The 72,089-nt window shown below is 45.3% G+C and overlaps 3 protein-coding genes across 7 annotated transcripts in view; 2 read left to right on the forward strand and 1 right to left on the reverse strand.

The window, feature by feature from the left end:
• Window positions 1–278: 278 nt before the first annotated feature.
• Window positions 279–29,000, forward strand: LOC138800597 (uncharacterized). Its single transcript, XM_069982384.1, has 6 exons — window positions 279–335; window positions 18,832–19,111; window positions 21,762–21,974; window positions 25,568–25,590; window positions 26,646–26,681; window positions 28,678–29,000. Exons 1-6 carry the CDS (start codon window positions 291–293, stop codon window positions 28,759–28,761), a joined length of 681 nt encoding a protein of 226 aa, XP_069838485.1. The 5' UTR covers window positions 279–290; the 3' UTR covers window positions 28,762–29,000.
• A 6,469-nt stretch (window positions 29,001–35,469) lies between these two features.
• On the forward strand, window positions 35,470–56,092 carry LOC138800598 (mucin-21-like). Of its 4 annotated transcripts, none has more exons than XM_069982385.1 (8): window positions 35,470–35,594; window positions 36,205–36,354; window positions 36,960–37,237; window positions 44,329–44,559; window positions 45,147–45,314; window positions 49,270–49,364; window positions 53,205–53,255; window positions 54,586–56,092. In XM_069982385.1, exons 3-8 carry the CDS (start codon window positions 36,985–36,987, stop codon window positions 56,029–56,031), a joined length of 2,244 nt encoding a protein of 747 aa, XP_069838486.1. In that variant the 5' UTR covers window positions 35,470–35,594; window positions 36,205–36,354; window positions 36,960–36,984; the 3' UTR covers window positions 56,032–56,092. The 4 variants fall into 4 exon arrangements, with proteins under 4 accessions (XP_069838486.1, XP_069838489.1, XP_069838490.1 ...); XM_069982386.1 differs by lacking the exon at window positions 35,470–35,594 and adding an exon at window positions 35,669–35,702; XM_069982388.1 differs by lacking the exon at window positions 36,205–36,354.
• A 13,127-nt stretch (window positions 56,093–69,219) lies between these two features.
• Window positions 69,220–72,089, reverse strand: part of LOC138801672 (uncharacterized) — a 21,442-nt gene continuing 18,572 nt past the window's right edge. For both annotated transcript variants that reach the window (XM_069984727.1, XM_069984726.1), the window contains exons 4-6: window positions 70,882–71,094; window positions 70,322–70,344; window positions 69,220–69,441 (exon numbers count right to left, since the gene is read on the reverse strand). In XM_069984727.1, the coding sequence (XP_069840828.1) occupies window positions 69,262–69,441; window positions 70,322–70,344; window positions 70,882–71,094 (416 nt within the window). In that variant the 3' untranslated portion in view covers window positions 69,220–69,261. The remainder of the gene's footprint in view (window positions 69,442–70,321; window positions 70,345–70,881; window positions 71,095–72,089) is intronic.

Here is a 72,089-nt window from a genome sequence, read left to right on the forward strand (position 1 = left end):
CAAATTTTTACTGCGTATTCAAGCGGCTGCTCAATTGAAAACAGGTATTTTGAATAGTGTATTATTCCATCCCATAGCTACTCCATCCAGTACTGCTCGCTCATCTCTAATGATGATGATGATTGATGATGATGATGATGATGATGTGAAGTAAAGTTCTCCATTAATACCAAACTTCTCTAGGAGATAACATTAGGATATGTGTAGCCTGGGGGAGGGGAGCACATCATCATCCTCCTCCTCCTCCTCCGCCCCCAGCACTAGGTTTCTTTCTTTCTTTCACTTTCTGTATGAGAGAACAGAGAGAGCAAAGAGCCGAGCGCACCGAGAGAAAGGTGAGAACTAAATGTATCTTATATGTACAGAGTATACAGTATATCCTCTATATGTACAGTGTATACTATGTGTCCTCTATATATACAGTGTATACTATGTATCCTCTATATATACAGGGTATACTATGTATCTTCTATATATACAGGGTATACTATGTATCCTCTATATATACAGGGTATACTATGTATCCTCTATATACAGTGTATACTATGTATCCTCTATATATACAGGGCATACTATGTATCCTCTATATACAGTGTATACTATGTATCCTCTATATATACAGGGTATACTATGTATCCTCTATATATACAGGGTATACTATGTATCCTCTATATATACAGGGTATACTATGTATCCTATATATACAGGGTATACTACTGTATGTATCCTCTATATATACAGGGTATACTATGTATCATATATATATATATATATATATATATATATATATATATATATATACAGGGTATACTATGTATCATATATATATATATATATATATATATATATATATATACAGGGTATACTATGTATCTTCTATATATACAGTGTATCCTATATATACAGAGTATACAGTATATCCTATATATACAGAGTATACCGTATATAATATACTGTATGTCTCCTATATGCTGTGTATACAGTATAATATCAGTACAATATCTATCTATCTATCTATCTATCTATCTATCTATCTATCTATTATCTATCTATCTATCTATCTATCTCCTATCTATCTATCTATCTATCTATCTATCTATCTATCTATCTATCTCCTATCTATCTATCTCCTATCTATCTATCTCCTATCTATCTATCTATCTATCTATCTATTATCTATCTATCTATCTATCTATCTATCTATCTCCTATCTATCTATCTATCTATCTATCTCCTATCTATCTATCTCCTATCTATCTATCTCCTATCTATCTATCTATCTATCTATCTATCTCCTATCTATCTATCTATCTATCTATCTATCTATCTATCTCCTATCTATCTATCTATCTATCTATCTATCTATCTATCTCCTATCTATCTATCTATCTATCTATCTATCTATCTATCTATCTCCTATCTATCTATCTCCTATCTATCTATCTATCTATCTATCTATCTATCTATCTATCTATCTATCTCCTATCTATCTATCTATCTCCTATCTATCTCCTATCTATCTATCTATCTATCTACTATCTATCTATCTATCTATCTATCTATCTATCTCCTATCTATCTATCTATCTATCTATCTATCTATCTATCTATCTCCTATCTATCTCCTATCTATCTATCTATCTATCTATCTATCTATCTATCTATCTATCTATCTCCTATCTTTCTATCTATCTATCTATCTCCTATCTCCTATCTCCTATCTATCTATCTATCTATCTATCTATCTATCTATCTATCTATCTCCTATCTATCTATCTATCTATCTATCTATCTCCTATCTATCTCCTATCTATCTCCTATCTATCTATCTATCTATCTATCTATCTATCTATCTATCTATCTATCTATCTATCTATCTCCTATCTATCTATCTCCTATCTATCTATCTCCTATCTATCTATCTATCTATCTATCTATCTATCTCCTATCTATCTATCTATCTATCTATCTCCTATCTATCTCCTATCTATCTCCTATCTATCTCCTATCTATCTATCTATCTATCTATCTATCTCCTATCTATCTATCTATCTATCTATCTCCTATCTATCTATCTATCTATCTATCTATCTCCTATCTATCTATCTATCTATCTATCTATCTATCTATCTATCTCCTATCTATCTATCTCCTATCTATCTATCTCCTATCTATCTATCTATCTATCTATCTATCTATCTATCTATCTATCTCCTATCTATCTATCTATCTATCTATCTATCTATCTATCTATCTATCTATCTCCTATCTATCTCCTATCTATCTCCTATCTATCTCCTATCTATCTATCTATCTATCTATCTCCTATCTATCTATCTATCTATCTCATACCTCCCAACATTTGCTGGGAGGAAAGAGGGACAGTCACGGCAATGAACCACGCCCCCTATAGGCACGCCCTCCCCATAACCACGCCCCAATAGCCACACCCTCGTATCCACGTCACCTATTACCATTATATAAAAAACAAATATCACCATATCATGACTTATACCCCCCCCCCCCCCTCACCATTACTACATAACATCCACTATACAAAGACCAGTATCTCCACTACACTGACCCATATGGAGGTAGATGCAAATGCTGCACAGGCTCTTTACACCATATACGTGATTACAGTACAGCTACATTCACTGACTCACAGGGGGCGTCTTCTCTGATCGGAATTGCTCACTTTTTCTCTTCTTCTCCATTTGGTACAGTCCATCATGAAAACCACTCCTGGCAATGCCTCGTCCTGAAGAATCTGACAGACAAATATTTTAGGCTTTTTGCTTTTGCACCATCCTCAGCATCTATACTAAGTCCCCATCTATATTACTCTGCACTGTAACAGTGCTCATTGTATGCCACCCTGTAGGGTTTAGGCCTACTGTGGACCCTCAAATAGTACTTAGGCCCCTCTGTGCCCTCATATAGTAGATAAGCCACGTCTGTGCCCTCATATAGTAAATAAGCCACCTCTGTGCCCTCTTATAGTAGATACACCACCTCTGTGCCCTCATATAGTAGATACCCCACCTCTGTGCCCTCATATAGTAGATACCCCACCTCTGTGCCCTCATATAGTAGATACCCCACCTCTGTGCCCTCATATAGTAGATATACCACCTCTGTCTTCCCCATATAGTAGCTAAAACTCTCTGTCCCCTGGTAGTAGCAACCCCCTCCCATGCAGCCATTGCCTCCTGTCCCGGTAGTACGTCCCCCCCCCCCCCATGTAGCCACTGTACCCTGGTAGTAAGGCCCCCTGGAGAACCTACATCCAGTCAGTTCTGTATACAGTGTATCAGTATAGGGAACCTATATCCAGTCCTGTATACAATGTATCAGTATAGAGAACGTATATCCAGTCCTGTATACAGTGTATCAGTATAGGGAACCTATATCCAGTCCTGTATACAGTGTATCAGTATAGAGAACCTATATCCAGTCCTGTATACAGTGTATCAGTATAGAGAACCTATATCCAGTCCTGTGCTGTACAGTCTGAGCTGTATACAATGTACCAGTATATATAACATGTAACAGGCGGCAGCTGCAGCTCACAGAGCATTGTCTGTGTCAGGCTCGCAGTCCTCCAGCTGTTGAAAAACTATTATTTCCATCATGTCTGGACACACAAAGCTTAAGATATCCAGGCCTGATAGGAGTTGTAGTTTTGCAACATTTGGAGGGCTGCAGTTGGGGTTGTAGGTTGGGTCTGTGGAGCAGTATGCAGCTGTCAGGACATGCTGGGGGTTGTAGTTGTGGAGCAGTATGCAGCTGTCAGGACATGCTGGGGGTTGTAGTTGTGGAGCAGTATGCAGCTGTCAGGACATGCTGGGGGTTGTAGTTGTGGAGCAGTATGCAGCTGTCAGGACATGCTGGGGGTTGTAGTTGTGGAGCAGTATGCAGCTGTCAGGACATGCTGGGGGTTGTAGTTGTGGAGCAGTATGCAGCTGTCAGGACATGCTGGGGGTTGTAGTTGTGGAGCAGTATGCAGCTGTCAGGACATGCTGGGGGTTGTAGTTGTGGAGCAGTATGCAGCTGTCAGGACATGCTGGGGGTTGTAGTTGTGGAGCAGTATGCAGCTGTCAGGACATGCTGGGGGTTGTAGTTGTGGAGCAGTATGCAGCTGCCATTGCCCCCTGGTAGTAAGCCCCCCCCCCCCCCTGAGGTAGCCATTAGCAGATTTCACGCTGTGTCATTCAACCCTATAACACTACATACTCGCAGGTGGATTGACATCCCGCTGTGAGTATATAAATTAACCCCCTTGGTGGCCGGAGTGTAACTTACACTGACAGAGGTCGCCGTCATCCCGCCCGCACAGGCCGCTGTTAGATGGTGCAGGCTCCCTCCAGTGTGCTCAGCGCTGTGCTGCTGCTGCCGGGCGCGGCTCTCTCCTCATGGCTCTGGACGCTGCACACACCGCTCCAGCTTGCTTCGGGGGGGGACGTCCAGTGCCATGAGGAGAGAGCCGCGCCCGGCAGCAGCAGCACAGCGCTGAGCACACTGGAGGGAGCCTGCACCATCTAACAGCGGCCTGTGCGGGCGGGATGACGGCGACCTCTGTCAGTGTAAGTTACGCTCCGGCTGCCAAGGTGTCAATCCGGCTGCGAGTATGTAGTGTCATAGGGTTGAATGACACTGGAGCCGCAGTGGATTTCGCAGCGAATTCACAGCGTGAAATCCGCTGCGGATCCGGTAGGTGGGAAGGCACCCTAACAGTGTACAGTGTATACAGTATACAGTAAGTGGGGGGAGTGTATAGAGTATGGGGGCTACCCACAGGGGTGGGGGGTGTATACAGTATGGGGGCTACCTGCGGGGGGAGTGTATACAATATGGGGGCTACCTGCAGGGAGGGAGTGTATACAGTATAGGAGTACCTGCAAGGGGGGGAGTGTATACAGTACGGGGGCTACCTGCGGGGGGGGGGGAGTGTATACAGTATTAGAAACTTTGAAACCTCTTCTGTGTTGTCCTCACCAAGAATGAAAGGTAGTGCCAAAAAGGGCCAGATTATGATGATGCAGGATTGTGTATGCACTTATTATTATAAGCTGCAGATTTTCTGCACACACACCTTACTTATGGTCAGCAGGCAGCGGGGGGACCCCCAAAGTACACACTTCAGGTATACAGGACCCCAGAACTATACACTACAGGTATACAGGACCTCCACCAACTATATACTACAGGTATACAGGACCTCCACCAACTATATACTACAGGTATACAGGACCTCCACTAACACTGTCAATGTTGTATATAACCAGGCTCAGCATAACACTACCAATGTTGTATTTAACCAGGCTGTATATAACATTGCTAATGTTGTATATAACCAGCCTGTATATAAGACTAATGTACTGTAAACAGAAATTGGTTGACACAACCCTGTCCAATGTGTCGGGCCCGTGAAGTAGGCTATGGCGATGGGGTGCCAACCATCAAGAAAAACAGTCTCTGATAAGCACTATTGCAGCAAGAAAATGAATGAGGTGGCACTCACCATCCGATGAATTTTTTCAGCTTTATTTCATCATATAAAAGGACATAAACGATGCAGTGAACAGCGTGGCAGATGCCAGCCAGCAGCTGGCGTCTGCCACGCTGTTCACTGCATCGTTTATGTCCTTTTATATGATGAAATAAAGCTGAAAAAATTAATCGGATGGTGAGTGCCACCTCATTCATTTTTTTGTATATAACACTACCAATGTTGTACATAACCAGGCTCTGTATGACACTACCAATGTTGTACATAACCAGGCTGTATATAAAACTGACAATGTTGTATATAACGAGGCTCTGTATACAGTCTGATCACATGACGACATCTCAGTTTGGCTATTAGGTATTTAGGATGTTTAAAGTTTTTAGTTTATTTCTAATGTGCATAAGCTACAATTTATATAAACAGAGCAGAACTGTCGGGGTATATAGTGTATAAAGGGATATATAGGGCTCCTGGCTATTTCCACATAAACAAAAAAACAAGGGCATAGATTGGCCTCCTGGGTGACCTTGGAACAAATCTAATTAACGCACTGCGCCAGGTACATTTTCTACTATAATATATATGTCTCCTATGTGCTGTGTATACAGTATATATATATATATATATATATATATATATATATATATATATGTCTCCTATATGCGGTGTATATAGTATATAATATATATGTCTCCTATGTGCTGTGTATACAGTATATAATATATATATATATATATGTCTCCTATGTGCTGTGTATACAGTATATAATATATATATATATATATATATATATATATATATATGTCTCCTATATGCGGTGTATATAGTATATAATATATATGTCTCCTATGTGCTGTGTATACAGTATATAATATATATATATATATATATGTCTCCTATGTGCTGTGTATACAGTATATAATATATATATATATATATATATGTCTCCTATATGCGGTGTATACAGTATATAATATATATGTCTCCTATGTGCTGTGTATACAGTATATAATATATATATATATATATGTCTCCTATGTGCTGTGTATACAGTATATAATATATATATATATATATATATGTCTCCTATATGCGGTGTATATAGTATATAATATATATGTCTCCTATGTGCTGTGTATACAGTATATAATATATATATATATATATATGTCTCCTATGTGCTGTGTATACAGTATATAATATATATATATATATATATATATATATATATATATATATATGTCTCCTATGTGCTGTGTATACAGTATATAATATATATATATATATATATATATATATATATATATATGTCTCCTATGTGCTGTGTATACAGTATATAATATATATATATATATATATATATATATATATATGTCTCCTATGTGCTGTGTATACAGTATATATAATATATATATATATATATATATATATATATGTCTCCTATGTGCTGTGTATACAGTATATAATATATATATATATATATATATATATATATATATATATGTCTCCTATGTGCTGTGTATACAGTATATAATATATATATATATATATATATATATATATATATGTCTCCTATATGCGGTGTATACAGTATATAATATATATATTAAAAAAAAAGGACAAATTTGGTCAGCTCTCCTAGAACACCATTCACACTAGGCAGGAGCAGGTTGCTATGGCCGAAGTTGCAAACACACAAAAATACAGAAAAATGCAACAGCTGACCGCAATGGCAAGATACAGACCCACTACAGACATGAAAATAGTTAAAAGCAGCCCCCCCCCCCCAACTGCCCAAAAAAAACTTCCATAAAAATAATGAGGCTATTGTTTTTTTTTTTTTTTTTTTAAATGCTTTATTTTCTTTCTCTTACCATACAATACTAAAAAGGATAAAGGAGCCTACCAATATAACACATCAATATTCAATTATTCCTTATTTCCTTGCATCCATTACCCTAGCCATAACATTGGTAATTAGCTATTCCAAATACATAACATTTAGACATTATTATCTTCCTTCAGAGGGGCGACCCCTCCGGCGCTCCAGCGACCAAAGGCACCTTAATACTCTACCCTATACCCATACCCCCCTTCCCAATCTACCAGCTAATCTATCTACCCTACCTATCTTAGGCTCGGGTACCGGGCGATCCCCCCAGCAGTGTCGCACGGAACCTATGCAACAGGAAAATCCACCAATACACAACCATACTCTTCTTTTCATCTTTTTACTCCTGTTTTCCTTTCCAAGTAGGATCATACCTTATCGTAACATATACAGTATAAGCAAACAGCCAGTTTTACACCTCCATCTTATTTCAGTCATCACCCAACCCTCTCCAGAGAATCCAAACCAACTCAATGGCCTTTTCCGCCCCAGAGGTAAAGTTTTACACAAGACACACACCTGTGGTTTGTCCCATATCTATAATATCGGACTCCCCACATCCATTTCCACTCAAAGGCGGCATTGCGTTGCTGTTATACCTTTCTATAAGGCTCTTTCGATTACCATGTTACACTACAGGCTGGTTACTCAATCCAGTCCAGACAAGTTTCTTGTGTTTCTCATTAGTTCTCAATCCCTATCATATCTTCTTTTCCTGTTATCCTCCAAACCTTCTCCTATGTTTTATCCGTGCGTCCACCACTAGGGGCATCCCCCCCCCAGCCCTCCCACCCAACTAAACCTTACTCCCTTTCTAACTACCTACTAATACGCTCGAGCCCCAGAGGGAGCACCCCCCCCCCCCCTGTTACATATACAATTTAATCTTTATTTTGTAACTTTTCTTTAAACAATCCTTTTACCATTTTGTCTGATTATTGTACCTAACGCCCCCCCCCCATCAGGCCGGAAAAAAAACAAAAAAAAACACTCATCCTACATATTTCTTAAACAATATAACTGCGTTCTCCCATTCCTGCGTTGTTGGAGGTAGTGCTGACAGCCATTTTTTAACTATTTGCAGCCTTGCCACAAAAAGACTCTCATTCATTTTTTTTCCTTTTTATATTGTGAATCTTCACCCAGCAGACATAGGGCAGGAGAGAACGGACCCTTGATTCCTATATCGTTCTCTATTTTGTGAAGCACATTCGCCCAGTACTCCTGTATATGAGGACACTCCCACATCAGATGTAGCCATCCCGCCTGCTCCCTGCCACATCTCACGCATTCTGAAGTATCTCGCTTCATTATCTTAAACAAAAATTCCGGTGTATAATATACTCTTCTAACAATATTGAATTGGATCATACGATGGTTAATATTTTTTGAGATCTTCTTTATATTTCCCATTATGCTATTCCATTTACCTTCATCTAATCCTTCTATCTCCTTCTCCCACTGGTGCTTAGCTCTATTCAAATTTTATTTCTCCAATACACATTCCCTCAATTTACCATAAATTTTGGATAGCCCTCTCTTTCGCACCGTATCCTCTTTTATAATTTTTCTAATGTCTGGCGTAGTTACCACTTTATAAACTTCCATATTTCCTGTATGTTTCACTGCATGGGAGAGACTTAGATATTCTAACCAAGCCCTATCATCCAACCCAAACTCTCTCTTCAAACTATCCCATGCCTAATGAGGCTCTTGGTTACCACTTGAAAATGTCGTAAACTGCCCCACGGTGGCCTCATGCTCGGGACAGTCCTACACTGTACTATGGCCTCTCCATGGGATGAAATACGCCTATGCTCTGGGCATGCAAGATCCGTCTAATACCAGCAAGAGTAATTACACCACCTGTGTGGGACAGGTGGACTGCACGACCAAGTAGAGACAACCACTCCACCATCTGGAACACAGGAAAAAAAAAAGGACAAATTTGGTCAGCTCTTCTAGAACACCATTCACACTAGGCAGGAGCACGTTGCTATGGCCGAAGTTGCAAACACAAACACAGAAAAATGCAACAGCTCACCACAGTGGCAAGATACAGACCCACTACAGACATGAAAAGAGTTAAAAGCAGCCTCCCCAACTTCCATAAAAATAATGAGGCTCCTATATGCAGTGTATTAGCTGCTGTGGAGAGGAAGCTGTGTGTCTGTCCTGCGGCCACAGGAGTCTTCCAGGTTCTTTGTTGTTCCCCATGGTGCTGATCCCTATGTGGGACACTGACTGTTTGCATATCAGCCAATGACTGTTTCACGGACTTTGTTCTTTCCCTGGGTGTTGTCTGAAGAAATCCGCATGTTTTGAATTCTGTTGTGAAACGTGTAGACAATAAACCATTTATTTTTCTTTAAAGCAACTCTGTACCCACAATCTGCCCCCCCCCCCGCACCCCACCGCTTGTACCTCCAGATAGCTGCTTTTAATCCAAGATCTGTCCGGGGGTCCGTTCGGCAGGTGATGCAGTTATTGTCCTATAAAACAGCTTTTAAACTTGCAGCTCTGTGTCAAATTGGAGTGGCCTAGAGTGTCTTTGCCCTAGGCCTGCACCGCCTCAACACAACGGGGGGCGGTCAGATTGTGGGTACAGAGTCACTTTAAACCTGCTGCTAGTAGGCTTATGTTGAAAAACCCTACAGAACCCTTCACATTGGTGTTTCGGATGCGGGCAGATCCCTGCTAGCGTATCATATGTCCTTGGTTAAGGCTGTGGCCCAGATGGAGACCTAGACAAAGACTATGGAGGACATTATCACACACCATGCCAAAGCCGTACAAGTCCAGCAGGAAACCAACCAGCTCCTCATCCAGCTATAATGAAAGCCATCTGGGTCAAGGAGACCCCACCTCCACCCAGCCAGGAGGATGGTCAGCGAGTCCAGAGAACGGTACGAGCGGCCCTGCAAAAGATGACACCAGAAGACAACGTGGAAACCTTTCTTACTGTCTTTGAGCAGGTCGCTGAATGGGAAAGGCTGCCAAATGAGCAATGGGCCGAGGTTTTAGCTCCGTTCCTCACAGACGAGCCCCAGCAGGCTTATTATGACTTGTCTTTACAGGATGCCAGGGAGTACGGCATACTAAAAGCCGAGATCCTGGCACGTCTGGGTGTAACATGTCTGTGCTCAGAGAGTGCACCCCCGGGGCTACAAAATGGACAAGCCCCTGAGGGGCCAAATGTTAGATCTCCTGCACCTTGTCCAAAAATGGCTGCAGAAGGATGTCTGTTCTCCAGCAGAAATGGTGGAAGAGGTGGAGATGCATCAGTGTGTGCACACCTTCCCCAGGCCAGTGCAGCGCTTGGTGGGCCTGGTGGAGAGGTATCATGCTGTCGAGCCTCTATGGCTGACCCAGGACCCCTTCCCTCTCTGTGTTGGCATACCTGGAGTGCAAGCCAAAGCAAGGGACCCCACCCCCTCACGAAGGAAGTTCCAAGGCCAAAAGTAAGGGGCGCCACATTTCCTGAGAGATATCATCGGCTGTAGATGCCAGACCCTGGGTCATATTGTGGTTCAGTGCCCCTCAGCTTGGAAGCTATGGACTGTTACGTGGGGTGGCGGACTTCCATGTTTGCGCATCCAGCCTTAACCTAAACAGGAACAGGTTTACTGAAATCTTCTTAAAGTGAACCTGTTGTTTGTAAAAACTTTGGACATGTCATAGAGACATCATAGAGACATCATAGAGACATGTCAAAAGTCTCAATCGGTCAGGGTCTGAGTGTTCACACCTGTACCGATCAGGAGAATGAGGCGGGAGAAGACAGAGCTGCAGCACATCCACTCTCCACTCACCCTCCATAGACTTACATTATAAGCCTGACTTTTTTTTCTCTTATAAGGATTTTATTGAAGGGTTTTAGCAATAACAATAGAAGTGAGACCAGACACATCACTGCTATGCGTATTGTGAGAATCAATGTACAAGAATAAAGATGGTGCAGGAACATATGCACATGGCGGGACATGCGCCTTAAAACTGAAAAAGAAAAAAAAACAAAACGAGGGAGAGATGGAAGGAGAGGATGGGGAAACAAGGACAAGGGCAAATAGAGGGGAGGAAGAGAAAGCATCTAGATCACACAAGGGATACCCCGGATAAGAGCAAGGAACTAAGCACTTCCCAACTTATCAAAGACAAAAAGTAAAAAGCAAAATGAGAGGCTTATGAGATTAATAAGCCTAAGCACCTCCCCCCAAAAAGGGTTGTAAGAGCGGACAGCCCCGCCAGATATAGGACATGGTGCCCCGTGCGCTGCCACAGCGCCAACAGCTTGAGTCTTCAACATTTGGGTACATTTTTGTCAGTACAGCCAGGACCTTGTACCAGCGGGAGATCACTTTGTAGTTGGTGCTATGTGTCTTTCACGACATTGAGGTCTTATGGCACAGAACAAAGATTTTGTTCCATTCCTCTGACATCAGAGAGCTACCTAATTCTCTCTCCCAAAGAGAGAGAGGTGGGTTACCCGCTGGGTCCAAGAGGAGCGTGTTGATAGATGAGATGGGTTTAGCGATTGGGGCACTGGCAGCGCAAAAGGACTCAAAAGGGAGGAAGTCTCTCCACAAACGAAGACGGGCCGCGAGTGTGTCTGTGGACAAATGTCATCAGTTGATTGTGCTCAAAGGCTTATGGTGACTGCCTAGCAGGGGGGCATTGTCGGGAAGGGGGAGCTCATCCAGTGGGAGAACACCGGAGGGGCTCAATAGAGTGGAGAGAGTGACCCCTGTGTGGCGAGTAAAACCCAATAAAGAGGAGGCCTGTCTAGCTAGAGGAAAATGTGGGCTCCCAAGTAGGGGGGAGAGTGGACCATCAGAGAAGAAGAGGCTGGGGTACAGGGGAGGGTTCTTGTGCAAAGACACCATAGAACAGGTTATTGAAGGGGTCAGTGATGTGGCAAGTATTGAACTAGACTCAGTCGGTAGCCAAAGGAGGGATTCATGGTCAAGATTCGCCATGCGTGACTCCAGGAGGACCCATAATTTGATTTGTCTATGATGATAGCAATCTAAAACCCTCGCAAGGATGACAAGCTCTGCAACTGGGGAGCGCCAACCCACCTTTAAGTTTAAGTCAGATGAGCAGGAGTGGACCGCATTGCAGCGTGGTCCTCTCCTGGCTCAGTCTCCCGATCGGTACAGGTGTGAACACAACCAAACCAATCAAAACTTTTGGCATATCTCTATGAACTAACAAACAAATGGAGAGTCCAGCAGCACCACAGGTAGCTTGGTGTATATAGATTGAATACACGCTGAGATACAGATAGGCCCCACTACCTGACAAACAGCAGTTATGGTCGAAAGCTTTTTTTTCTGTATTTAGACATGGAATAAAGCCTTAAAAATTAGAACTCCTGTGGATGCTGTTCACACGTCTCTATGATGTCTCTATGATGTCTCTATGACACGTCCAAAGTTTTTACAAACAACAGGTTCACTTTAAGTGCAGTACACGCTATACAGTCACTATACACAGCAATGCACAGATAACTGGAGCTGACTGACATCTTTTTGTCTCGATAAGCTTTGATATACTAGGGGATTTTTTAAAAAAATTCACAGCTGGTCGCTGGTGGATCTATAGGGAGGACTTGACTTTAGTTGCAGTGGACTACTTGATGGAAGGAAGCTAATACAGACCCTTTAGTACTTAACTAGACAGGGCTCTGACCACCTTGTGAGTGGGAATGAACAGTACCTGCGTCCATGGGAATGAATGTCTGCCTTTTGCTGTCTTGCAGGCACTGAGTGACACACAAACAGGGATACAGGCCACAAATCCGGGTAAGCTAGCCATCAATGTAACCCCTTAGGACGCCTAATAGACAAACTCCTCCACTCCAACAACAGGATGCCAGGCGCAGGTCCAGGTAGCCAGGAATAGATAGCGCACATTAAAATAATTTATTAAAACATATGGTATAAGACACAACTCGTTTCGAGACCGGTCCGGTCTTCTTCTCAAGTGTCAATAGACTAATAGCCTCAATAGTCTTCTGTTTGCCCTAAGGAATCCTAGCACTGGCAGCAGAGTTCTCAGCCTGAAGGTGCACTTAGTTGGCTGCTGACTTGACTTGAGAAAACCTCCTGCAGACTCCTCTGACAGTCCCTCTCTCTGGATACGTTTCTCCCCTATCTCTTTTGCCTCACTAGTGGTTCTGGAACTCTTTTCAATACTATCTCACTCTTTGGTTCCTGGCTCACAACTCTTACTCTCTCTAAACTGGTTCCTTACTTCAGCTCTTATAACACCAGGAAGTTAAACACACCTTGTGACATAAGATACGACTGTTGGTTGGCTAGGAGTGAGGGGAGGCCCACGCATGAGGTACCCTGGACAGGAACTGGATCTCAGTTAACTTACAGATCAGTAATGTGATAGGAAGAAACATCTAATCAATCAAAAGCGGTTAGCCCCATTGTTTTTTCCCTGCAGCTGTGCATGGGTGTATTGGGAGGCAGTGACACCTAGTGGTGGGAGCAGCATACTGCAGGCTTTAGCCCCAGAGCATATATACACACAGTACTGACCTACCTATGCTGCTTTACAGCAGTGGACACCTGCTCTGGGAAACTGCATGAGTTTAATAAATGGATCCAGGTGCAAAAGTTAGGACCAAAGGCAAAGTCATACAGGCCTGCCGATAGGAAAGGAGACTCTACTGAGTCAAATGCCTTTGTGGTGTTAAGGGCGGCCAGGGCCCAGGAGTTATCCTGTAGGCTGCCATATTGGACCACACATTGGCCTGATATTAATAGGTAAGGGTGGATCAGGCTCAGGATCCCTCGGCCTCGTAGACAGAATTTTATTTCCCAGTAGTCCACATTGACAGAGGCGTAGCTACCATGAAGGCAGGGAAGGCGACTGCTATGGGGCCCCTGCAGGAAGGGGGCCGAGGAAGCCTGTTCTGCTTTCATGGTAGGTACTGTATGACACTGACAGTCCACCACTGTACCCCGCTCCCCCAGGGGTCCAGAGAGGAAGAGGGACCCGCCACTGTACTGTTCAGCCCCCTCACTGTAGTTCCAGGTGAGCGGGCTGAACATCAAAAGGAGAGGAACAGAGGAGCAGGACCTGCCAGGTACAGAAGGAGAGGGATGAAGGACCTTATGGTCACATGACCCAAAGGTCCTGAATACTTCTATGTGAAGATCAGCCCGGACTACAGGAGGAGGAGGGGGGAAGCCTGGGAGCTGTAAGTGCTGTGTATGTGTGTCAGTGAGTGTATGTATGTATGAGTATATATGTATATGTTAGTATGTGTATGTATCTGTGGATCTATATATATATATATATATATATATATATATATATATATATATATATATATATATATATATATATATATATAGTTTGTAACACTGGGGTATATGTGTGTGTATATGTCAGTAGTGTTTGTCTCAAGTGATTGACAGGTTTGCTCCCAAAGATGTCCTGCAGCAGCTTCTATTAATGCTGGGCTCTAATAAAAGAACCCACCATTAAAAGAAAATACAGCAGATATTATTTCTGGTTGAGTATTTCTTATTACACTGAGATGATTTCCCTGTGTACAGTCTATTCATGGTGTATACATCAGCACTAGTGTAATCACATTACAGCGTATATATGTGTGTATGTCAGTGGCGTATCTGTATATATGTTAATGGTGCCTCTGTGTATATATATGTGTGTATGTCAGTGGCGTATCTGTATCTATGTTATTGCTGCCTCTGTGTGTGTATATATATGTGTGTATGTCAGTGGCGTATCTGTATATATGTTAATGGTGCCACTGTGTGTGTATACATGTGCATCATTGTCTGTGTTTGGCAGTGGGGGGGGGGGCATACAGGATTCATGGGGCCCTGTACAGTTTTATGCTATGGGGCCCCATGAATGCTAGCTACGCCCGTGCACATTGACCAGGGAGATGGGGCAATATGGAGGGAGCCTTTCCCTGTTTCAAAAGAGCAATTATATTGGGGTCATAAAGAAAAGAGGGAAGGGGGTATTACCTGTGAGGGTACCTGAAAGACCCTGAGGAGCTGGGGGACTTACTGGTCTTTACATCTAGCATATAGCCCTATCGTCAGTCCAGCCGTGCCCCTTGCCAGGACACCAATGACTTTCTTAGTAATATCTGGAGTCGATCTTCAGTGAGAATAGGAAAGATCACTGAGAGAGTTAAAACCTTACTTTCCGAGCTTCTGGCAGTGGAAGGATACAGAGCTGTATAGTGTGAACGAAAACAGGATGTCAGAGAGTCTGTGAGAGTCCCCCCACCCAGGCCCGGCAGCTGGAGCTCTGTGAGAGAGGAAACATGGACGCCAACGGTGCCTCCCCACCCGGGCCCTGCAGCAGGAGCTCTGTGAGAGAGGAACCATCAACCATGGACGCCAACGGTGCCTCCCCACCCGGGCCCTGCAGCTGGAGCTCTGTGAGAGAGGAAACATGGACGCCAATGGTTCCTCCCCACCCGGGCCCTGCAGCTGGAGCTCTGTGAGAGAGGAACCATCAACCATGGACGCCAACGGTGCCTCCCCACCCGGGCCCTGCAGCTGGAGCTCTGTGAGAGAGGAAACATGGACGCCAACGGTTCCTCCCCACCCGGGCCCGGCAGCTGGAGCTCTGTGAGAGAGGAAACATGGACGCCAACGGTGCCTCCCCACCCGGGCCCTGCAGCTGGAGCTCTGTGAGAGAGAAAGCATAAACCATGGACGCCAACGGTGCCTCCCCACCCGGGCCCTGCAGCTGGAGCTCTGTGATAAAGAAAGCATCAACCATGGATGCCAACGGTGCCTCTCCACCCGGGCCCTGCAGCTGGAGCTCTGTGATAGAGAAAGCATAAACCATGGACGCCAATGGTGCCTCCCCACCCGGGTCCTGCAGCTGGAGCTCTGTGATAGAGGAACCATCAACCATGGACGCCAACGGTGCCTCTCCACCCGGGCCCTGCAGCTGGAGCTCTGTGATAGAGGAAACATGGACGCCAACGGCGCCTCCCCACCCGGGCCCTGCAGCTGGAGCTCTGTGATAGAGGAAGCATCAACCATGGATGCCAACGGTGCCTCCCCACCCGGGCCCTGCAGCTGGAGCTCTGTGATTTTTATTTTATTTTATTTTTATTGGAAAAATGGGAGAAGAGGAAGGATTTAAAGTTTTATTAAGTTTCTTATATTTTTACTAATTCAAATGTCTCTAGCCTGTAAGTACTCTAAGTCAGCGCTTCTCAAACTTTTTCTACTGGAGCCTCACCCAACAGACCAAGGCAATGCCTGGGCCTCACCAGACTGACCAAGAGGGTGCCGGGCCTCACTATCTGTGGTGAAAGTCCATTTAAAAGCTGAATGTAATGCTAGGGCCGCCTTTCACCTGCCTCCCAAGCTCTATATACTAATAAAGCAGGTATGAAATAAATTAATAATGTTGCTAAAATGGAGATTTTGGAGGACTGTGCAGATCATAGTTACTTTTGTGAAAACTGACTCCCCAGCTGGGCCTCACCAACAACTAGGGGGCGCCTCACCAACAACTAGGGGGCGCCTCACCAACAACAAGGGGGCGCCTCACTGGTGAGGTCCGCCTGACAGTTTGAGAAGCACTGCTCTAAGTAATATGGCTGCGGATAGGGATCAGTTATACACTATTACATTACATTGATCAGTTATACATTATTACATAACAGTGATCAGTTATAGGCTATTACATAACAGTGATCAGTTATAGGCTATTACATAACAGCGATCAGTTATAGGCTATTACATAACAGTGATCAGTTATACACTATTACATAACAGCAATCAGTTATAGGCTATTACATAACAGCGATCAGTTATAGGCTATTACATAACAGTGATCAGTTATAGGCTATTACATAACAGCGATCAGTTATAGGCTATTACATAACACTGATCAGTTATAGGCTATTACATAACAGTGATCAGTTATAGACTATAACATAGCACTGATCAGTTATAGGCTGTTACATTACATTGATCAGTTATAGGCTATCACATAACAGTGATCAGTTATAGGCTGTTACATTACATTGATCAGTTATAGGCTATTACATAACAGTGATCAGTTATAGGCTATTACATAACAGTGATCAGTTATAGGCTGTTACATTACATTGATCAGTTATAGGCTATTACATAACAGTGATCAGTTACAGGCTATTACATAACAGCGATCAGTTATAGGCTATTACATAACAGCGATCAGTTATAGGCTATTACATAGCACTGCTCAGTTATACATTATTACATAGCACTGATCAGTTATAGGCTATTACATAACACTGATCAGTTATAGGCTATTACATAACAGTGATCAGTTATAGGCTATTACATAACAGTGATCAGTTATAGGCTATTACATAACAGTGATCAGTTATAGGCTATTACATAACAGTGATCAGTTATAGGCTATTACATAACACTGATCAGTTATAGGCTATTACATAACAGTGATCAGTTATAGGCTATTACATAACACTGATCAGTTATACATTATTACATAGCACTGATCAGTTATAGGCTATTACATAACACTGATCAGCTATAGGCTATTACATAACACTGATCAGTTATACATTATTACATAACAGTGATCAGTTATAGGCTATTACATAACAGTGATCAGTTATAGGCTATTACATAACAGTGATCAGTTATAGGCTATTACATAACACTGATCAGTTATACATTATTACATAACACTGATCAGTTATACATTATTACATAACAGTGATCAGTTATAGGCTATTACATAACACTGATCAGTTATAGGCTATTACATAACAGTGATCAGTTATAGGCTATTACATAACAGTGATCAGTTATACATTATTACATAGCACTGATCAGTTATAGGCTACTACATAACAGTGATCAGTTATAGGCTATTACATAACAGTGATCAGTTATAGGCTATTACATAACAGTGATCAGTTATACATTATTACATAGCACTGATCAGTTATAGGCTATTACATAACACTGATCAGTTATACATTATTACATAGCACTGATCAGCTATAGGCTATTACATTACATTGATCAGTTATACATTATTACATAACAGTGATCAGTTATAGGCTATTACATAACAGTGATCAGTTATAGGCTATTACATAACAGTGATCAGTTATAGGCTATTACATAACAGTGATCAGTTATAGGCTATTACATTACATTGATCAGTTATAGGCTATTACATAACAGTGATCAGTTATAGGCTATTACATAGCACTGATCAGTTATAGACTATTGCTGATCACTGTTGGTGATTGGCGGCTGTAGTCACTGGGCATGACCCGAGCTTCTGATGCCACCCCATGCCCTGTGACTCCCCCTGCAGGCTATGAGCAGCGTTTAGTTGTATTCACATTAACCCCCCGGTATTGGGCTTGTGTCCCTCTCCAGGGTCGTCTGCAGATCGAGGTGACAATGAGGCTGGTCGGAGTCTTCTCTAGAGATGATGAATCCTCCAGTCGATGGTTGGTCAATAGGATTCTGTCCTGGAAGAACGTGAGGGACGTCCGCCCAGTGACCATCACCAACAACTTTGAGACCTTCCGAGTTGAGGCTTCTAAGTGTAACTTTGGCGTCCTCTACCATTCCAAGAACAGAGGAAGGGTCAACGTGACCGACGTCACCGACTCCCTGTACGACGATGAGCTGCAGCATCTCAGCGCGGTGTACGGTGAGAATAATCCACAATGGTGACATCTGCCCTGGTAGAGTCCATCGGGCAGCACTGGGCCTCCTGGGGGCTACTAATATGGCTAGCACTCCAGTATCGGGGCACCATCCACTAAGCAGGGGCACAGGAGCGGCTTGTCTCCCCCTCCATGTTTGCCCCTGGGAGGTAGTGAGGCTCAATCCTGGGGTACAACTAGAGGACCTCCATATAAACAAATCTACTGATAAGGAGAACCACTAAAGAAGGTTTTACCGTGTGAAACTACAGCTCCCAGCATGACCTCGCCACTGGTAAGGGTATGCTGGGAGTTGTCATCACTCGTCATGACTCCAACACTGATGGGACACAACACAGTAATATCAGGGACTCACAGGGGACGTCTTCTCCATAGTCCTTCCATGGTCTCTTCCATCCTGGTCCAGAGGGCCATGATTTCACCCCGAGGTCTATTACAATATACTGTGATATACTCCAAGTAATTTCATCACATAGACCTATATACTCCTCGTCATATACTCCTCACCATGGGAGGAACTTGATGGACTCATCTCTTTTTTCAACCTTATTAACTATGTCACTATGTATGAATGAATTATATAATGTGCCCCATATATCGTGTTCCCGTATATGAAGGACATAATTTACCTCATATATAAATTATAAACTATAATGATAATATTCTCCAGTATACTGTGCCCCCATATAGTATTAGTCCCCCTTTGTACAGCCTTTGTATAATCATAGGCCTTGCTGGGCGGCCCTGTATAGTCATTGGCTCCTCTGTACAGCCTTTGTATAGTCATTGGCCCCTCTGTACAGCCCCTGTATAGTCATTGGCCCCTCTGTGCAGCCTCTGTATAGTCATTGGCTCCTCTGTACAGCCTCTGTATAGTCATTGGCTCCTCTGTACAGCCTCTGTATAGTCATTGGCTCCTCTGTACAGCCTCTGTATAGTCATTGGCCCCTCTGTACAGCCCCTGTATAGTCATTGGCTCCTCTGTACAGTCATAGGCCCCTCTGTGCAGCCTCTGTATAGTCATTGGCTCTTCTGTACAGCCTCTGTATAGTCATTGGCTCATATGTACAGTCTCTGTATAGTCCATTGGCTCCTCTGTACAGCCTCTGTATAGTCATAGGCCCCTCTGTGCAGCCTCTGTATAGTCATTGGCTCATATGTACAGTCTCTGTATAGTCCATTGGCTCCTCTGTACAGCCTCTGTATAGTCATAGGCCCCTCTGTGCAGCCTCTGTATAGTCATTGGCTCATATGTACAGCCTCTGTATAGTTATAGGCTCCTCTGTACAGCCTCTGTATAGTCATTGGCTCCTATGTACAGCCTCTGTATAGTCATTGGCTCCTCTGTAGAGCCTCTGTATAGTTATAGACCCCTCTGTCCAGCCTCTGTATAGTCATAGGCCCCTCTGTGCAGCCTCTGTATAGTCATTGGCCCCTCTGTGCAGCCTCTGTATAGTCATTGGCCCCTCTGTGCAGCCTCTGTATAGCCACAGGCCCTTTTATGTAGCCTCTGTATAGACGTAGGCCCCTCTGTGCAGCCTCTGTATACTATTAGACCCCTCTGTGCAGCCTCTGTACAGTCATTGGCCCCTCTGTGCAGCCTCTGTATAGTATTCGACCCCTCTGTGCAGCCTGTGTATAGTGGTAGGCCCCTCTGTGCAGCCTCTGTATAGCCATAGACCCTTTTATGTAGCCTCTGTATAGTCAAAGGCCCCTCTGTACAGCCTCTGTATACTATTAGACCCCTCTGTGCAGCCTTTGTACAATAATAGGCCCCTCATTGCAGCCTTTTGTATAGTCAAAGGCCTCTCCGTGCTGCCTCTGTATAGTCATTAGCCCTTCTATTTGCTTCTGTATAGTCATAGGCCCCTCTGTGCAGCCTTTACATAGTCATAGACCCCTCTGTGCAGCCCCCCTATAGTCATTGGCCCCTCTGTGCAGCCTCTGTATAGTCATAAGCCCTTCTATTTGCTTCTGTATAGTCATTGGCTCCTCTGTGCAGCCTCTGTATAGTCATAAGCCCTTCTATTTGCCTCCGTATAGTCATAGGCCCCTCTGTGCAGCCTCTGTATAGTAATAGGCTCCTCTGTGCAGCCTCTGTATAGTCATAAGCCTTTCTATTTGCCTCTGTATAGTCCTAGGCCCCTCCGTGCAGCCTCTGTATAGTCAAAGGCTCCTCTGTGCAGCCTCTGTATAGTCATAAGCCCCTCTGTGCAGCCTCTGTATAGTCATAGGCTCCTCTGTGCAGCCTCTGTATAGTCATAAGCCTTTCTATTTTCCTCTGTATAGTCATAGGCCCCTCCGTGCAGCCTCTGTATAGTCATAGGCCCTTCTGTGCAGCCTTTAAATAGTCATAGGCCCCTCTGTGCAGCCCCTCTATAGTTATAGGCCCCTATGAGCAGCTCCATTATAGTAATAGCCCCCTTTGTGCAGCCATGTGTAGTATTAGTCTCCCAATGCTCCAGTCTGACCCTAGCAACTGGTCCAACCACACCATTGGCGGTGAACCTTAGCACATGTGGGCCAAGCAGTGCCAAGCTGCCCTCTGTAAACCTCTGGTAGATACACCTCTGGGCTTGCCATCGGGACAAAGTCTTGAGGTTTGACCATTCACTTCTCTGGATACTTTTACAGGAAGGAATAAAGTCCTGGTGGTGATCGATGATCTGGATAACAGCAGCGAAGAGGAGAAATATAGAATCCTCAGTCATCAGCCGACCATCCAACGTCTGGCCCAGGACCTGTTCCTCTTCAGCTCGGCAGACAAAGCTGCCCTGAATGCATCAGGATACCAGATGTCACACAATGTCCACAAAGCGCTAGATGGAATGAAAAACACAATAGAAGGTAAAGTGTCTCCATCCCTCACTACAGTACAGGACTAGGAGACAGCACTACAGTACAGGACTAGGAGACACTACTACAGTACAGGACTAGGAGACACTACTACAGTACAGGACTAGGAGACAATACTACAATACAGGACTAGGAGATACTACTACAGTACAGGACTAGGATACTATACTACAGTACAGGACTAGGAGACTATACTACAGTACAGGACTAGGAGAAAGTACTACAGTACAGGACTAGGAGATACTACTACAGTACAGGACTAGGAGACTATACTACAGTACAGGACTAGGAGAAAGTACTACAGTACAGGACTAGGAGACACTACTGCAGTACAGGACTAGGAGACTATACTACAGTACAGGACTAGGAGATGCTACTACAGTACAGGACTAGGAGACACTACTACAGTACAGGACTAGGAGACAGTGCTACAGTACAGGACTAGGAGACAGTACTACAGTACAGGACTAGGAGACAGTACTACAGTACAGTACAGGACTAGGAGACTATACTACAGTACAGGACTAGGAGACTATACTACAGTACAGTACAGGACTAGGAGACACTACTACAGTACAGGACTAGGAGACTATACTACAGTACAGGACTAGGAGACTATACTACAGTACTACAGTACAGGACTAGGAGACACTACTACAGTACAGGACTAGGAGATACTACTACAGTACAGGACTAGGAGACACTACTACAGTACAGGACTAGGAGACAGTACTACAGTACAGGACTAGGAGACTATACTACAGTACAGGACTAGGAGACAGTACTACAGTACAGGACTAGGAGTTACTACTACAGTACAGGACTAGGAGACAGTACTACAGTACAGGACTAGGAGATGCTACTACAGTACAGGACTAGGAGATACTACTACAGTACAGGACTAGGAGACAGTACTACAGTACAGGACTAGGAGACACTACTACAGTACAGGACTAGGAGACAGTACTACAGTACAGGACTAGGAGACAGTACTACAGTACAGGACTAGGAGATAGTACTACAGTACAGGACTAGGAGACAGTACTACAGTACAGGACTAGGAGACACTACTACAGTACAGGACTAGGAGACAGTACTACAGTACAGGACTAGGAGACAGTACTACAGTACAGAGACTAGGAGACACTACTGCAGTACAGGACTAGGAGACTATACTACAGTACAGTACTAGGAGACTATACTACATTACAGGACTAGGAGACACTACTACAGTACAGGACTAGGAGACAGTACTACAGTACAGGACTAGGAGACTATACTACAGTACAGGACTAGGAGACTTTACTACAGTACAGGACTAGGCGTTACTACTACAGTACTACAGTACAGGACTAGGAGACACTACTACAGTACAGGACTAGGAGATACTACTATAGTACAGGACTAGGAGACACTACTACAGTACAGGACTAGGAGACACTACTACAGTACAGGACTAGGAGACTATACTACAGTACAGGACTAGGAGTTACTACTACAGTACAGGACTAGGAGACAGTACTACAGTACAGGACTAGGAGTTACTACTACAGTACAGGACTAGGAGACAGTACTACAGTACAGGACTAGGAGACACTACTACAGTACAGGACTAGGAGACAGTACTACAGTGCAGGACTAGGAGACACTATTACAGTACATGACTAGAAGACACTACTACAGTACAGGACTAGGAGACAGTACTACAGTACAGGACTAGGAGACACTACTACAGTACAGGACTAGGAGATATTACTACAGTACAGGACTAGGAGACACTACTACAGTACAGGACCAGGAGACAGTACTACAGTACAGGACTAGGAGACAGTACTACAGTACAGGACTAGGAGACTATACTACAGTACAGGACTAGGAGACTATACTACAGTACAGGACTAGGAGACAGTACTACAGTACAGGACTAGGAGACTATACTACAGTACAGGACTAGGAGACTATACTACAGTACAGGACTAGGCGTTACTACTACAGTACTACAGTACAGGACTAGGAGACACTACTACAGTACAGGACTAGGAGATACTACTACAGTACAGGACTAGGAGACACTACTACAGTACAGGACTAGGAGACAGTACTACAGTACAGGACTAGGAGACAGTACTACAGTACAGGACTAGGAGACTATACTACAGTACAGGACTAGGAGACAGTACTACAGTACAGTACTAGGAGTTACTACTACAGTACAGGACTAGGAGACAGTACTACAGTACAGGACTAGGAGATGCTACTACAGTACAGGACTAGGAGATACTACTACAGTACAGGAATAGGAGACAGTACTACAGTACAGGACTAGGAGACACTACTACAGTACAGGACTAGGAGACAGTACTACAGTACAGGACTAGGAGACAGTACTACAGTACCTAGGAGACAGTACTACAGTACAGGACTAGGAGATAGTACTACAGTACAGGACTAGGAGACAGTACTACAGTACAGGACTAGGAGACACTACTACAGTACAGGACTAGGAGACAGTACTACAGTACAGGACTAGGAGATAGTACTACAGTACAGGACTAGGAGACAGTACTACAGTACAGGACTAGGAGACACTACTACAGTACAGGACTAAGAGACTATACTACAGTACAGAGACTAGGAGATACTACTACAGTACAGAGACTAGGAGACAGTACTACAGTACAGAGACTAGGAGACTATACTACAGTACAGAACTAGGAGACTATACTACAGTACAGGACTAGGAGACAGTACTACAGTACAGGACTAGGAGACTCTACTACAGTACAGGACTAGGAGACTATACTACAGTACAGGACTAGGAGATACTACTACAGTACAGGACTAGGAGACAGTACTACAGTACAGGACTAGGAGACACTACTACAGTACAGGACTAGGAGACTATACTACAGTACAGAGACTAGGAGATACTACTACAGTACAGAGACTAGGAGACAGTACTACAGTACAGAGACTAGGAGATACTACTATAGTACAGAACTAGGAGACTATACTACAGTACAGGACTAGGAGACAGTACTACAGTACAGGACTAGGAGACTATACTACAGTACAGGACTAGGAGACTATACTACAGTACAGGACTAGGAGATACTACTACAGTACAGGACTAGGAGACAGTACTACAGTACAGGACTAGGAGACTATACTACAGTACAGGACTAGGAGATAGTACTACAGTACAGGACTAGGAGATACTACTACAGTACAGGACTAGGAGACAGTACTACAGTACAGGACTAGGAGATACTACTACAGTACAGGACTAGGAGACTATACTACAGTACAGGACTAGGAGACAGTACTACAGTACAGGACTAGGAGACTATACTACAGTACAGGACTAGGAGACAGTACTACAGTACAGGACTAGGAGACTATACTACAGTACAGAGACTAGGAGACAGTACTACAGTACAGAGACTAGGAGACACTACTACAGTACAGGACTAGGAGACACTACTACAGTACAAGACTAGGAGATAGTACTACAGTACAGGACTAGGAGACTATGCTACAAAATCATTGTTAAATCTAAAAAGTCATATTTTTTCTCCCGACAGGTGGAAGTGACTGGATCATCCCTGTAAGTACCGCCCCCAGATCGCTGGCACACTGCACAGTAACAATGTCCGTACACATCCCGCTGTATATGCTCCTACTGATGGGGCAGTAACAAGAGGAACATCAGATTACACAGTAATACACATAAACACACCATCCAGTATATAGCTATATAGCTGCACATATATAGATACAGATATATATATATCACATGAACACCCCATCCAGTATATAGCTATATAGCTGCACATATACAGATACCCTATACATATATATATATATCACATGAACACCCCATCCAGTATATAGCTATATAGCTGCACATATACAGATACCCTATACATATATATATCACATGAACACCCCATCCAGTATATAGCTATATAGCTGCACATATACAGATACCCTATACATATATATATATCACATGAACACCCCATCCAGTATATAGCTATATAGCTGCACATATACAGATACCCTATACATATATATATATCACATGAACACCCCATCCAGTATATAACTACCCAGCTGCACATATATAGATACAGATATATATATATGACATGAACACACCATGCAGTATATAGCTATATAGCTGCACATATATAGATACCCTATACATATATATATATATATATATATATATATATATATATATCCCGTGAACACCCCATCCCGTATATAGCTATATAGCTGCACATATATAGATACCCTATACATATATATATATATATATATCACATGAACACCCCATCCAGTATATAGCTATATAGCTGCACATATACAGATACCCTATACATATATATATATATATATCAGATGAACCAGTATATTGCAATAGCTGCATGTACACATACAGATACGTATACATATCATACTGATACTTGTATGTTCTCCCGTGTTCGGTGGGTTCCTCCGATTTCCTCCCACAATACTAAGCATACAGATGGGGGGATTTAGACTGTGAGTCCCATTAGGGACAATGACCGATGTGAGTGATGAGAACCTACGTACAGCGCTGCTGGATATGCTGGCGCTATATAAATAAAGTTATTATTATTACTAATATTACAGGTGGACGAGAGACAGCAAGTTGGGACTCTGTGCAAGGTAAGTGTATATGGGTTATTGTACATAATTCTACTCTATGTATCAGCCGTATCTACTCTATGTATCATTACACATGGAGGCCATCAGTAATGGAGGCCATCAGTAATGGAGGCCATCAGTAATGGAGGCCATTAGTAATGGAGGCCATCAGTAATGGAGGCCATCAGTAAATGAGACTTCAATGACTGTAGTAATGGATGGGGTAGTCAGGGCAGTATTACCAGCTGCTGCTGCCCCCGGCACTAAACCTGAGGACGCCCCCATCCTCACTCACCAATTAGCTTTAGGATTTGCTACATATTGTCTGAAGAAGTTCTCACCATTGGATTGGTAGGTAATAGCTCCAGGTGTCACATATAACACCCCCACACCAGACCTGAACAACCCCGCCATACTATGACTGGATAATACTGCCATACTAATACCGCCATACCAGACATGACCAATACCACTATACACCCACCCCCCACCCTTCTCAAAAAGACACCAGATTTACTGGCAAGTCTAAAAAGGAGGAGGGAGAGTAAAAAAATAAAACAAAAAAATTGTTATTTCCTTTCCCCTGCTCCCTGGTGCTGCCCCCCGGCAAGGTGCTGCCCTAGGCACCGGACGATGGGTGCCTATTGGGAAATACAGCCCTGGGGGTAGTGACTGTGGTAGTGGATGGGGTAGTGACTGTAGTAGTGGATGGGGCAGTGACTGTGGTAGTGGATGGGGCAGTGACTGTAGTAGTGGATGGGGCAGTGACTGTGGTAGTGGATGTGGCAGTGACTGTTGTAGTGGATGGGGTAGTGACTGTGGTAGTGGATGGGGCAGTGACTAGTAGTGGATGGGGCAGTGACTGTGGTAGTGGATGGGGTAGTGACTGTAGTAGTGGATGGGGCAGTGACTGGTAGTGGATGGGGCAGTGACTAGTAGTGGATGGGGCAGTGACTGTGGTAGTGGATGGGGCAGTGACTGTGGTTGAGGATGGGGCAGTGACTGTGGTAGTGGTTGGGGCAGTGACTGTGGTAGTGGATGGGGTAGTGGATGGGGCAGTGACTGTGGTAGTGGATGGGGCAGTGACTGTGATAGTGGATGGGGCAGTGACTGTGGTAGTGGATGGGGCAGTGACTGTAGTAGTGGTTGGGGCAGTGACTGTGGTAGTGGATGGGGCAGTGACTGTGATAGTGGATGGGGCAGTGACTGTGATAGTGGATGGGGCAGTGACTGTGATAGTGGATGGGGCAGTGACTGTGATAGTGGATGGGGCAGTGACTGTGGTAGTGGATGGGGCAGTGACTGTGATAGTGGTTGGGGCAGTGACTGTGGTAGTGGATGGGGCAGTGACTAGTAGTGGATGGGGCAGTGACTGTGGTAGTGGATGGGGTAGTGACTAGTAGTGGATGGGGTAGTGACTGTGGTAGTGGATGGGGTAGTGACTAGTAGTGGATGGGGCAGTGACTGGTAGTGGATGAGGTAGTGGATGGGGCAGTGACTGTGGTAGAGGATGGGGCAGTGACTGGTAGTGGATGGGGTAGTGGATGGGGTAGAGGTTGGGGCAGTGACTGTGGTACTGGATGAGGCAGTTACTGTGGTAGTGGATGGGGCAGTGACTGTGGTAGTGGATGGGGCAGTGACTGTGGTTGTGGATGGGGCAGTGACTGTGGTTGTGGATGGGGCAGTGACTGTGGTAGAGGATGGGGCAGTGACAGTGGTAGTGGATGTGGCGGTGACTGTGGTATTGGATGGGGCGGTGACTGTGGTAGTGGATGGGGCGGTGACTGTGGTAGTGGATGTGGCGGTGACTGTGGTAGTGGATGGGGTAGTGGCTGTGGTAGAGTTTGGGGCAGTGACTGTGGTAGACGGTGGAGCAGTGACTGTTGTAGGTACAGGCTATGGATTCGCTGTGGGTGCACTCTCTTGGCTGTAGTCTCCTGTACCACCATACTGAGTACTCTCTTCACAGGTTTTCTGCTCTTTCCTTGTATAACCATGATGTTCTCTCTTCTTCTAGACTCGTCGGTGCGTAGTTATCTGGATTGTTGGTGGAGCAATTATTGTGCTCATTCTGATCTTAGTTCTTTCCCTAATACACTGACCCCTGGACCATCCGGACTATCGTAGAGTCATCAGCAATCTGACGGTCTATGTGTAGCAGCTTACTGTATCCACTACTATCTGATGTATGCCCCGCCCACGCTGAGTGATGTCATGGGCTGCTGGCAGGTTGTCCGGCCCCTGCGGAGCTTCTTATCTGTGTGATAATTTTGCCGTCTTCTTTCTCTCTCCACAATCCTGTATAAATGATCACTATGAAATAAACCCGCCATCTGGTGACCGCGTCTTCATTATGGGAAAAATCTGATAATAAAAATTCTCATATAGGTCCCTCCTGGCTGTGGCCCCTGGTGGGCTGGAGCGTCTCTCCCTCTGGGATGCATAGGCGATGGATGACATCAAGCATTGTATATAGTGTATGTCCTGTTGGCCTGCACTCCACCCATGTCCCACAGCTGCTATATAAAGAGATCATTTGGCTCCTATGAGGATGCTGGAGTAGGGACCATATCTCGAGGACGCCGTAACGTTGGCGACATGGTACACTCTGTTTGATCAAATAGTTTGCTAAGATGCTCACTTTTCTTATAAAAAAATTAAAAAATTATATTTTAGTTTTTCATATCTACAGAGTAGGGGGGACATTTATTAAGTCCGGCGTTTTCTGCGCCGGACTTAAAAATGTCTCCGCAGCTTCGGCGCTACGGAGATTTATGTAGAAGCGGACTGCCTTTACCTAAATCCCGTGCGCTCTGGTGCACACCGCCGAAAGCCTACGCCAGCTGAGGACTGGAGTAGGTTTTCGGTGTATCTTTTGGCGGAACGGATGGTAAATCGCGCGGACTCTGAGTCCGCGCCCTCCGTTCCGCCCCCTACACACCCCCTCCCCGCCCCCCTGGCGTACCCGGCGGAAAGTGCCGATTTTCGAATATTTTATTCACAAATCGGCCATTTGCGAATAAAATAATGCGAAATCGGCACTTTCCGCCGGAAAAAACGTTGATACATGTCCCCCTAGGTGTTTACCGTGTGTACGCTGGGAGGAATATATACAGTAAGCCCTTACACCTGTGGGTTGCTGTTGCACCTTTTGTTTTTTGTCCCCCCATAAGAGACACCCCAACCTCGAGCCCAGGAGCCAGGAGAAGACGTTGGTGACAAGAAGATAATTTTGTGTTGTTTCTTTTAAACTTCAGTGATGGCGGCCTTACTACAGCGGGAGCCTCTATATCAGAGTACGACTTACAGGGGTACCTATATATTGTGGGGGGTTGTACCTACAGGGTGCACTTATATACTGGGGGTTGTACCTACAGGGTGCACTTATATACTGGGGGTTGTACCTACAGGGTGCACTTATATACTGGGGGTTGTACCTACAGGGTGCACTTATATACTGGGGGGTTGTACCTACAGGGTGCACTGGGTTCCTATGTACAGGGTGCACTTATATACTGGGGGTTGTACCTACAGGGTGCACCTATATACTGGGGGGTTGTACCTACAGGGTGCACTTATATACTGGGGGGTTGTACCTACAGGGTGCACTGGGTTCCTATGTACAGGGTGCACTTATATACTGGGGGGTTGTTCCTACAGGGTGCACTTATATACTGGGGGGGGGTTGTACCTCCAGGGTGCACTTATATACTGGGGGGTTGTTCCTACAGGGTGCACTTATATACTAGGCTCCTATGTACAGGGTGCACTTATATACTGGGGGGTTGTACCTACAGGGTGCACTTATATACTGGGGGGTTGTACCTACAGGGTGCACTTATATACTGGGTTCCTATGTACAGGGTGCACTTATATACTGGGGGTCCTACCTACAGGGTGCACTTATATACTGGGGGTCCTACCTACAGGGTGCACTTATATACTGGGTTCCTATGTACAGGGTGCATTTATATACTGGGGACCCTACTTACAGGGTGCACTTATATACTGGGGGCCCTACCTACAGGGTGCACTTATATACTGGGGGCCCTACCTACAGGGTGCACTTATATACTGGGTTCCTATGTACAGGGTGCACTTATATACTGGGGGTCCTACCTACAGGGTGCACTTATATACTGGGTTCCTATGTACAGGGTGCATTTATATACTGGGGGCCCTACTTACAGGGTGCACTTATATACTGGGGGCCCTACCTACAGGGTGCACTTATATACTGTTGATTCTACCCAAATGAAGCACTTAAATATCAGGGGTCCTACCTACAGAGGGTATTTCTTTACTGGGGGTCCTAGCTAAAGGAAGGCACTATATACTGGTGGTACCTATATACTTGGGAAAGCTACTTACTGTGGACGCATAAACTAGGATTAAACTACATACTAGAGACACCTACCAAATGGGGGACCTATGCAGTGGGTGACCCTTCTATTTACTGGAGTGACCTCCCTATCTACCTATCTAATGGGGGAACTACCTACCCTCTACATGTCAATCCCCTTCCATATACATTTTACTGTGCCAGATGGGGGGGGGGGGGCATTATTACTGTGTGGGTCACTATAGGGGGGAAGGGTAGTAAGCTTTCTGGGAGAGTGAAGGGTCTAAGATGTTTTCCCACAGGATTTCCAGAGATAAGTTGTGGTGAGAAGAAATCATCCTGGTGATCTGGGCCGGATGGAGAAGAAAAAGGAAAGTGAAAGTCAGAGAGGTAAGAACCTGTGAGCCACTGTATGTAACTGCACTATAATCACTTCTATGGTCTGTAGTAGTAATGATAACAGTCATTGTGTGGCAGTATTATTTCTGTGATTTTGTTATGGCTGATATGTAGTTTTGTTCTCTAGCTTTATTAAGGAATATTCCAGTATCATCTATTTTTCACATATTTCTGGATCTGGGGTAGAAAACAAAATGAAAGTGATTCTTACCTACCCTGGTCCCTCAAAGCCCTCATTGCTCATCTCTTGCTTTCAAAACTTTGGGGCAAAACCTGCTGGAACAGCCAATTACAGATGGTGTGCATTGCGGCCAGTGATTGGCTGAGCAGGCAACCTGCTCTGACACCTGCTCTGACACCTCTAGATGAGCACCGGGGGACTGAAGTGCTGCATTTGTCCATATACAGTATATATCCTGATAATCAAGGTTGTTGGGTCACTCAGACTCCGGACACCCCTGTGGGCCCTGTAACAGCGGCCATTAATGATTGTCACTGTAACAGTGGCTGGCCGGCCACACCTGCATGCCGCTACCATGCCTAGAGTGCAGTTCCTTTAGCCACCAGAGGAGGCGCATGTGACTCCTCCAAATTTAAAGATACAGTGTCTTAATTTTTTCCACCTCTTCCCGTTCCCTGCGACTACTTAAAGAGGAACTGTCAGCAAGTTAGACAAATCTAACCTGCTGATAGCTCCCTATAGTGCACAGGGTGCTAAGGAGGAAACTATGTCTGTTACCTTCATCCTCGGCGCAGTTCCTGCACAGTTTTAATGGAATGATCCATACGGTAAGGAGTAGGAGTGTGCCCCGATCGGACATATTAAATGACATAGGGCATTTAAAAGGATGTTAGGATTATACGACATGTAAGATATTCATAAATTTTATATTTTATGACTACCTGTTCTTTATATAACTGGTGTTTTGTAAAATGTTAAAGTTAATAATGAGATCTTTTGGACGGGGTGACTTTGGTAATATAGTTAAATAGACTTCAGGAATAATGTGCAGCTGGTCGCTGATAGCTATATAGTGAGGACTTGACTTTCAGTGGTAGTAGGCTATTTGAGAGAAACCCTTGGGTAAATAGCTAGAGAAGGCTCTGACCACCTTGGGAGTGGCAATAAACAGTACCTGCATCCACAGGATAAATGTCCGCCTCTGCTATCTTGTGGGCACCAAGTGACACACATTCAGGAACGCAGGCCCCAAATCCAGAGAAGGATATAACGCCTGGAGGGACAGCACCAAGACCACTGAGTTACTGAACAAACTTTGTAAAGACAACAAGCTTCCTGCCCCAATTTTCCAACCTGGTGAGATACTGAACAGGCGTGCTTGACCAAGATGATGAAAATGTGGAATCCTATGAACATCTTGCTGTGAAAGTTCTTCATTCCTGGAACAAGGTCCCAGGCATTTGATGTAAACTGGTTCCTGAACACATTGAATGGAATGGAACACAGACGGTTACAGAGGTGGGTGGACATGTTTCCAACTGATCCACGACTTCCACGCAGTCTAAGAAGAAAAAAACTGCACGGATACAGCACTGACAATGGAGGTAAAGGCCCAATTACACAAAGCGTTACGGCCGATGATCGTCTTGTGAAATAGAAGACAACAATCAGCCGACATGCACGATATCAGCTGATCGTTGCCTTTCAAAATGTTGAAAAATATACGATCATAAAAGCAAGGATATGCTGCCAGTGCTCCCTGCAATAGGACTGGCAGCAGCAGACCGTCACTATTTTCTATGGGCTGCCCGGACGATCTAGTGATTACCCGCTCGCTGCTGGGGCATTTAATAACGCCGGCAGCAAGCAGGGAACGAGGAACAAGCAAGCGCTCGCTTGCTCCCTCTCGTTGCCCCGTGTAATAGGGACTTAAGAGACAAACCCTTATCCCTAGCTCCCTGTGCGCTATAGGGAGCTATCAGCAGGTTAGATTTCTCTAACCTGTTGATAGTTCCCCTTTAACCCCTTAAGGACCGGGCTAATTTTCGTTTTTGCGTTTTCGTTTTTTCCTCCTTGTGCTTAAAAGGCCATAGCAGTTGCATTTTTACACCTACAGACCCACATGAGCCCTTATTTTTTGCGTCACTAATTGTAATTTGCAATGACGGGCTGAATTTTTCCATAAAGTATGCTGCAAAACCAGAAAAAATATGCGTGGGGGCTTCGTTTTTATGTTGTGTGTCCTATGGAAAAACTGACATGTTATACATGTTCCTCAAGTCGTTACGATTACAACGATATATAACATGTATAACTTATATCTTATCTGATGGCCTGTATCAAACCATTGTTAACAAATATATGTTCCTTACAATCGCTCCCTTCCCAGGCTTATAGCGCTTTTATCCTTTGGTCTATGGGGCTGTGTCAGGTGTCATTTTTTGCGCCATGATGTGCTCTTTCTATCGGTACCTTGATTGCGCATATACGACTTTTTGATCGCTTTTAATTATGATTTTTCTGGATTTGTTGCGACCAAAAATGCGCAATTTTGCACTTTGGAATTTTTTTTGCGCTGACGCCGTTTACCGTGCGAGATCAGGAATTTGATTAATTAATAGTTCGGGCGATTACGCACGCGGCGATAGCAAACATGTTTATTTATTTATTTATTTTTATTTATAAATTGGGAAAAGGGGGGTGATTCAGACTTTTATTAATAAAAACACTTAATTTAATTTTCACTAATAGTAGTTAGAATCCCCCTGGGGGACTTCTATATAAACAGCACTGATCCCCCTGGGGGACTCCTATATACACAGCACTGATCCCCCTGGGGGCTCCTATATACACAGCACTGATCTCCCTGGGGGACTTCTATATAAACAGCACTGATCCCCCTGGGGGACTCCTATATACACAGCACTGATCCCCCTGGGGGCTCCTATATACACAGCACTGATCTCCCTGGGGGCTCCTATATACACAGCACTGATCCCCCTAGGGGACTACTATATACACAGCACTGATCCCCCTGGGGGCTCCTATATACACAGCACTGATCTCTCTGGGGGACTCCTATATACACAGCAATGATCTCCCATTAAGATCAATGCTGTGTATATAATAGAGCACCGATCCATCAGATCGGTGCTCTATTATAATGGTCTGCTGCAGACCACATACATGGATTGCTGAGCCGGGATCAGCGTCATTCCGACGCTGAGCCCCAGCCTGCTCATTACAACGGATTTCCCCTCCACGATCGCATCGCGGGGGGGGGGGGGGGGGAGATCCCCCACTAGACACCAGGGACAGGGGGCACATCTACTATTCAAATGCAGCTGTCAGCTTTAACAGCTGCATTTGGATAGTTAATTAGCTGGCCGCGGCGGCTAATACCCGCGGTCCCTGGCTGCACATAGCAACTGGGGACCTCAAGCTGCAGAGAGGGCTCACGCCTGGAGCCCTCTCTGCTTACCCTTAACGGCCGCATGCGTCGTTAAGGGGTTAAGGAGGCTTCCTATGCATTTCCTCCCTGAGCCCGTACTGTTGGCTGGCAACTCAGGTGGTTATCTCCCCTTACCTTCTGGTCTGCCTGGAGCAGCTGTTTCGTGTCCCGTTAACTCAAGAGGTGGCAACCTGGTGTATCCTCCAGGAAAATCTATCTCCACCATCTGGAGTATCTTGTGAAAAAAGGAGGATACGCGTAGACAACGCCCTTAGGGACAGACGGGCACATGACACATTAGGCTCTGGTCCAGTGATCCTGACAGTCACCCAGAAATATGGAATACAAGTTATAAAGTCCTCAGAACATGAGAAGATACCCCTCAGGACTCAGGGTTGGGGTTTCAGGTCTTATTATAATCAGTCCAATTAGTTGTGATAGTTTTGGCTTCTTCTGATGATTTATAACGTGACAGCACGGACTTCGGAGTTATAAATGGTGTCCATTAACCCCTGAGTCCGTCCTTATCAGGCTTCATGCCGCAGGAATTCCTGGCACTGTGATAGTCCGCTAATGACTTTTTGGTTGGACTATGGTTTACTGTGCTCTTGAGTCTGAGAAAAAACCCTTGTAGGAAAACAACCAAAGATAGTCACTAGCTGGTGAACTACAATCAACGGAAGTAAACGAGGCCAGTTCTGACAAGATGCTGTGTAGACGTGAAATCATGATGTGAAGGAGCCTCAGTGTATAGTACAGACCTTTCCTTGCTGTGCTGCTGTACGTACACAGGGCTGCCTCCTGTATCTAGTCTCCTACCTCCTATATTGTGCAGTCTTATCTTTACCAGCTCAGTGTATAGTACAGACCTTTCCTTGCTGTGCTGCTGTACGTACACAGGGCTGCCTCCTGTATCTAGTCTCATTCCTCTTTTAGTCTGCAGGTTTCCCTTCAGCAGCAATTCAGTGTGTAATGTAGCCTCTTTGTGTAATGTAGCCTCTTTCTTGCTGTGCTGTTGTATGTACACAGGGCTGCCTATCTCATTTAGTCTACAGACTTCTTTTCAGCAGCTCAATATTTGTGTTACCCCCTTCTTGCTGTGCTGCTGCTATATGTACACAGTGCTGCCTCCTGTATCTAGTCACTGTCACTGCATTGTGCTGCCTGCAGCATACAAGAATATAGAATCCGGGCACAGGCGGGGTGTCACTGCATTGTGCTACATCTGTGAGTACAGAAGGGGAACTAACTATGTGAGGGGGCACTGAGGAGCATCATTATTTCTATGTGGGGCAGTAACTATGTTTGGGGGCAGACAGCTTCACCCCTGACATCCTGATGTTTCGGCCCCGTCTGGGGGCAGATTTGGCATTGAGCGTTCTCTCTGCAGTTTTCCCTCGGACTTCCTGATGATAACACCCGGACTGGACTTTGATGTAAAGCATTGAGACTGAAGCTGAGAGCAATAAACCTGCAGGCTACTGTGTGATCGCTACTACATAGGGGCCGGATCATACAGCTGCGACAGGCTCCTCTCATGGTGCGTAATAATATTATATTATTATCATTGGGGGGGGGGGGTCAGAGGAACATATGACCTGGGGGAGCAGTGAGGACCACCTAGTCAGATGTCAGCAGCCAAGTGCAGAATAGAGCCCAGTGCAGACTGCACAATGTATGGTGGATCGGGTGGAAGATTTATTCTCTTTCTCTTACGTCCATTGGACTGAGATTAACTTCTGAGCCGCTCATGTGAAGATCGTTGATGAGAGAATCTCGAGGATTTGTGCATATTATGTGATTGGATCCACTCATTGTGCTCTATGGGAGCAGGTGGATGAGATAGGGGTTCCCTCATCTGTAAAGAAGGTGATGGACCAAGCAAACTAATGATTCGAGATTACACGGATAACTTCATTTTGTGGACAATGAGTTTTAGGAGCCATCAGGTCCCAATATATAAGACTCATCAGTTTGCTTGGTCCAGTGTCTTGTCTCCATCTTGGCCCTCCGACGAGACCTATATGTTCTTCCTTTCCCTTTAGACTCTGCTCAGGACCCTCATCCTCTAGTCACACGACTGTTTCCATATTGTTACCATGAAGCAGAGTTTTGCAATGAGTTTTTGGTTATGTCCATACCCAGGGCGGCTCCCGGGGCACCAAGAGGGATGGTACCTGTGAGGCCGGTGGTTGGACTCCTCTCAAGGGAAGATCCGGAGTCCTGTGAATGGTTGTTTAGTTTCCTCTCATCGCTGCCAGAAGTGGAAGAAGTTCTCTCCATTTTCCTCTCCAATGGCGGCATCTCCGCGGAGATTAAGGACAGATTATCCCTCTGTGACTTTGTTGTTATCTATAACAATGGAGGGAAGAACGGAGAATCTTCACCCAACGCTGACCTGGATTATGTTGGTGAATTACACGGTAAGAGGAAATAATGGACCACAGATCACGAGGCTCCCGACACTATAATCCAGTCATCTGTTCCCTACTTCTTCCTTAAAGGGAAACTATCAGCAGGTTAGACGAATCCCCCTATTGTCTCTTACCTTCCTCCTTGGTGCCGTTCCAGTCCTGTTAGCAGTGTAATCCTTGGCGCGGAGCACAGTTAGGAGCACTGCCCCTCCCCCAGAGCATGAGACCCGCCCACTCCATTGACTATCATTAGAAGGAGGGGGCGGTCTCATGCTCTGGGGGCGGGGCAGTGCTCTGAGATTCGTCTAACCTGCTGATAGTTTCCCTTTGAGGTCCTATTACATTCAGGCAGATATTGTCCCATCTAATAATAAGGATCAGCTGAGGAGTGAACATTTATTCGTTAGCCGATCACTGTCTATAGAAAAGATGTTCTTCTTACCCCTCCATGCTCTCCCGTGCCCCTGGGGCCCCCGCTGACTGCAGACAAACCCATCCTGGCAATGACAAGGCCAATCCGCCAATCACTGGCTGCGGCACTGTCCTGTGTCAGTCAGTGACTTCTAAGACACGGTGGAGCATGGAGAGGTGATATATTCTATATACCAAGGCCGGATTACCCCTATAAACCACGGCTGCACAGACATCAGTAACAATGCCTGTGCAGCCCTCCCCACACAGCTATAGAACCATTATCTAGCAGATCGGTGTTCGCTCTCCCCGGGGGCCCTTAGGGCCCTATTATATCAGCTGCACAGAACAATATCATCCTGTGTAACGGGGTTTGATCAACCAAAAACAGGAAAATGCTTATTCATCGGCTGTTTGGGTCGATAGGACGTGCTGAATTATCATCGACCATTGCTGCATTTCCTGGTGTAATAGAGGATGTGCAGCCCGCAGATGATTGCCACAAAGCACCAGGCGAGCGGTGCGTGATTGTCCACATGGCCCGGCCGCACTGCTGGTCATCCCTCGTGAAGTCACTGAGATCATCACTCCCTTACAGACGGGCTCGGCCCTCCTTAACCCACATAACATTAGGGGCAGACAGAAGACAACATGACTGCAGGATACGACTACACTGGGTTTGTTGTCTGTTACCATGGAGACACATATCTCTGCATGGGAGCTAAAAAAAACAGTGGAAAATATTTCCATTCAGTCCATCGAGTTCAAATTTGAAGCCTACACAGGGAAACTTACACAAGACATTGCACAGAGTGGTTCTGCAAAAAACAGCTCAGTATGAGGTCAGGGATGTCGGCTCATTGTCACCGAGTGATTTCTGTCTCTAGATCGTCTTCTTGCACATACAGTAGAGTATATAAAGCAGTTCTGTACAACTAGTGGTGGTAATCATGAAGAAGATGGTGGTGGTGATGATGGGAATGATGGAGATGGCGGTGGTGAGGGTAATAGTGATGAAGATGATGGTGGTAATGATGGTGAAGATGATGGTAATGATGAAGATGATTGTGGTGGTAATGTTGTGATGATAATAATGGTGGTGGTCAGGATCATAGTGATGATGAGTACAACGATTATAATCTATATCATAAAAATGAATGTCTGTCTGTCTGTCTGTCCTTCTGTCTGTCTGGCTGTCTGTCTGTCTGTCTGTCCTCTATAGACTTCCAAACGCCTGAACCGTTTGACCCCAAATTTGGCACACAGATACATTGGGTGCCCGGGAAGGTTTTAGCGAAGGTCCCGTCCCCGCCAGATATACAGGAGGGGAGGGGGAGGGGGAAGAGCGCCCCATAGAGATGAATTGGAAAATCTCCTCACTGCAAACACAGGTGATATAATTAGCTGCAGCAGACACGGCAGTTGGAGCCTTAGCAACCAATAGGATTACTGCTTTCATTTTCACAGGGAGCAATGGTTGCTAGGGAAGCTGCCTCACAACATACACAGTAATAACTGGTAGACCCCCTACTCCATCTATACAGTACAGGTATACAGGACCCCCTACTCCATCTATACAGTACATGTATATACAGGACCCCCTACTCCATCTATACAGTACATGTATATACAGGGCCTCCTACTCCATCTATACAGTACATGTATATACAGGACCCCCTACTCCATCTATACAGTACATGTATATACAGGGCCCCCTACTCCATCTATACAGTACATGTATATACAGGACCCCCTACTGCATCTATACAATACATGTATATACAGGACCCCCTACTCCATCTATACAGTACATGTATATACAGGACCCCCTACTCCATCTATACAGGTATACAGGACCCCCTACTCCATCTATACAGTACATGTATACAGGACCCCTACTCCATCTATACAGTACATGTATATACAGGGCCCCCTACTCCATCTATACAGTACATGTATATACAGGGCCTCCTACTCCATCTATACAGTACATGTATATACAGGACCCCCTACTCCATCTATACAGTACATGTATATACAGGACCTCCTACTCTATCTATACAGTACATGTATATACAGGGCCCCCTACTCCATCTATACAGTACATGTATATACAGGACCCCCTACTCCATCTATACAGTACATGTATATACAGGACCCCCTACTCCATCTATACAGTACATGTATATACAGGGCCCCCTACTCCATCTATACAGTACATGTATATACAGGACCCCCTACTCCATCTATACAGTACATGTATATACAGGACCCCCTACTTTATCTATACAGTACATGTATATACAGGACCCCCTACTTCATCTATACAGTACATGTATATACAGGAGCCCCTACTCCATCTATACACTACATGTATATACAGGACCCCCTACTCCATCTATACAGTACATGTATATACAGGACCCCCTACTCCATCTATACAGTACATGTATATACAGGACCCCCTACTCCATCTATACAGTACATGTATACAGGACCCCCTACTCCATCTATACAGTACATGTATATACAGGACCCCTACTCCATCTATACAGTACATGTATATACAGGACCCCCTACTCCATCTATACAGTACATGTATATACAGGGCCTCCTACTCCATCTATACAGTACATGTATATACAGGACCTCCTACTCTATCTATACAGTACATGTATATACAGGACCCCCTACTCCATCTATACAGTACATGTATATACAGGACCCCCTACTCCATCTATACAGTACATGTATATACAGGGCCTCCTACTCCATCTATACAGTACATGTATATTCAGGACCTCCTACTCTATCTATACAGTACATGTATATACAGGGCCCCCTACTCCATCTATACAGTACATGTATATACAGGACCCCCTACTCCATCTATACAGTACATGTATATACAGGACCCCCTACTCCATCTATACAGGACATGTATATACAGGGCCCCCTACTCCATCTATACAGTACATGTATACAGGACCCCCTACTCCATCTATACAGTACATGTATATACAGGACCCCCTACTCCATCTATACAGTACATGTATATACAGGGCCCCCTACTCCATCTATACAGTACATGTATATACAGGACCCCCTACTCCATCTATACAGTACATGTATATACAGGACCCCCTACTTTATCTATACAGTACATGTATATACAGGACCCCCTACTTCATCTATACAGTACATGTATATACAGGAGCCCCTACTCCATCTATACAGTACATGTATATACAGGACCCCCTACTCCATCTATACAGTACATGTATATACAGGACCCCCTACTCCATCTATACAGTACATGTATACACGAGACCCCCTACTCCATCTATACAGTACATGTATACAGGACCCCCTACTCCATCTATACAGTACATGTATATACAGGACCCCTACTCCATCTATACAGTACATGTATATACAGGACCCCCTCCTCCATCTATACAGTACATGTATATACAGGACCCCCTACTCCATCTATACAGTACATGTATATACAGGGCCCCCTACTCCATCTATACAGTACATGTATATACAGGACCCCCTACTCCATCTATACAGGACATGTATATACAGGACCCCCTACTCCATCTATACAGTACATGTATATACAGGACCCCCTACTTTATCTATACAGTACATGTATATACAGGACCCCCTACTTCATCTATACAGTACATGTATATACAGGAGCCCCTACTCCATCTATACAGTACATGTATATACAGGACCCCCTACTTCATCTATACAGTACATGTATATACAGGACCTCCTACTCCATCTATACAGGACATGTATATACAGGACCCCCTACTCCATCTATACAGTACATGTATATACAGGACCCCCTACTTTATCTATACAGTACATGTATACAGGACCCCCTACTCCATCCATACAGTACATGTATATACAGGACCCCCTACTCCAACTATACAGTACATGTATATACAGGACCCCCTACTCCATCTATACAGTACATGTATATACAGGACCCCCTACTCCATCTATACAGTACATGTATATACAGGACCCCCTACTTTATCTATACAGTACATGTATATACAGGACCCCCTACTTCATCTATACAGTACATGTATATACAGGAGCCCCTACTCCATCTATACAGTACATGTATATACAGGACCCCCTACTCCATCTATACAGTACATGTATATACAGGACCCCCTACTTTATCTATACAGTACATGTATATACAGGACCCCCTACTTCATCTATACAGTACATGTATATACAGGAGCCCCTACTCCATCTATACAGTACATGTATATACAGGATCCCCTACTTCATCTATACAGTACATGTATATACAGGACCTCCTACTCCATCTATACAGTACATGTATATACAGGACCCCCTACTCCGTCTATACAGTACATGTATATACAGGACCCCCTACTCCATCTATACAGTACATGTATACAGGACCCCCTACTCCATCCATACAGTACATGTATATACAGGACCCCCTACTCCCACTATACAGGACCCCCTACTCCATCTATACAGTACATGTATACAGGACCCCCTACTCCATCTATACAGTACATGTATACAGGACCCCCTACTCCATCTATACAGTACATGTATATACAGGACCCCCTACTCCATCTATACAGTACATGTATATACAGGCCCCCCTACTCCATCTATACAGTACATGTATACAGGATCCCCTACTCCATCTATACAGTACATGTATATACAGGACCTCCTACTCCATCTATACACTACATGTATACAGGGCCCCTACTCCATCTATACAGTACATGTATACAGGATCCCCTACTCCATCTATACAGTACATGTATACAGGACCCCCTACTCCATCTATACAGTACATGTATACAGGACCCCGTACTCCATCTATACTGTACATGTATATACAGGACCCCCTACTCCATCTATACAGTACATATATACAGGACCCCCTACTCCATCTATACAGTACATGTATATACAGGACCCCCTACTCCATCCATACAGGACATGTATATACAGGACCCCCTACTCCATCTATACAGTACATGTATATACAGGGCCCCTACTCCATCTATACAGTACATGTATATACAGGACCCCCTACTCCATCTATACAGTACATGTATATACAGGACCCCCTACTCCATCCATACAGTACATGTATATACAGGACCCCCTACTCCATCTATACAGTACATGTATATACAGGACCCCCTACTCCAACTATACAGTACATGTATATACAGGACATTACAGGTATACAGGACCCCCTACTCCAACTATACAGTACATATATACAGGACCCCCTACTCCATCTATACAGTACATATATACAGGACCACCTACTCCATCTATACAGTACATGTATACAGGACCCCCTACTCCAACTATACAGTACATGTATACAGGACCCCCTACTCCAACTATACAGTACATGTATACAGGACCCCCTACTTCAACTATACAGTACATGCATACAGGACATTACAGGTATACAGGACCTCCTACTCCTACTATACTGTACATGTATACAGGGCAGTATTACCAGCTGCTGCTGCCCTAAGCACTAAACCTGAGGACGCCCCATCCTCACTCACCAATTAGCATCAGGACTGGTAGGTAATAGCTCCAGACATCACATTTAACACCGTCACACCAGGCCCGACCAATACCGCAACACTGTGACTGGATAACACCGCCATACCAGACCTGACCAATACTGCCATACTGTGACCGGATAACACTGTCATACCACACCTGACCAATACCGCCATTCTGTGACTGGATAACACTGCCATACCAGACCTGACCAATACCACCATACTGTGACTGAGTAACACCTCCATACCAGACCTGACCAATACCGCCATACTGTGACTGGATAACACTGTCATAACACACCTGACCAATACCACCATACTATGACTGGATAACACTGCCATACCACACCTGACCAATACCGCCATACTGTGACTGGATAACACTGCTATACCAGACCTGACCAATACCACCATACTGTGACTGGATAACACTGCCACAGCACCTCCACCAACTCTATACTGCAGGTATACAGGACCTCAAAACTATACACTACAGGTATACAGGAAGTCCACCAACTATATACTACAGGTATACAGGACCCTCAAACTATACACTACAGATATACAGGACCCCCGAACTATATACTTCAGGTATATAAGACCTCCACCAACTCTATACTACAGGTATACAGCACCTCCACCAACTCTATACTACAGGTATACAGGACCCCCTATACACACTGAGACTTTATACCCGGGCAGCGCCGGGTACATTTTCTAGTGATGAATATGGTGGTGTTGAGGATGATAGTGATGAAGATGATGGTGGTGATGATGGTAATGGTGAAGATAATGGTGAAGATGATAGTGATGATGAAGATGATGGTGGTGGTGATGATGGTAATGATGATGAAGATGATGGTGGTGGTGAGTATCATAGTGATGATAATGGTGATGATGAGTATGATGATTGTAATGATGATGATGAAGATGTAGTAGTGATGATAATGGTCATGATGAATAGGACGAAGGTAATGATGATGAAGATGAAGGTAATGATGGGGATGGTAAGGCTGAAGACAATGATGATAAGTTTATGGTTATTCTCTTGTGCTTTATACATTTTTTTAGAGCAAAAAAACATTCTAGTGGTGGCCAAACAACCAGCGGAGATTAGCCGGGAGCAGAAGATCCAGAAGCTGCTGATCTCAGAGGACTACACAACATGGAGACAAGGACTGACTCTGCGCCCAGGAAAAGACAATGAAGTTCTTGGTGCAGAGAACCTCAATGATACTTCAAGAGCGGAATCTGAGACGCCAGATGATCCTCGGCCGGATGATACGGGAACTGGTGAGAGAGGTAAAGATGAGTCTGTCTGTATGGCTGTATAATAAAGAAGTAAAAAGCTGGGACTCAGGAGTGTTGGGCAGATGTCTTCTCTTCTTCCTGGGAGACTTCATACCCTCACTGGGACCCTCATCCTCACCGGGACCTCATGATGGTGCTTATCAGCTATTTTTGAACATTTTGTGTGGTCTTTGGACAACCATCTTTTCTTATGTTCCATTAAAGAGAGGAGACCCCAATCAGCACCCTAAGACCCCCATCTACCCTCTCACCTAGGGATTTTGCTGATCTTGGTTCAGCACTTTTTCACAGTTCTTTTACACATGTGATGTATCGTTGTGTAGTCACATCCAGAGCTGTGTACATAATTCTGCCGCATGTCAGTTTCTGAGTGCATTGCATTGTAGAAGCTCAATACACGGTCAGATAATAAGACATTGTCTATCAGAGAGTAGGAACACCAGATGGCCTTAGATGTACATGTCCATAGACATCTCTGCACTGGAGACCATATTCCTTGTGTTACACCATTACTCATAAGTAACACCTGGTGAGAAAAAGTACAGATGGGTCATAATTATAGAGTCTTATTGTTGTAGAAACCAAAAACATGTCAGTTGTTGTTGAGGTTCCGGAGGACAGAAGCTTAAAGAAGAACTGGGACAGTGATGAAACATGGACAGAAGGGGTCTTCACCACAGAACAAATGCCCCCCAGCTCCGAGACCAGGAGGTCAACACCAAAAGACAAGGTCCAGGATGACAAAGGTAAAGCTGGGTCTCCAGGATTTCTTCACATCCAGCACATTAGGTGAAGGGTGAAGGTCAGACTATGGTTTCTATGGTGTTGGGTCCATCCAAATGTTTTGTGGTTAACATTGTTGGAAAAAGACTGTTGTCTTCCAAGTTCAGTAAGGTGAAAGGGAATTAGAAAACAGAAGAAATCCTTAAAGGGGTTATCCACCTAAGAGCTAAAAAATGAAATGCTAGCTGGTCTTACTCGCCAAGTCCCCCTGAGTATTTTGAGCTGTCTTACAAGTTACAATTACAAGTTTTTCTAAAAGTTTATCTGTATCCAAGACAGCGCTGTCCAGGAAACTACATTTCCCATCACGCATCTCCCTTATTATGTACTTGCTCCCTTAGCTTTCTCTCCTGTCCACTGCTGTCATTCCTATTGATGAGGGAAGAGGGAGCAGCGTGTTGTCAGAAAGGACACATAGAAGATGATTTTAGACATCCAGAGTGGGTAAATATGAGAAAAAAAACAGGAATAGGGTGCAATATAGGTTATACATGAATATTAGAACTATACTATTATATTATTGGGAAGGGGGATTGTTTAGAATTTTATTTTTGTTACTCAGATAACCTCTTTAGGTCTTGTTGATCAAGAAGAGGACAGAGCCCTAATAGGAAAGAGCCAAGTGACTTCTAAACATGAAATAAAAGTCTCCTATTGGTTTAATGTTCTTCCTTTGGGAGTTTCCCGGAATATCTTCGGCAGTAAGAAAACTGGTGACCAAGTATCTGTAAATAATTTACATATCACCAGACCCCATAGACCACGGCCCCTGATATGTGCTCCGGTGCACACAAGACTGGGCTCAGTATAAGGTATACACCATTAGAAATCTGGTTACAAACCTGGAACTCTTAGGGACTCCATCGGGTCAAATATATGAGGTTGTCAAACAAAGATGAAATCATAAATAGTCTGCTTAGTCCACCATACCCCACTGATTCTATCACATCATGTATAGTCTATTCTGCCAAATGTTTCAAAGTCCATAATACCAAGGCTACCAAATTTACTAGAGTATTATTATGTCTACCATGTCACACTAGTCTACCTAACCACATCAACTTTACCAAATCCCATATAATCCATGATATCAATTCTACCAAAGTTCACCATGTCATATCAAGTTATAGGCCAGGTTCAGACTTAGCAACTGTGCGGCTGTATGTGCGGCTGTATTTGCGGCTGTAATTGTGCGGCGGTATTTTTGGTGGTTCATGCATACGCTGGAAAGTATAGGATATACGGCTGCACAGTGCACACTATGTATGAATCTACGGCCCGATCGTAAACGGACCCGTAAAAAATTAACAAGACCATTGTTTGCGGCTGGACATGCGGCCGTGGATTGACAGGCGGTCCGTACGGAGTACTTCAAAAATAGCCGGCAATGATGCCGAATGCCGATGCCTCTAATAGTTAATATATTAAATTAATAAAACACATTTTCTTTGTAATAAAGTCCCTTTCGTTGTTCAATAATTTAATTCTAACGAATCCATCATTTTGCAATTAAATATACTGTTAAAATAAATAGATATATAAATAAATGTATATTTATCTATATATTTATTTTTTGACAGTATATTTAATTGCACAATGATGGATTCGTTAGAATTAAATTATTGAACAACGAAACTGAATTTATTTAATCGAAAATGTGTTTTATTAATGAAATATTAATTAGTACAGGAAGCTCCATAAGCCGTTAATTCATATTCCCGGTAATAGAGCTTTCTGTACTAATCATCACTTTACTTTAATGAAAACATCAAATGTTTCTTCTAATTATGTTATGACAATAGCATTATTAGAAGAAACATTTAGAATTATATGTGCGCTCAGCTGATTGGCTGATCGGCTCAGCGCACATATAGTGAGCCGGTCCGCAGTACAGTGACTTCATTGTGCTGCGGACCAGCGAAGAGACAACATCGGGGGGAGTATAGAGCTCTCCCCACCCCCTCCCCAGCACTGCACCCCTCCCAGCAAGGAAGGGGGGTCAGTTAACCCCTTCCTTGCTGGGATGGGTGCAGTCTGACATCAGTCTGGCCCCCAGGGGGTTAAGGGGGATGCAATACATCCTCCCTTAACCCCTTGGGGGCCAGACTGTAAGCAGCGATCTGTAAAGATGCTGCATACTGTAAGGTGCACAACACCGCTCACAATGATGGGTGTTGTGCTCCTGTTTGTGTTTTTTTGTGTGTTTCTCCCTTTTTGTTTTTCAGATATCGGTATCCTGGGCATGACGTCGGATTCCATGGACTACGTCGATGACCAGCGTTTTTTTATTTTTATTTTTAATAAAATGGTCAATGAGGGGTGTGGGGGTGTTTTTATTTGAATAAAAAATTATTTTAACTTGTGTCTTGTCTTTATTTCTTTACTTTATAGACTTAGTAGTGGAAGCCGTCTAATAGACGGAATCCATTACTAAGTCGGGGCCTAGTGTTAGCCGGTATAAAATGGCTAACACTAACCCCCCATTATTACCCCAGTACCCAATGCCACCAGGGGTACTGGGAAGAGCCAGGTGCCAGTGGTCCCGGAGCGTCAAAATTGGCGCTCCTGGACCGGGCGGCAGCAGGCTGGTAAGGTTTAGGCTGGGGAGGGCCTAAACCAATGGCTCTTCCCACCCTGGTGTTACCAGGCTGCTGTCGTTTGGTTTTTAACCCGGCTGGTTATAAAAATAGGGGGGACCCTATGCGGTTTTTTTTTTTAAAATAAATAAATAATAAAAAAAAAACGCATAGGGTCCCCCCTATTTTTATAACCAGCCGGGTTAAAAACCAAACGACAGCAGCCTGGTAACACCAGGGTGGGAAGAGCCATTGGTTTAGGCCCTCCCCAGCCTAAACCTTACCAGCCTGCTGCCGCCCGGTCCAGGAGCGCCAATTTTGATGCTCCGGGACCACTGGCACCCGGCTCTTCCCAGTACCCCTGGTGGCATTGGGTACTGGGGTAATAATAGGGGGTTAGTGTTAGCCATTTTATACCGGCTAACACTAGGCCCCAACTTAGTAATGGATTCCGTCTATTAGACGGCTTCCACTACTAAGTCTATAAAGTAAAGAAATAAAGACAAGACACAAGTTAAAAATTTTTTTTATTCAAATAAAAACACCCCCACACCCCTCATTGACCATTTCATTAAAAAACAAACAAAAAAAAACGCTGGTTATCGACGTAGTCCATGGAATCCGACGTAATCCCCAGGATACCGATATCTGAAAAACAAAAAGGGAGAAACACACAAAAAACACACAAAAAGGAGCACAACACCCATCATTGTGAGCGGTGTTGTGCTCCTTCCAGTATGCAGCATCTTTACAGATCGCTGCTTACAGTCTGACCCCCAAGGGGTTAAGGGAGGATGTATTGCATCCCCCTTAACCCCTTGGGGGCCAGACTGATGTCAGACTGCACCCATCCCAGCAAGGAAGGGGTTAACTGACCCCCCTTCCTTGCTGGGAGGGGTGCAGTGCTGGGGAGGGGGTGGGGAGAGCTCTATACTCACCCCGATGTGTCCTCTTCGCTGGTCCGCAGCACAATGAAGTCACTGTACTGCGGACCGGCTCATTATATGTGCGCTCAGCCGATCAGCCAATCAGCTGTGCGCACATATAATTCTAAATTGTATTATATTGTATGATGTATACTGTATACACGTTGTATACTGTATTATATTGTAATGTAAAGAAGGGGTCCGTGGAGCCTCAGTTACGAGTCTGAAAACATGACAATAGCCAGATATCCCTTTCTCCAGAGAAGGAAACCTGTTGCCAAGGGGCGCCTCCCAGTGTATTATATTGTATACACATTGTATATTGTATAACGTATACTGTATACACATTTTAGATTGTGGCCGTCTCTAGGTTTTATGTTAGTTATTGCTAAATCTGTTACCATTTATTTTCTCAGGAAGCGGAGCAAGAACCGTGGGGGCATCTGAAGATGACATAGCAAGCAGCTCCAGCAGGGGGCGAGCTGAGAGGGCAGGAAACAATATCCTTCAGGTATCTGTGGATTTCTATGGACAAGGTTCTGTCATGTCCGGCCATGTCTCTCGTATGGCACTATAATAGTCCAGCCCATGTCTCTCGTATGGCACTATAATGGTCCATCCAGTGTCTCTCTTATGGCACTATAATGGTCCAGCCCATGTCTCTCGTATGGCACTATAATGGTTCATCCAGTGTCTCTCTTATGGTACTATAATAGTCCAGTCCGTGTCTCTCGTATGGCCAAATAAAGGTCCAGCCCAAGCCTCTGTTATGGCACTATAATAGTCCAGCCTGTGGCTCTCTTATGACACAATAATGGTCCAGCCCGTGTCTCTCATATGGCTATATAATGGTCCAACCAGTAGCTCTCTTATGGTACTATAATAGTCCAACCAGTGTCTCTCTTATGGGACTATAATGGTCCAGCCCATGTCTCTCTTATGGCTTTATAATAGTCCATCCTGTGTCTCTCTTATGGCTATATAATGGTCCAGCCCATGTCTCTCTTATGGCTTTATAATAGTCCATCCTGTGTCTCTCTTATGGCTATATAATAGTCCATCCTGTGTCTCTCTTATGGCTATATAATGGTCCAGCCCGTGTCTCTCTTATGGCACTATAATGGTCCAGCCCGTGTCTCTCTTATGGCACTATAATGGTCCATCCAGTGTCTCTCTTATGGCACTATAATAGTCCAGCCTGTGGCTCTCTTATAGCCATATAACGGTCCAGCCTGTGACCTTCAGTCCCTGGGAGATGTTTCCCTAGCCCTGATTGGCTGTGATATAAATTGAACTATTACGTTCCTATTCAGTGACCTCCAGTTATCAGGATATGTTCACACACATTGGAGTTCCATTGCAGTAACCCAGTGAAGGACTCGCAATAAAAAAGGCAACAAAAAGTTCCCTATTTATGCTCCAATACTCACAACCGAGTGCGGGCTATGTCTCAGGGTGGTCTGGTGATCTCCCCCCCTTGGCAACAGGCTTTCTTCCCTGGTGGGATATCAGGCTATTCCTGTGTTTTGACACTCGTAAATGTGGCTCCATGGACCCCTTTTTTGCATGTTTAAATTTATAGGGGGACTCTTGAGTAAGTACGTCGTTAGATTTTGTGTGATTGCTGTGCTTTGTTGATCTGCTGTGCTTTGGTGATCTCCCTTAGCTCAGTGATTGCAGTGATTTGCTGATCTCCCTTAGCTCAGTGATTGCTGTGCTTTACTGATCTCCCTGAGCTCAGTGATTGTTGTGTTTCGCAGATCTCTCTGAGCTCAGTAATTGCTGTGCTTTGCTGATCTGCCTGAGCTCAGAGATTGCTGTGCTTTGCTGATCTGCCTGAGATCAGTGATTGCTGTGCTTTGCTGATCTGCCTGAGCTCAGAGATTGCTGTGCTTTGCTGATCTGCCTGAGCTCAGTGATTGCTGTGTTTCGCAGATCTCTCTGAGCTCAGTGATTGCTGTGTTTCGCAGATCTCTCTGAGCTCAGTGATTGCTGTGCTTTGTTGATCTGCCTGAGTTCAGTGATTACTATGCTTTGCTGATCTGCCTGAGCTTAGTGATCGCTGAGTTTTGCTGATCTCCTTGAGCTCAGTGACTTCAGTGTTTCGCAGATCTCTCTGAGCTCAGTGATTGCTGTGCTTTGGTGATCTCCCTTAGCTCAGTGATTGCAGTGATTTGCTGATCTCCCTTAGCTCAGTGATTGCTGTGCTTTACTGATCTCCCTGAGCTCAGTGATTGTTGTGTTATGATGGAGAATAGACCATGAGTACAACTGGAGTATGCTGGAGTCCCATCATTCTGCAGTGATGGCTGAAGAAGTTGGATGTCGCCCTAGGGTGTCCTGATGGCTACAGCCTATGGTTGTATTTACGTTTTCTGGGACTCCCAAGGGTGGCGTCCACCTTCCTCAGCCACCAGTAATCAGATGACACACGATGGGTCTCCACTAGGGATAAGCGAACTTTTGAAAAGCTTGGTACGGTTCGATCCAGCTAACTTTCGTGAAGTTCGTATTCGTACCAACCGAACCTAAAACGAACCTTGCAATAACGGCTGAATAATTGCAGCTACAATAGTGGGAGTCTGATAGGGTATAGTGTAGTTTTGTTTAGTTGCAGTTCCTATTCCAATGAAAAAAGTGGAAAAAATCTAAGTGCAAAAATAGTGAAAAAAAATTAACCAAGGTGTGAGTGATTAGATGGGACATAGGGTACAAAGTTCCTTGGACCCAGTAGGGTTGAAAACAGACATTTGACAGTGGAACCAGCAGCAGTAATAATACTGTATTGGACCCAGTATGGTTGAGAACAGACAATTAATGGAGGAGGAGGAGGCGGCACCACTTGATTGCACCCAGCCCAGTATGATTGAGAACAGACTATTTAATGAGGAGGAGAAGGCAGTACCTGATTGCACCCTGGCCAGTATGATTGAGAACAGACTATTCATGGAGGAGGAGGAGGATGTTCAGCCTTGGAGTGGTGGCCTGGGAATCCTCGCTGATGATGTTGTTCACCGCACTTTCCAGAACACGGACGAGTGGGATGATGTCATTGATGCCTGCTGACAGAGTCGCGTCCTCAAAAGGGATCAACAATTGGCAGAAAATGTTCGCAGAAACCTGTGCACTGAGGTTTATCACATGTGCCATACAAGGTGTATGACTCCCTGCTGCACTGCAGAGACAATGTTCCTTCCATTGTCGGCTGCACTTCCCACCGTCAGTTGACCTTGGGTCAGCCATTCATATATCTCCTCCCTGGTGGTCCGGAGGAGCTCCTGCCCACTGTGGCTCCGTTCACCCAGGCTCACAAAATGGAGGACAGCCTGAGAGCGCCGGGCTTGACATCATTGGTAAGACACCGGGGCAGGTTGGACTGCAGTCAAAGCGGCAGATGGTTGCAAGCTGGTGGAAGCAGAACTTTTGCAGAACTGGCCCCCTAAAGCACCGGGGAGGTGACAGTGGCAAGAATGGGTTAACTTTCTGGTGGTCTTCTGGGGGAATGTTGCCCCAATGGGCAGTAACAGACATGTACTGCCCTTGCCCATAATTAAAGGGCCAGACATCAGCACTGGGGTGCACAGTCTTGGACACCAAGAATCCCAATGAGTCGCCAATATTTTTCTAAACAACTGTGCAGTGATGGGACAGCCGATGGGACAGCTGATGGGAATTTTTTTTGCTCGGACAGTGATGGGACTTTTTTTTTTTTTTTTACTTTTTTTATTTCTGGGACAGTGATGGGACTTTTTTTTGGACTTTTTTTTTTTACTTTTTGTTGTTCCGGCCAAACGGGGTTCTCCTGTTTTTTTTTAACCTGATTGTAAAGATATGAACTGATTTTCCATTCATAAATTCAATAAGCTTGAATACTGAAGTTGCTTTCATGTGTCTTGGTTGATACTCACAGACAGCTGTCACATTACATTATTGATTAGGCAGCACCCAGGTATATCTGAGGAGACTTATTCAAGGTCTCACCCTAACAGGGGTGACGTCACACATCTTGATATTCACAGAAAACCAGGATACAAGGGATTAAAGGAGTAATATTCCCTTGTATCCTGGTCTATTCTGTGAAAAAAGTACACTATTGCGTTGTCGTTGTTATTTTTACCAGATTCTTAATGAACTTTCTCAAAGTTCGGTTCGGTGCCGAACCGAACTTTTTGCAAAGTTCTTAACGAACCTGGTTCGTTACGGTTCGGTTCGCTCATCGCTAGTCTCCAGCATGATCCAGTTGGGCTCATCTCTAATGGACAGGACATACACGGCTGGGGCAGAGTTTGGCACTGGGGGTATACAGGCCGTCTTTGGGCATCATACAGTGATGGATTCTGATTTGTTCTAGGAAGATGTTGAAAGTTTTCCAGAAGACACAAGGAAGAAAAACTTCATTCAGGTCAGTGGGTTGGCGTCTCCTCTTCTGTCTTGTTGTCTTGTTCTTACCTGTTTTAGCTGTTGTGACAGCAGCAATATACAGATACAGCAGGGTGAGGGGGGATCTGATAGGTGATGATGTCATCCTGTAGTTCCCAAGAAGTCACCTGACCCAGGACACATCACTTCCTGAGATACAGAAAGCCCTGTAATTTCCTGGGGGTCTAACTGCTGATCACATGACCCATCTAATGAAATGAGCTGCAATGAAACAGATGGCACTGTAGGAATAATGGCTGTTAGTATGGGTAACTTATAAAACTGGAGTGTCCCTTTAGATCACATAATCATCTCCTGCCCCTTGGGGTTATCTCCTGCCCCTGTAGTTATCTCCTGCGCCTGTGGGTTATCCCCTGCCCCTGAGGATTATCTTTTGCTCCTGGGTAACATCTCCTACCCCTAGAGGTTATCTCCTGCCCCTGGGGGTTATCTCCTGCCCCTGAGGATTATCTCCTGCCCCTGGGGGTAATCTCCTGCCCCTAAGAGTAATCTCCTGCCACTGGGTAATATCTCCTGCCCCTGAGGATTATCTTCTGCCCCTGGGTAATATCGCCTGCCCCTGGTTAATATCTCCTGCCCCTGGGGGTTATCTTCTGCCCCTGAGGGTTACCTCCTGCCCCTGAGGATTACCTCCTGCCCCTGAGGATTATCTCCTGCCCCTGATGTGATGTTCTTACCCCCTGCAGTGTCAGTCAGTAGAAGCTGCTCAGTAAGCAGTAGAAGGTCTCAGTAAGCCCTGGGGGCATTATAACATCTGTGCTGCACAGTGATGGGCAAAATCATCAAAACCAGAAACAACTGTATGATTAATGGCGACTTCCACTGTGTATAGCTAGTAATATGGAGGCTGAAAATCCTGAACCCTCACAATGCACTTAACAATCAGTGTACACAGTGCTGTACTCTCTGGCTGGTATCAGTGTACACAGCACTATACGCTCTGGTTGGTATCAGTGTACACAATGCTGTACTCTCTGGTTGGTATCAGTGTACACACCGCTGTACTCTCTGGCTGGTATCAGTGTACACAGCGCTGTACTCTCTGGCTGGTATCAGTGTACACAGCGCTGTACTCTCTGGTTGGTATCAGTGTACACAGCGCTGTACTCTCTGGCTGGTATCAGTGTACACAGCGCTGTACTCTCTGGCTGGTATCAGTGTACACAGCGCTGTACGCTCTGGTTGGTATCAGTGTACACAGCACTCTCACCATTGAGATATCTGAAACAACCCCTTCCCCCACTATTACTAACAGATTCATCTACATAATATCATTTCTTCCTTCCCCACAGAGATACGGCTACTGGCTGGCCATCGCCGGCATCTTAGTCATTATGGTGATCATTGCCGCTCTGGGGGCAGCTGAGGTGGCAAATAGAGGAAGTAATGAAAATATCACATCAGCTCCTTCAGCCACTTCCAGCCACTATCCAGAACACAGCACTGCCGGGATCAACAGGACAGAAAGCTCCAACGTTCCACATACAACCCATAATACTACAACAGTGAAGAATCCCTCAACCAATCCGTATCCAGATCCAGGAAACTCCTCCACCAATATGTACACATCCACACCAGATCCAGGAAACTCCACCACCAATCCATACACAATAACACCAAATCCAGGAAACTCCACCACCACCAATCCATACACATCCACACCAAATCCAGGAAACTCCACCACCACCACCAATCCGTACACATCCACACCAAATCCAGGAAACTCCACCATCAGCAATCCATACACATCCACACCAGATCCAGGAAACTCCACCACCACCACCAATCCGTACACATCCACACCAGATCCAGGAAACTCCACCACCACCACCAATCCGTACACATACACACTAGATCCAGGAAACTCCACCATCGCCACCAATCCGTACACATCCACATCAAATCCAGGAAACTCCACCACCACCAATCCATACACATCCACATCAAATCCAGGAAACTCCACCACCATCACCAATCCATACACATCCACACCAAATCCAGGAAACTCCACCACCACCAATCCATACACATCAACACCAGATCCAGGAAACTCCACCATCAGCAATCCATACACATCCACACCAGATCCAGGAAACTCCACCACCACCAATCCATACACATCCACACCAAATCCAGGAAACTCCACCACCAATCCGTACACATACACACCAAATCCAGTAAACTCCACCACCAATCCCTACACATCTACACCAAATCGAGGAAACTCCACCACCACTAATCCGTACACATACACATCAGATCAAGGAAAGTCCACCACCAATCCATACACATCCACACCAAATCCAGGAAACTCCACCAACAACACCAATCCGTACACATCCACACCAAATCCAGTAAACTCCTCCACCAATCCATACACATCCACACCAAATCCAGGAAACTCCACCAACAACACCAATCCGTACACATCCACACCAAATCCAGTAAACTCCACCACCAATCCATACACATCCACACCAAAACCAGGAAACTTCACCAATCTGTACACATCCACACCAAATGCAGGAAACTCCTCCACCACCACCACCAATCCGTACACATCCACACCAGCTCCAGGAAACTCCTCCACCAATTTATCTACATCCAGACTAGATCTAGAAAACTCCACCATTAATCTGTACACATCCACACCAGATCCAGGAAACTCCACCACCACCAATCCATACGCATCCACACCAAATCCAGGAAACTTCTCCACCAATTCGTACACATCATAAAAAATTTATAAAAAACAACCACGCTCCTGATAGACACAGTAGCTCGTAGGTTACCAGTGTCCGTATAGCTGCAGGCTACCAACAAGTGGTTACTGCTCCCACTCAATAAAACAATAATTAAAGGTAATAAAAGTGTTGTGCCGCACTAAAAAGTTACCATATTATAATAAAATGGTTAACTAATTCACATACTCTCTTCCATGTATTTGTTAAAAATAGAGTCACTCACCACATTGGTGTACTGGTTGTGCTCTGACTTGTAGTCCTCCGTATCAGCAGATACAGCATTCGATAGGTTTTAGTTTCTTTCAAATTCCTTTAAGGTCCACGGAATAGGTTAGGGTTCTCTACGTCCTTTGTAGTTGTTTGCAACTTCTTTGCAAAGTGTGGGCCCCGGCCGGTGGCGCGTGAACCGCTTGCTAGGATAATCCTGAACGGAGTCCTCTGTGACGAATCGGATGCTGTATCTGCTGATACGGAGGACTACAAGTCAGAGCACACCCAGTACACCAATGTGGTGAGTACACAAATACATGGAAGAGAGTATGTGAATTAGTTAACCATTTTATTATAATATGGTAACTTTTTAGCGCGGCACAACATTATTATTACCTTTAATCCGTACACATCCACACCAATTCCAGGAAACTCCTCCACCAATCTGTACACATCCACACCAGCTCCAGAAAATTCCTCTACCAATCTATCTACATCCAGACCAGATCTAGAAAACTCCACCACCAATCTGTACACATCCACACCAGCTCCAGGAAACTCCTCCACCAATTTATCTACATCCACACCAGATCTAGAAAACTCCACCACCAATCTGTACACATCCACACCAGCTCCAGGAAACTCCTCCACCAATTTATCTACATCCACACCAGATCTAGAAAACTCCACCATTAATCTGTACCCATCCACACCAAATCCAGGAAACTCCACCACCAATCCGCACACATCCACACCAAATTCAGGATACTCCTCCACTAATCCATACACATCCACATCAAATCCAGGAAACTTCTCCACCAATCTGTACACATCCACACCGATGCCAACAAACTCCTCCACCAATCCGTACACATCCACACCAGCTCCAGGAAATTCCTCCACCAATCTATCTACATCCACACCAGATCCACCACCAATCTGTACGTATCCACACCAAATCCAGAAACCTTCTACACCAATTTATACACATTCACACCAGCTCCAGGAAACTCCAGCACCACCAATCTGTAAACATCCACACCAGCTCCAGGAAACTCCACCACCACCAATTTACCCACATCCACACCAGATCTAGAAAACTCCACCACCAATCCATACACATCATCACCAGCTCCAGGAAACTAAACCACCAATCCTTACCCATCCACACCAGCTCCAGGAAACTCCTCCACCAATTTACCCACATCCACACCAGATCTAGAAAACTCCACCACCAATCCATACACATCATCACCAGCTCCAGGAAACTAAACCACCAATCCTTACCCATCCACACCAGCTCCAGGAAACTCCTCCACCAATTTACCCACATCCACACCAGATCTAGAAAACTCCACCACCAATCCATACACATCATCACCAGCTCCAGGAAACTAAACCACCAATCCTTACCCATCCACACCAGATCCAGCAAACTCCTCCACCAATCCCTACACATCTACATCAGATCCAGTAAAGTCCTCCACCAATCCATATGCATCCACACCAGATCCAGGGAGTTGTGCAATCAATCTTACCTTCATGTTTTCATTACCAGAAATAACTACTGAAAGCTCAGATCCTAACCCTATAACTCCAGTAACTATTCATACTGTGACCACCACATTACCCCCCAAAAATACAACCCTACATGGTACCATTATGGTCACCATAAATGGTCAAAATATCACAGCTAATCTAGAAATCACCACATCAAGTATGGATGATTCCACCAGTCTCTAATCTCTGTATACCAACATCACTTCCAGACAGCTCCAGCCACTATCCAGACTACGGCCCCACCACTGTAGGGACCATCATGACAGAAACATCTTCTTTTCCATAGCAGTATACAACATCTACTACAATAATAGAAGAAAGTTCTGCAACCAATCTGTACGCATCCACATCTATTGCTGGAAGCTCCACAAACAATCTTACCTCCCCGACGTCTTACCAGGGATAACTACTGAGAGCTCAGATCTTAACCCCACCACTCTGGAAACCATTCACACTGAGCCTAAAGTAGTAGTTAAAGAAGATACTACTGCAACTGTGACCAATAACAGTTGCAATAGCAAAAACAGTAGAGGCTTCAAAAGGGGCCTAGACAAGTTCTTAGACCAAAATAATATAAATACATATGTATAGAACCTATCATCATCCACCCCCTTCCCGGCATCCATCGCCTCCTTGTATATCCCCCTTCCCTGTATCCATCCCCTCCTTGTATATCCCCCTTCCCTGCATCCATCGCCTCCTTGTATATCCCCCTTCCCTGCATCCATCGCCTCCTTGGTTGACCTTGATGGACATGCGTCTTTTTTCAACCGTATAAACTATGTAACTATACGGCAGATACCACAGACAGTCCTAAGCCAATCACATCTAGTATGGAAAAATCCACCAGTCAGAAAACCTCAACATCCTTTCCAGACAGCTCCAGCAGTTATCCAGACTACAGCACCACCACTGTAGGGACTATCATGACAGAAACGTCTCCTAGTCCACAACACTATACAACCCATAAAATACAAGAGACGGAAACTCCACAACCAGATGCTACAGAGTCAAATCAGATCCAGGAAGCCCGATGACATCATTGCCAGAAGTAACTACGGAGGGCTCAGATCTTAACGCCATCACCCCAGTGTCCTTACCACCACAATACTTACTAGAGGGATTACACTAAACTAGCCACTATAGTCTCAGATATACCCGAAAAGACCACAGAAAATCTAAAGGCCCTATTACACGGAGCGATTATTCACTGTATCAGGTGAATAGGTAAAAAGAGAGATGAGCTAAGCAAACCTGACGAATTCCAATTCACAAATTCGCTAAACATGGCGACTTCAATAGCAACCGCACGTTAGCTTGTACTCACGCAGTTGCGAATATTTCGCAGGTTGTGTACATCACAAGATAAACGTTCGCATGTTCAAAGATTATTGTTATAACACGAACAATTAGTGGCTTTTTCTAACGAACATGCGAACATTTACGAACATGTTCGCTCACCACTATTTTTAATGAAATTTAATGAATATTTGCAAACTTTGCGAAAAGAATTTCCGAGTGACTCGCTCATCTCTAGATAGAAACAATGATCAGCCAAAATCCAATCGTTTGCCCCTCAGCTGACCGTTGTATTTCAACAAGTTTGAAAAGAATTGTCCACCGGCTAATAATGTAGCTCCAACCACGCGATTTTCAAGTCATGTAAAAGGCTCTGATCCAGCAGATTGGTGCTCACTTATACGGCTATAAGATCTAAGCAGAACCTCCAACATTATCAAAGACTTCTGTCTCCGACTAATTCTGTATTAAATTCATCAAATTAAAATAGAGCTAGAGAGACGATCATCACTGATCCAACAATGGAGACATCTTGTGCTGTAGACGGAAATGTATATCTCTACCGATACCATTGTCAACCCCAGTTATACATTCTATCACTGCAGGTCAAGGACCATGACTTCTATCTCTGAACCTCCAAACTAACTTGCATCAGACACTACTTTAGAAAGCAACATAACTGATCTGGCTAGATTTAACCTGGACATACCCAACGCTGGAGCTCACCAGTAGAGGTTTGGACACCACTGTGTCCAGTCCAAGTATTCCTCCAATGGTTTTAAGTCCTCCGAGTGTTATACCTTTCCACAGAATGTGACCTACATTAACCCCCAAACCAACCCATAGACAAGGGTATCAGTGATCACAGATATCAAACATCTAAGATCCACCTTGTCTAGTCTGATAACTAATGCCTCTGCCCCCCACATTACCACATCAGTCCCAGAACATGTCACTCCCCTCAGTGTTACTCAGTGATACTACTACTTTGTGTATAAATGTTCCACTTCTGGAAGATATTGCTTTGACCACCAAAAAACTCAACAAGAACTTTCCTTCCCCACCAAAAACTCTACTGCAGAAAACATCAAGAGCAAAACTATGTCAGGTGCAGATGATAAAATACCCGACCAAGGACAAATGAAAGTGGAAGGGGCTAGCCTTGGCCCAGGAGACAATGATCAAGAAGCCATGGCCGGACCTTCTCAACCACATTCTACACATAATTCCTCTAGGACCATCCAACAATCTGGGATCTGGGTAGAGTCAGCCATGAATTACGGTGGGAGTTCTGGAGATTTCGCCATAGCTGGTGACTTTATGATAATGAACCAGTAAGGACCAACGTGGGCACTTATGGGGAGCGAGGAGAACCTTGACAGCCATCTCCATAGACCTACTCAGCCTTGGATGTGTTGGAGACCTGTGGGGTTTATACTGTGACTTCTTGTGTATTATATAGTCCTGTGTGTATGAGATTGTGGCAAACACGTTTGTTTTATTTTATATTATTAAACCCTGGGGCAGCTTGTTTTCATTACAGAGCTGGATCTTCATTGTAGTGTCCATCCATGTATTTGGCTTGGATAACATTATATTGCTGTTATATCTCACGAGCAGAGACGGCACTATCCACCAAAATAATGTTATACAGTTCAATGGTGTGGAAATTGGCAGAACTTGCTGACCCACATAGAGGAGGTGCTATCAGGATGCATCATAGACTTGGAAACGCTCAAACTTAAATGCAGTGAAGAACTTTTTAGAAAAAAGCGAGTATTACATAAGCACAAGCCATCAAGAGCAGGACGCAAAGAAAAGAATTGGCACGCACCATTATCTTGGTAGTTTATAGTTTATTTCCAATACATAGAAACATGCATAGGGGCCGGGAGAGAGGCAGGAACGCTGGGCGCTGTGCACACGGGCTACAGACTGTTCCGCGGGTAACTGGCCGCATAGGGTTTGAATTGGGCTGTCAGACTGAAGGTGTGTTTCACTGACGTCACTGATGGGGACATGAACACACACAAGATCAAACACATAAGCACAGTGCCACAGAAAAAGTGCAAAAAACAACATGGAGGATACAGAGTAACAAGTAAGTGATAAGTAATAAGCATCACTGTGATACATAATGGTAAAAACAACACATACAAACATTGCATGTGTCCCCATGTCCTAACAGCATCTAAGTGCGGCTTACAGATTCACTATATGGAGATATCACCCTCCTGACCTCCCCTTACTGGACTATGTCCAATCAGATGCAAGGCGTGTATGCTGATAATGGGTTACATAGAGATAGAGAGCCCTGCCCACAAGGGTTTACATAGAAATAGAGGACCCAGCCCGCAGGAGCTTAGAGATTTAGAACCAGTGGTGGATGCAGTGTTTATTATAGTCATATGTCTTTCTATGTACAGCTGAAGGGGTTATGGGGTTTGTACCATGTATTGCGTGCTGTGGACTAGGAGGTGCTCTCTATTTATTAACCTATGCTATCCTGGCTCTCTTGCATGTACCCCTGTAGGAGGAGTTAGCTCCATGTGGGAGTAAGTGAAACAGGTTTTGATGAGTTTAGCCACCAGAGGGAGCAGATGCAGTTAGAGACCATCGCTTCTTCTGAAAGCACTACCGCTTTCCCAATGCAGTGCTAAGCACTGACAAGGGAGAGTAGACACCAAGGAACACACTAGGCCATGCCAGGAAAACATCATCAAAGAGCAGGGCAGTATCCTGAAGAAATAGGAACTGACTTCAGTAGGACAAAGCAACCAGTATACAAAGGTCTACGTATCCTACTCCGCAGTGCAGGTAACTGGGAAGACTCGGACACCTAGCTACACCCAGATAATCACGACTGGGGCTCATGCTACCCTACAGGGATGGGATCTATGATATTAGAGGGCAGAAGGTGGTGAGACAGTACAAAACATGAGTACGAGTAACACTTCAGAGCTAAGATATCAGCCAAAGCTACACTGGGTTGGGGCTCCACTGGCAAACTCTTCTCCTCTTTACAAGCACTACTTCAACTTCTCCTTCTACTCTTCTCAAGCACCTACCTCAAGCACTAAGTTCAGCAAAAAAGTTTGTACCAAGATTATTACCTGTGAAACGTGTACTGTGAAACTACCAAGCCTTACAGTAAAGTTGTTATAATTTTATACTAATACACCTGTACACACACCACCTTGGGTTGTTTTCCCCCCCCTGTGGGTGGTGGTACCGACAATCCTGGGTGGGTCAGTTGCCACTCAAGACTGCCGTGACAAGAGCCCAAGGGGCCCAGAACAACCCAGCAGGTTACCGACCATTTGGGGAATACAGCCGGCCATATACTACAAACAGGTATCAACATCACAGCTGTGTGCTGGACAAGCACTGGCGTCACAACAAACACCGCCACTGGCTGAGATTACCAGTGTCTAACTGGCAGCCCACCACACAGACCCAGCTGCTGACCCCGACCAGGTGTTTGAAAGAAAACCACGCTCTGGCCCTGAACGCTGTCCCAGTGACCGGACACCCCCTTCCTGTGGCAAAACCTACTCCCTCCAGCCCACCTTTGAGCTATAGCCACGGGTTCTGGGAAAAGAAAGAGCAGGAGAGAGCGGTGCAAAGACATCTGGAATGGTCGGACCTGGGAGATCAGTGTCCTGAACAGCGACAAGGTTGGGGTTAGGGTGGGATGGGTCTGGATAAAGTGTGCAGGTAGTGAGGTGTGATGGGGAGAGTTTTTTGGAGCAGCGTTCCTGAGTAATGGTGGAGAGGTGAGAAAGGGCAATATAACACGGCCCGACATTCCCGACGAGCGAGTGGCATTATGCTATAGATGGCCTATTACACATCTCGGTTATCATACAGCAAGAGCTGTGTATATATATATATATATATATATATATATATATATATATAGTGATTGATGTCCGTGCATTATGTTATTATGTAAAAAAATAGAGACATATACTTACCTGTCCAGGCTCCCCCTGTGTCCTCCGGCAGGACGCTCAGTCAATCATCGGCCGTGATGCTCTCCTGTCTGGACCAGTGATTGGCTGAGCGGCCTGTCACTTCAGAGAATCACACAAACAAGATCAGAGGAGCCTGGACAGGTAAGTATATATCTTTATTATTTTATATGCACAATCATCCTGATCGTCCTTATTATATGGAGCGATATCGGCCTGATTCATCCTATTATTAGGGCAAGTCAAGGAGACTCTATGGTAACTTTCTCTGATGTTATTAATCTTGTGTCTGAAGTATGTGACAAAGTCCTCGTCAGAGATGACAGATGTGTGTGAGTGTGAGTGTGCGCGATGTGTGCGTGGAGGGGGGCCGCGGGGAGACGGAGAAGGAAGTTCAAGGTGTTAAACAGTTGCCTAGGGTTGTGAGATAGAGAGGATATAAGGGACGTGGAGTAATCCTGGCAGATGTGAGGTAGTAGTGCTTGCTTGTAGCGGGTTTGCTTCCAGTGCCGTTCGGCAGCCCTGGACACTCGCCATAGCTGTCTGGTTGTGTACACACTGGGAGGACAATCGGGGGAAAAGCAACAGGAAACACACTGGGGCGTGGTGGGGGGTGGGGTGGGTTATGCACTGCAGGAATTCTTATGATTTCTCAGAACAGGAAAGTGAAAGTAAGTGCAGGGTGTACAGATGTTAACCCTTGTGTGACTGGTAACAGTCGGTGATTACAGACGGCGTACAGATGTTAACCCTTGTGTGACTGGTAACAGCCGGTGATTACAGACGGCGTACAGATGTTAACCCTTGTGTGACTGGTAACGGCCGGTGATTACAGACGGCGTACAGATGTTAACCCTTGTGTGACTGGTAACAGCCGGTGATTACAGACGGCGTACAGATGTTAACCCTTGTGTGACTGTTAGCGGCTGGTGATTACAGACGGCGTACAGATGTTAACCCTTGTGTGACTGGTAACAGCCGGTGATTACAGACGGCGTACAGATGTTAACCCTTGTGTGACTGGTAACAGCCGGTGATTACAGACGGCGTACAGATGTTAACCCTTGTGTGACTGTTAGCGGCCGGTGATTACAGACGGCGTACAGATGTTAACCCTTGTGTGACTGGTAACAGCCGGTGATTACAGACGGCGTACAGATGTTAACCCTTGTGTGACTGGTAACAGCCGGTGATTACAGACGGCGTACAGATGTTAACCCTTGTGTGACTGGTAACAGTCGGTGATTACAGACGGCGTACAGATGTTAACCCTTGTGTGACTGTTAGCGGCCGGTGATTACAGACGGCGTACAGATGTTAACCCTTGTGTGACTGGTAACAGCCGGTGATTACAGACGGCGTACAGATGTTAACCCTTGTGTGACTGGTAACAGCCGGTGATTACAGACGGCGTACAGATGTTAACCCTTGTGTGACTGGTAACAGCCGGTGATTACAGACGGCGTACAGATGTTAACCCTTGTGTGACTGGTAACAGCCGGTGATTACAGACGGCGTACAGATGTTAACCCTTGTGTGACTGTTAGCGGCCGGTGATTACAGACGGCGTACAGATGTTAACCCTTGTGTGACTGGTAACAGCCGGTGATTACAGACGGCGTACAGATGTTAACCCTTGTGTGACTGGTAACAGCCGGTGATTACAGACGGCGTACAGATGTTAACCCTTGTGTGACTGGTAACAGCCGGTGATTACAGACGGTGTACAGATGTTAACCCTTGTGTGACTGGTAACAGCCGGTGATTACAGACGGTGTACAGATGTTAACCCTTATGTGACTGGTAACAGCCGGTGATTACAGACGGCGTACAGATGTTAACCCTTGTGTGACTGGTAACAGCCGGTGATTACAGACGGCGTACAGATGTTAACCCTTGTGTGACTGTTAGCGGCTGGTGATTACAGACGGCGTACAGATGTTAACCCTTGTGTGACTGGTAACGGCCGGTGATTACAGACGGCGTACAGATGTTAACCCTTGTGTGACTGGTAACAGCCGGTGATTACAGACGGCGTACAGATGTTAACCCTTGTGTGACTGGTAACAGCCGGTGATTACAGACGGCGTACAGATGTTAACCCTTGTGTGACTGGTAACAGCCGGTGATTACAGACGGTGTACAGATGTTAACCCTTGTGTGACTGGTAACAGCCGGTGATTACAGACGGCGTACAGATGTTAACCCTTGTGTGACTGGTAACAGCCGGTGATTACAGACGGCGTACAGATGTTAACCCTTGTGTGACTGGTAACAGCCGGTGATTACAGACGGTGTACAGATGTTAACCCTTGTGTGACTGGTAACAGCCGGTGATTACAGACGGTGTACAGATGTTAACCCTTGTGTGACTGGTAACAGCCGGTGATTACAGACGGCGTACAGATGTTAACCCTTGTGTGACTGGTAACAGCCGGTGATTACAGACGGCGTACAGATGTTAACCCTTGTGTGACTGTTAGCGGCTGGTGATTACAGACGGCGTACAGATGTTAACCCTTGTGTGACTGGTAACGGCCGGTGATTACAGACGGCGTACAGATGTTAACCCTTGTGTGACTGGTAACAGCTGGTGATTACAGACGGCGTACAGATGTTAACCCTTGTGTGACTGGTAACAGCCGGTGATTACAGACGGCGTACAGATGTTAACCCTTGTGTGACTGGTAACAGCCGGTGATTACAGACGGCGTACAGATGTTAACCCTTGTGTGACTGGTAACAGCCGGTGATTACAGACGGCGTACAGATGTTAACCCTTGTGTGACTGGTAACAGCCGGTGATTACAGACGGCGTACAGATGTTAACCCTTGTGTGACTGGTAACAGCCGGTGATTACAGATGGCGTACAGATGTTAACCCTTGTGTGACTGGTAACAGCCGGTGATTACAGACGGCGTACAGATGTTAACCCTTGTATGACTGGTAACAGCTGGTGATTACAGACGGCGTACAGATGTTAACCCTTGTGTGACTGGTAACGGCCGGTGATTACAGACGGCGTACAGATGTTAACCCTTGTGTGACTGGTAACAGCCGGTGATTACAGACGGCGTACAGATGTTAACCCTTGTGTGACTGGTAACAGCTGGTGATTACAGACGGCGTACAGATGTTAACCCTTGTGTGACTGGTAACAGCCGGTGATTACAGACGGCGTACAGATGTTAACCCTTGTGTGACTGGTAACAGCCGGTGATTACAGATGGCGTACAGATGTTAACCCTTGTGTGACTGGTAACAGCCGGTGATTACAGACGGCGTACAGATGTTAACCCTTGTATGACTGGTAACAGCTGGTGATTACAGACGGCGTACAGATGTTAACCCTTGTGTGACTGGTAACGGCCGGTGATTACAGACGGCGTACAGATGTTAACCCTTGTGTGACTGGTAACAGCCGGTGATTACAGACGGCGTACAGATGTTAACCCTTGTGTGACTGGTAACAGCTGGTGATTACAGACGGCGTACAGATGTTAACCCTTGTGTGACTGGTAACAGCCGGTGATTACAGACGGCGTACAGATGTTAACCCTTGTGTGACTGTTAGCGGCTGGTGATTACAGACGGTGTACAGATGTTAACCCTTGTGTGACTGTTAGCGGCTGGTGATTACAGACGGCGTACAGATGTTAACCCTTGTGTGACTGTTAGCGGCTGGTGATTACAGACAAATCGGTCTAACCAAACTTTTGAGAAGTTTGCTCATCTCTAGTGCTGACCGCCTGGCACCAACTTCAAGCCGCAGGTGGAGAGCTGTATACTGTATATACTATATAGATATTTGATGTATCAGTGCAGTTCTGGGGTCACTGCCACACATTGACCCCCGATCTCTGATCTCCCCCAAAACCTCCAGTGAACAACGCACCCAGGACCCCCCAACTACAACAGCTGCAAACACTACAACTCCCAGCAACAAGGTGCTGGGACTGTCAAGGTGTCCTTTTAGAGTAATCTGAAGATCCACAATAATATGCAAAAAAATTACAAAAATATATATATATAAAAAAAACAAAAACTTAAAAAAAATCTTTTTGTCATTTTTTTTTATCCGCACAAATAATGCACATTATTAGAGCTGTGGATCTTCAGCTTTCTTGACAATTACCGGGGGCGGCCTAAGCAGCTCCGCAGCTTGGCACATGGCAATGCATAATGGATACAATTTGGGGAGAGCTGACGTTTTTCTGTTTCTATTGTCCTTTCAGAAACTACAACTCCCAGCATACCGTGAGGATGTCATAAGTGTAAGGCATTCTGAGAGTAGTAGTTCTTATTCACAGGGGAGATGTGGCCACAGATCAGTCCAGATGGGTCAGTATGTTGCTGCTGGTTCTTCATTGGTGGACCCAAGTACCCCAGTTCGGCAATGGGGCCGGCTCAGACTGCAGTACAGCACAGAGAACAGGGCCGGCTCAGACTGCAGTACAGCACAGAGAGCGCAGCCGCTTAGACTGCAGTACAGCCCAGAGAACGGGGCCAGCTCAGACTGCAGTACAGCACAGAGAATGGGGCCACTCAGACTGCAGTACAGCACAGAGAGCGCAGCCGCTTAGACTGCAGTACAGCCCAGAGAACAGGGACGCTCAGACTGCAGTACAGCACAGACAATGGGGCTGGCTCAGACTGCAGTACAGCACAGAGAATGGGGCCGCTCAGACTGCAGTACAGCACAGAGAATGGGGCCGCTCAGACTGCAGTACAGCACAGAGAACGGGGCCGCTCAGACTGCAGTACAGCACAGACAATGGGGCCGGCTCAGACTGCAGTACAGCACAGACAATGGGGCCGGCTCAGACTGCAGTACAGCACAGACAATGGGGCCGGCTCAGACTGCAGTACAGCACAGAGAATGGGGCCACTCAGACTGCAGTACAGCACGGACAATGAGGCCGGCACAGACTGCAGTACAGCACAGAGAATGGGGCCGCTCAGACTGCAGTACAGCACAGAGAATGAGGCCGGCTCAGACTGCAGTACAGCACAGAGAACGGGGCCGCTCAGACCGCAGTACAGCACAGAGAACGAGGCCACTCAGACCGCAGTACAGCACAGAGAACAGGGCCGCTCATATCGCAGTACAGCACAGAGAACTGGGCCGCTCAGACCGCAGTACAGCACAGAGAACGGGGCCACTCAGACCGCAGTACAGCACAGAGAACAGGGCCGTTCAGACTGCAGTACAGCACAGAGAACAGGGACGCTCAGACTGCAGTAAAGCACAGACAATGGGGTCGGCTCAGACTGCAGTACAGCACAGACAATGGGGCCGTCTCAGACTGCAGAACAGCACAGACAATGGGGCCGGCTCAGACTGCAGTACAGCACAGACAATGGGGCCGGCTCAGACCGCAGTACAGCACAGACAATGGGACCATTAGGACTGCAGTACAGCACAGAGAACGGGGCCGCTCAGACCGCAGTACAGCACAGAGAACGGGGCCGCTCAGACTGCAGTACAGCACAGAGAACGGGGCCGCTCAGACTGCAGTACAGCACAGAGAACAGGGACGCTCAGACTGCAGTACAGCACAGACAATGGGGCCGGCTCAGACTGCAGTACAGCACAGAGAACGGGGATGCTCAGACTGCAGTACAGCACGGACAATGGGGCCGCTCAGACTGCAGTACAGCACAGAGAACAGGGACGCTCAGACTGCAGTACAGCACAGAGAACGGGGATGCTCAGACTGCAGTACAGCACGGACAATGGGGCCGGCTCAGACTGCAGTACAGCACAGAGAACGGGGATGCTCAGACTGCAGTACAGCACGGACAATGGGGCCGCTCAGACTGCAGTACAGCACAGAGAACAGGGACGCTCAGACTGCAGTACAGCACGGACAATGGGGCCGGTTCAGACTGCAGTACATCATGGAGAATCCTCTGGTGGTCCGTGACATTTGGACTGTTTTAAGGTTTTCCCTGCATTTTTAGAAGCCAAATCCCAAGTGTAATAAAGTGGCCGGAGGGCGATGAGACAATCGCACAATGTTCTGGTCCGGTGACGCCGCCATGTAGGCCGAGCCCTTAGACCAGGGCAGTTTGTAGTTTCCCGCCTCTTCGCCTTCCAGCAGCCGTAGCTCTTACGTATTCATCTATAGAGAGGTATAGGATTCTGCAGGATCTGCTGTACTTTATTAACCTCTAATATTATATATAAAACAATAACAAATGACGGGGTGAAACATAAAACCTTTTTAAATAAAACAAAAAACTTTCAGCTTTCTGGAGAATCCTCTGACATACGGCCCAGAATCCAGGTTTTTCTTCCTTCTGGCATCTCACCACCCAGAATAAGACTATGGCGACTATACAGGAAATGATGTATACCTGCAGGAAAGGAAACCATCAGCAATCAGGGGGAATCCTGTCATCCACCGCTCTACCTGCAGAATATGGGGCAATGTGTCTGTCCGATCACTCATCTGTTATTAGTGTCTATGTATGATATAAGGCTCCGGAGATACATAGGGCCCGCATCATACCGGCCCCGATAAGTAGTGGCACACTGTCTGATTGTGCTCATAATAATGGTGCCATACTGTGCATAGCGACACCGCAATATAGAGACCATCCGACAGGCCGGAGGAGGAACCAGTGATATCACATCTGCCCACATATCAGTATAACCCGTCAGTAATAACCCATCAATAATAACCCATCATTATAACCAGTCAGTAATATAACCCACCAGTATAACCCATCAGTATAACCTGTCAGTAATAACCTGTCAGTATAACCCATCAGTATAACCCGTCAGTAATAACCCATCAATAATAACCCATCATTATAACCAGTCAGTAATATAACCCACCAGTATAACCCGTCAGTAATAACCCATCAGTATAACCCGTCAGTAATAACCCATCAGTAATAACCCACCAGTATAACCCATCATTGTAACCATCAGTAATAACCCGTCAGTAATATAACCCGTCATTGTTCAGTAGTAACCCATCATTATAACCAGCCAGTAATAACCTGTCAGTAGAACCCGTCATTGTAACCGTCAGTAATATAACCCGTCAGTAATATAAACCATCAGTATAACCCGTCAGTATAACCCGCCAGTAATAACCCGTCAGTGATAACCCGTCAATGATAACCTGCTAGTAATAACCCATTAGTATAACCCGTCAGTAATCACCCGTCATTATAACCTGTCAGTAATCACCCTTCATTATAACCCGTCAGTAATAACTCTTCTTACCCTGCGCAGTGTTTTCCTCGGAGCTGAAAAAGACAAAAGAAATTGCTGTAAGCAAATAATATTAGCAGAAGGAGATGACATGTATATAGTGCCGCCCTGTACCTGCTGATATGTACTGGTATATACACTGGTATACATTGTGTCAGATATATCAGAGAAGCATCACGTTACTGTCAGTCATCTCTCCTACCACTGCTGGTTCCTGTTACCTGAGCCCGGGCCCCTAGATACATCTCGTCTTCAGGAGTCTCATCCTGACAACTTCCTTCCATCCTGACTATATTACCGCTATATAAGTGCTGAGTCCTGTCAGTCCTATATAGGTTACAGAGGAGGGGTTGCTCCTTCAGGATTCTCATCTATTAGTAAAGCCTAGAGAGGCTATACGGAGTCTTCTCCACTGTGGAGGACCTGCTTCCTCCATGTATTACAGAGCCATAGCGTGGATTTCAGTGAGAAGTGTGTAATGCTGCATTTCACCAGTGGTGGAGCTGCATGAGGACAGAACCCTTCCTGAACAGACTGATAGAAGCCTATGTGAGCGGGCGGTCCCTCCTCACCTCTCCCACCAATCATCTTCTCTATCTGTCTCAGTTTTTCCACCATCTCTGGAGCCGGGCAGTCGGTGGTCAGAGTCCTTTTCTCCTCCACGGTGAAGCAGAAGAGCTCGGAGGCCAGTCGCTGTATACTGGGCTGGTGCTGGAGGATTCTGGTCCTGTGTCCACTGCCATCACCTTCTAGGTCATCGATCAACACAATTACGTTTTCTTTCCCTGAAACAAGTCATCTCAGTGAGTGGGTACAGAGGTGGAAAATGGACGACTGCAGGGGTCACGTAGAGCGGAGACACAGTGATACAAAGGCCTACACAGTCATGCAGTATACAGGTAATAGCGCTATACGGTGCCAACATTGTAATACCATGGAGGCCTAAATGATATCTCCAGAGCTGAGCTCCATACTGTAGTTTGGTACCAGAGCTGAGCTCCATAGTTTGGTACCAGAGCTGAGCTCCACAGTCTGTTACCAGAGCAGAGCATTATAGTTTGGTACCAGAGCTGAGCTCCATAGTTTGGTACCAGAGCAGAGCATTATAGTTTGGTACCAGACCTGAGCTCCATAATTTGGTACCAGAGCTTAGATGCTTAGCTCCATAGTTTGGTACAATGAATTCCACTGACCTTACTCTTGGTTGATGATAAATGCTCCAGCTCCTCATTGTAGAGGGAATCGGTGATGTACCAGAGCTGAGCTCCATAATTTGGTACCAGAGCTTAGATGCTTAGCTCCATAGTTTGGTACCAGAGCTGAGCTTCATAGTTTGGCACCGGAGCTGAGCTCCATAGTTTGGTACCAGACCTGAGCTCCATAGTTTGGTACTAGAGCAGAGCATTATAGTTTGGTACCAGACCTGAGCTCCATAGTTTGGTACCAGAGATGAGCTTCATAGTCTGGTACCAGAGCTGAGCTCCATAGTCTGGTACCAGAGCTGAGCTTCATAGTTTGGTACCAGAGTTGAGCTCCATAGTCTGGTACCAGAGCTGAGCTCCATAGTTTGGTACCAGAGTTGAGCTCCATAGTCTGGTACCAGAGCTGAGCTCCATAGTCTGGTACCAGAGCTGAGCTTCATAGTTTGGTACCAGAGTTGAGCTCCATAGTCTGGTACCAGAGCTGAGCTTCATAGTTTGGTACCAAAGTTGAGCTCCATAGTCTGGTACCAGAGCTGAGCTCCATAGTCTGGTACCAGAGCTGAGCTCCATAGTTTGGT

The sequence above is a fragment of the Dendropsophus ebraccatus genome, chromosome 9, assembly GCF_027789765.1.
Source record: "Dendropsophus ebraccatus isolate aDenEbr1 chromosome 9, aDenEbr1.pat, whole genome shotgun sequence".
NCBI lineage: Eukaryota > Metazoa > Chordata > Amphibia > Anura > Hylidae > Dendropsophus > Dendropsophus ebraccatus.

What these genes read in the sequence shown, in the direction of transcription:
- LOC138800597 (XM_069982384.1), top strand. Translation starts at nt 291, where the DNA reads ATGAGAGAACAGAGAGAGCAAAGAGCCGAGCGCACCGAGAGAAAG. An exon ending in CCGAGCGCACCGAGAGAAAG is followed by an intron (nt 336 to 18,831) that starts GTGAGAACTAAA and finishes GTCCCTCTCCAG; the next exon opens with GGTCGTCTGCAGATCGAGGT. An exon ending in AATGAAAAACACAATAGAAG is followed by an intron (nt 21,975 to 25,567) that starts GTAAAGTGTCTC and finishes TTCTCCCGACAG; the next exon opens with GTGGAAGTGACTGGATCATC.
- LOC138800598 (XM_069982385.1), top strand. Translation starts at nt 36,985, where the DNA reads ATGGTACCTGTGAGGCCGGTGGTTGGACTCCTCTCAAGGGAAGATCCG. An exon ending in TACGGGAACTGGTGAGAGAG is followed by an intron (nt 44,560 to 45,146) that starts GTAAAGATGAGT and finishes TTATTGTTGTAG; the next exon opens with AAACCAAAAACATGTCAGTT. An exon ending in GGAAGAAAAACTTCATTCAG is followed by an intron (nt 53,256 to 54,585) that starts GTCAGTGGGTTG and finishes CCTTCCCCACAG; the next exon opens with AGATACGGCTACTGGCTGGC.